Source organism: Hipposideros armiger, unplaced genomic scaffold, assembly GCF_001890085.2.
Source record: "Hipposideros armiger isolate ML-2016 unplaced genomic scaffold, ASM189008v1 scaffold_262, whole genome shotgun sequence".
Lineage (NCBI taxonomy): Eukaryota > Metazoa > Chordata > Mammalia > Chiroptera > Hipposideridae > Hipposideros > Hipposideros armiger.
The window spans coordinates 1,405,962-1,478,050 of NW_017731612.1; the positions used below are offsets into that span (position 1 = coordinate 1,405,962).

Below are 72,089 nucleotides of genomic sequence, written 5' to 3' on the forward strand. Positions count from 1 at the left end.
TTCAGCCTGTTACCTGGCTTAGAGCTTTCCTGAACTTATTTTCTTTAAACAAAGAGTAATATTAACAGCTGCCACTGGCTGCACCAGCAGCTGCCGTATTTTTTCTCCTGCATCACGTGAGTGGGACATGTGCAAAGCCCAGTTCTCGCTTTCACACGTGGCTAAATGAGAAAGACCCCAGTTACTGTCTCTTCTTGGACTACTCCAATCTCAGCTTAGCTCCTCTGTCTCCTTCAAGCTCTGCATCCAGGGTATCTGCTGATAAAGTGAAGGCGCTTGCTTACCAGGAGCCAAGAAGCTCTCACATGTTGCTGGGGTGACACTGAGGGTGCTGAAGCCTGGTGGACGCACGAGGCCAGTGGGATGACTGGTTAGGTAAGCTGTACATCTTCGTGAGTGTGGAATATGTGTGAGTAATAAAAAATGAGCAGCCCTACTACAGAGTATAAAGATTATGGAGAGTAGTTAAAATATTGTTACAGTGGCTTTGCAATATGGTGTATGCCATAATTTGCAACTATTTTTATTGCTATTTGAAAAGGCTTTTTAAATTTTGCAATAGTGCTTTTCTGCAGCAATGAGATAAAAAGTCCATGCACAAGGAGAAACTTATTTTACTTAATTTTTTAAAAAATGCTGATAAAATGTCAACATTTATCATCTAGTAAGACTATTGTGATATCATTTCCCATGAAGACAACTACTGCAAATCTGCTACATGAGCCCTGGGGTTTATTTAAAACATAGTTTACTTAGAACATGCCCTCACCACAATGACTTATCTCACAGAGCTCCAGAAAGGTGCTTATGTATCATTCTGTGAAGTATGAGTTTTCATTAGCTCATTTGACTTCTCCTAAATTAACTTATATTTCCCCTGTAAGTTTTCTTCTGTATGAAATGAGGTCTGTTAGCATTGGCACTTTAGAAGAACAATATCACAAAATGTTAAAATGATGTCATTTGTAGAAGACAAAGTCAGGTTTAAAATGTAAATCAGAAAAGTGAACTTTAACAATGGTTCAATTTTTTCCAATTCTTGTACTCAGAGTAAAGCTGCTGAAAGTCAGTGTGCCTTTTGTTATTGTGAATGTTACTGTATACTCAATTAAAACTCAATATTAAAGATAAAAGTTATTTTACAATGAAAAGTGAAAATTTTGGTAGAGCAAAGCATTATGGCAAAACCATATTTTTACTGAAGTGAGCTAAAAAAGAGAATGGCAGTGAAACATATTTCCATTCAGTTTCGGTGTGTGCCTAATTCGTGACTGAATCCAAACAACCTTCAGTATTCTCCAAACATAAAGAGAAGTTGTAGTTGTTGTAACTCGCATGTATCTGTGTGTGTATGTGTATCAATATTGAAGGAACCACAGCATTTTTAAGGGAGCCAATGGCTGGTCTACATACACACATGGAAATGTTAGCATCGCAGTAAGTGCTTTCTCTCTTTGCTGCACGTCACATCATCAATCAGGTTTGAGAGAAGCTCTGGCCTTTGAAGGACTATTTTGTAAATCAACCTAAATTCCCTGTAATGGTATTTAACTTTAATGCATTAGTTCTCTTTATTTTGCTTCAATCCTTTTCTAATGCAATTAGAAAACTTGAACAAAGTATTTCAAGAATGAAGTACCAAAAATCCCTCATGTTTCAAGGTTTACTGACTTATAATTATTAACTATAAAATGTACAAAACAGAAAAAAAAACATTGAAATTAAGCATTATAAAGGCTAGAGTGGTACTGAATAAATCAAATTATGTGAGCTCACAGGGTGTATGAAATTAAATTTTTGAATTATATAATTGGAGTTTGCAATATCTTCATTTGTAGGAAGAACTTTATGGCTTTTCTACTTCATTGGATACATTTATATTCTACATTGACATGGGATAAAATTACGACCCTGCGTTCTAAAGCACAAAGGAATTGTTTTCCACTGGAATTAATCCTTCTTCACATTCTAAAGCCATTTTTAGTCAATTGAACTTGTGATAATACATCATCCCATCCTTGTGGGTATGAAAAATGAAATTAGGACTGCACTGGAGTGGAGCAGAATGCCAGTGTAATGAGTCAGAAAACATGGGTTCCTAGGTCTAGTTCTCAATGAACTTGAACTTGGATCTTCACTTGCTTCCGGAGGGCATGACCTACACCCAGGCACGTGACTGCCCACAATACGGCGGTATTACTCGACTGCTCCAGGAAACCTCTGCTCGCGGAGATGGAAGTTGCAAATGACTTATTTGTTTCAGGAACTTCCAAAAAACCCAATTCAATAAACATCAAAGTGTTAGAATTTTCCACAGGTAACATCAAACAACTGTTTCCTCTCCAAGATTCCTGAAATCATTGTCTCAAGTCCTTACCATGGTGTTTCCAACATCCTAATCTATTATATCATGATGCTCGCCCATGCTAATCAGCCCCCCAAGCTCCACATTGAAACATCATCAAATGTCACTAGTGTCCCAACCTCCCCTTGTCCCCTGAGACAGGGCTCTCCCTGGCTGTCACTTAACAGTTCTAACATGCAGGAAAGTCTTCCTGCCACTGGTCATGGGAACTTCACATACTGTGGCCTTTCATAGTGTCTAAATATTCCCTGATAGGACATCTAGCATTTTACAATCACCTTTCAATTAATTTCTTAAAAAGAATAGTGTTAAGTCATAAACTAACATTTTGAAGGAGCCCCAGAGATTCCAAAGTAGCACTGGCAGTTGGCACGAGATGCCCTGAATTTTATTTTAAAAGGTTCAGCTTGGTTAAGAGAAGATCCTTCCTTTATGAGAAGTAAGATGGAACTCAGCATTCCAACAGAGGAAGCCAGGTGCCTCATCACCGAAACGATGCCCACTCACTGAGGTGAAAACACGGCTGGCATTGTGGAGAAAAGGTATGAATGAACTAAGACAACTATGATATACAATTTTGTCTTTGTAAACGTTTTTTAATTCATTTTCTTTATTTTATAAGATTTTCAAAAGATCACTATGAGAATTCATTTTTAGAGGAAACTAAGGAAAGGCCATTTTGTCTCCATTTGACCTTGACCTTCAAAGAGGCTGGATAACAAGATATTCAATGCGAATGAACGCCAAAAAGGAAAGCTGCCAGTGCTCCTGGCTTTCTACTGCTAAATCTTCCCTACTAAAATCTTGATGGATGTGCATTTTATAGAAGCGAAAGCAAACCGAAAACAGGACACCCAATAAATTTCCCAGTTCCCATTCTGTGTGAAGGTGACAATAATGAGTGCCCAAAACTCGGTCTCGCTACTATTTCATAAGAGAAGTGTCAGGCCTAACCTGAAGCTTTCAACAAGAAGGTTTCCCTTAAATACTGCAGCCTGAGGAAAGCAATACCTGAGAGAAAGAGATTTCTAGTAACGAATGTGTATGCTCATAAATATTCAGAAAATCAGCGCTAAAATTCACACTACAAAGAAGATCTGTTATTTGGGTTAATGAAGAAGGTAATCAATCAGTGCAAACTTCATGGTAGCCATTTCCATAATGAAGTGCAAAAAATCATAAGGTGATCACAAAAATAGTGTCTGCTGAGAAACATGATGGCTTGAAGGAAGAGTGATTAGTCAAGATCTGACTACATCTCTTGTCCATTCAAAATATGGTCATAATTTTTGTTAATGTTGGTTTGTTATAGGAACCAGATGGGGAGTTTCCTGTGAGAGATGAACAACAGACAGCACCAGAAAAAGTATACTCGATAACAAACCTTTCTTAGAAAGAGAAGAGGAATCGCGCAGTAGTGAACTATAAAACAACAACACATGAAACAGAATCCGTTTGAAGATGCCTGACATCGGCACAGCCAGAATGAACGTGCTGCCTGAAGCTTGTGTGTTACGAACGACACAGCTAAAATGGCTGCCAGACGCATGTGATACTCAGGAACAACAAAAATCTGAAATTGTGGGCAAGACATGTTTACTTAATTGTGATATTTCTTCCCAATAACTATCTTTAGGATCGTGACTCAGTCGGCGCTTTTCCCCCTGTATGTAACATCGCTGGTACCATGTATAATTGAACTGATGGTGGACAGGCATTTGTTGAACTGAGGGGTGAATCTCTAGCACTTTCTAATTAATCCTGTGTCCCCTGAAGAAGACAGCGACAACTTCACAAGGCCACCAGGAGTTCCTGCAGGTCCACAGAGTTAAGGACTTATTGAAAGCAATGTCTCAGTACAATTCTCTCTCTTTCAATGTGACAATAAAAGAGCATACGTTTACATAATTAAAAGGGTGACTATGTGGTGACTTTATTGTTTCCTAGTTCTCACACAGACGATCTGGTCTTATTTTATATGTTCAATAAATTTTTACTTTCAAGTGGCAATCTTTCACTTGAACAATGCATGCCGCATCACAATGTGCTCGTCCCTGGGGATGTGAGAGAAGGAGCCGTGACGAGCCACCATGCACAGCATAGTCACCAGGCACAGTCAGAGTGGAGCGAGCACCGCTGGACTCACAGCATCTCGTGTAAGATGTGAACCCAACGACAGGCGCACACGCGTTGTTCTCTGGGTCACTGAGAACGGGCACCTCGCAACAACTGATGCCCGTGGAGCGGGAATGGTGGTCCGTGCGTGGCTCTCACGGCCGAGGGCCACACAACAGGGGGGCACGCGTGCAGGGGGAGCACTGCAAAGCGCTCTCTCGTGAGGCCAAGAGAGAAGCCTGTTTTTCTCTGGAAGTCTTGGCGCGCAGAGAACGGCCGCTGGCCACTCTGCCGTGGAAAGCGGGCGGCCTGGAAGGAAGCGAGCAGGAGGGCACGGCGAAGGGAAATCCTAGCGAATGCCACACACCCGGGCGTGGAATTATGCTAATTGAATCCCGCACCGCGTCTGCACTTTGAATTACAGGCGCCAATAAATTTCTGTGTTGCTTTAGTGAGATTGATTGGGGGTTTCGGAGACTTGCTACTCTCAGCGGAAAGAGACAACCGGTTTAAACACTGTGCTCCTTCCACGCCTTTCTCTGAGCTTCCCCTGCCCCCAGCCTTGACACATTTCTCCTCTGGGTAATAAACCCCAACCCACCTACTAAGGTTGAATTCAACTGCAATAACCTATATTACGCCTTTCATGATCTCTCCAGTCAGAAGTAACTCGTTACCACTTGGGCTTCTGCTGTATTTGGTGGCGTTGGTTTAACTGAGTCTTGTGTTTTAGTTACCGGTTTTTCATGACAATGTCCTCAATGGCTTTGCGATTAGGAAGAAAAGGTTCAAACGTCAACTCTTCTAATTGCTACTTGGAAATCTATTAAACTCCTTTAATTTAGAGCTTTTTATATCTGTAAGTTACTGACCATCAAAATGAAATAACAGAACTACATAAAACAAAGTTAAAAAACACACATGTTAACGGGTCCTTGTGTCTCCCTAAGAAAGATATATTGACGTCATAACCCTGAACCTCTGAGTGTGATAGTGCTTGGAAATAGGGTCATTTCAGATACAATTAGTTAAGATCAGGTCATGCTGAGCGAGGGTGGGGACCAACCCAAAACGACTGGCATCCTTATAAGAAGATGACCATGAGAAGACAGACACACAGGGGAAGCTTTGTGGGACAAAGAGGACAGAGAGGGGTGCTTGGCAGCTGCAAGACAAGGCATGCTAAGGATGACCAGCAGACCACCAGAAGCTAGGAGGAGTCATGGGAGAGTCCACTCCTGATCTCAGGGAGCACGGCCCTGCCAGCACCTTGACTTTGGATGTCTGACCTTCAGAACTGTGAGGCCATAAGCTTCCACTGGTTTAAGCCATCCTGTTGGCAGCACTTAGTGAAGAAGCCCTAGGAAACGAATCCAACACACAACCTACTGCTCGAGGGATCCGAGCATACTGGGTATGCAGAAAACATCAGGCAGATGTTGTGGGAGTCCGTTTGTTTCTGTACGGCCCTATTATATTATATACATTTATACACACATGGTATTTACATGTGTGGGGATGTGTATCTGCTTATGCGTCTGAATAACAGGTCTCCAGTATACAATACGATCCATTTTGCCCTCTCAGGTAGAGACCACATGGACCTCTGTCCTACCTGTTTTCCGCCCGATACACTGACACATCCGGGTCTCAACACACCCCGTAACAACAGCAGCGTGACAACAGCAGTGTCTGTGCCTCAATGACCTTCACACCCATTTTCTTGTTCATCATGTGTTAAGTTGGCTTCACTGAGTATTGGCTGGATTTCCTTACAAATGGAACAGAAGTATCAATTTAAAAAAAAATTAGAATTGTGAGTTAAGGCAGTCATTTAAAATATCGCAGCACTCCTGGCCTGCTAGATTGTAATTGTTGTGTTTTATTTTTGGAAGCTCATGAATTATGGGAGAACATTCTGAAACGTATGAAATCATGCTAAAGTGCATCGTGCACTCAGCCTGCAGGCAGCATGACATTTGAACGGGGATTACTAAAGAGGAGCTTTTCAAAAAGACTGATTACACACTGCTCACATGATGCTTATGAAATTCCGCTCTTGCCTCCATTTCTCCAAGGGGAACACTTTTGGTGTGAATTTCTCACGCATATGACACTGCATCCACGAGAGAATACAGGCACATATTCTGGACACCAGGACAGGTGGACGCCGAGTACCTCATAAATCCCAGCATCCGAAACTGTGCGAATCCCACACACGTGAGCCCCAAGCTGCATTCAGGAGGATGGGGACGTCTCGAGCACAAAACCCTGTGTGCACGGCGGCTCGAGCTACCATGATGGTGGCGGGTTGCGTGATGGCAGCTGCGGCCTTGGACGCCGTGTGCCCACTTCACAGGGGCCGGCCGTCTGCTCTGGTGTCTGCAGTCACACGCTGACGCGTGTCCTCTGGACCCCTGCCCCTGGACGCGCTGTCCCGAGGCTCCGCCTGCTGTGCACATGGGCGCTGCAAGTTTTCACCTCGTTTGTTTCTTCCACACCAGTGTCTAAAACTGCCCAGGCAGGGCCTTACATCCCTGTTACATCTGGTTTCCTTCAGGAGGGGCAGGCGCAGGGGCTGCATTCAGGCACAGCTGTGGGGGCCCATCCAGAGCATGGAGTTTGTTTCATTATTGACATCTAAACCTCTGCACTGTTCCCGGACTGATACCCAAGCGGGTTGGTTCTGGGGTTAACGTAGTCAGGAGTGTGTGCCGTCGCACCACGAAAGCTCGCCCCTTCTTCCTGCTTTCCCCTCCTCATTGCAGCTGCTCACAGAACCCCTACCAAGCTCTCTCATTAGCGTATGTCCAGAGGTTTCAAAAGGAAGCTGCAAAAATAGGACTAGATAAGTGTAAAATAGAACTACTGCTAAGTGTAAAAGTACAATCACATCTCCTTTTCAGGGCAGTTCAGAAAGAAAACCTTTGAGGGTGGGTCTTGTCTAGTTAACTGGGAGACAAAGAGTATGATTAAGCGACCCACAGTTTACTGCAGAGACAAAGCACTATAGGAGAGACCCCGGTACAGGTAGACTGTTACCTGTGCCTTTGTGAAGTGACCGAGAGCAGTTGCCTGAGATCGTCGAGGAGAAAGATGTAAGCATCAGTTGGGATAATGAGCAAAGCCCCTCACAGACCAGTGTTTTTTGACAGGGCTTCAGGCGCGACCTGGGACTGGCAGGTGACATGTCCGTCAGCACTCTTCATCCCCAGCCCCATACCTGCCTCTAGTTTAGGGTTGACAGTTTCCTTCCTTCCTGCTTTCCGTCCCACCTTCCTCCACTCTCTCTTTCTTCCTTTGTTTCTTTCTTTCTCTTATTATTTTTTGCAAATATGGCAAACTTAGAAGGGAGGCTGGATAGATGTAGGTCAGAGAAAACAATGACAAACACCCACTGACAGAAAACGTTACACCACAGGCATTGCATAACTTAAAAAATGAGATTATCAATAGGATTTTTTTTAAATTCAAATTTCAATTGAATCTCATTTAAAGTTTTAAAAACAAACAACACAAAAAACATATATAGTAATACCTTGGTTTGCGAGCATAATTCGTTCCAGAAACAAACTACTCACATTGCAAGACATCGCTCGTTTACTACGTTAAAATGTATTAGAAATGTTTGCTCGTCTTGCGGAACGCTCACAAACCACGTCACTCGTGATCCAAGGTTTTCCTGCATTCGTATGTCCATGGACCGCTCTGCTCTTGTGCGTATGTGAAAGCCAATTACACAGGGTTCTCTAAGAGACTGACTTTGACCTCTAGTGTTTAAGGTGAAAACCGGAAACGCTGAACGCAGTATTACATTTCAGGAACCGAATGGTTCAGTGAAGAGATTGGTTGTGAGTCTCCGCAGACGCTTTCTATTCTACAGGAACTGACAACACACTTGAAGAAGCTATTTCCACAGCTTCACAAAAGGTGTGAGAGTCGTCCTTGGGGAAATACCAGGGCTTTGTTGAATAAGTGTGATGACTTAAATTTCAATCCGATGCCCACTTCCTGCCACGGCGCTGTCTCTGTCCTCTAATGTAGCTACACCCTGGCAAAACCTATTAGATTCAAAAGGTCAACAATTTGGGTGCCTCTGCTTTCATTCAGGAAGCATTAACCAGGCTGCTGTGTGCTGGAACTTATTTTAAAGTGTGCATGGACATTTTGTTCCTATAGCTATTAGAGTGATTTCATACACAGGGGCTTGTTTCTCTGTAAAAGACAGTAGGACTCCCGGATGATTTCATTGTTACACTGACCAGCCAATCTACGCAGAGAGGAAGCAGAAGAGGGCTCACTAAGAGGCAACATCAGTAAAATGGGGTAAAGAATTTGAACCTGATTTTAAGGGAAAAGGAGTAAATGTGTAAAACTGAAGGATGGGGATATATTGTTGGGGTTTATGTTGATGTAGACAACACGCAGAAAGTTGTTTCCTGGACACAAATGAGAAGCTTACACTCACCACTGATGTCAAAATACCTGGGACCAATATCTGCTACTATTTTATGTGTTTCTCAAATATATGGATTGCTATTGATTCATCGATTTTAATTTCGTGTATGTTTTCTACTGACAACTGAAAATAAAAGGTCTGCACAGTAGAAAATGGATGGGGTTTCAAAACGGTGAAGGGCCCCCGTTTGGTTCCATCTCCCAAGCTGACATCTGAGAGCTTAGCCGCAGGTCCGGCAAAGTACAGTGAGGGGTGGGGGTAATTTCTGTTTGCTCAAATAAAATCAAGTACATATCTAAACTTCATAAACACATATTAATAGGGTAAAACACTCATCTATATTAGATTCCATATTTGAAAGCAAACAAACAGGATATGTTCTCTGTAACTCTGCCTTTAGTCTCACACAGCTACCTCTCACTGTGCTTCAGGCTCTCTGGATGTGCTTACCAACTTGTGGCCTTCCTCAGCTCCATTTGTTTTAAATAAATTAGTAATAGTAAAATAACAAGTAATATTATTTCTAAGTGCATATTTTATACAAATTTGAGCTTATAGGAGCCCAATTAAATTGTCTTCTTATTCTTGTCACATTTTTGGCAACCGGATATCCCCAGGCCTTCCTCATTTGATTCCAGTCCTGCGTCACAGAACTAGGTCCCTTCAAGGAGTCCGGTCTCCTTCATGGGAGAACATTAGCAGGGCCTGGAGCTCAGGTGAGCTGGGGCTGGGTGGGTGAGTATCTGTTCCTGATGCTGCTACTGAGGCAATTTTAATGAGTGACAGGTCTTGGAAAAAATTTCCTTTCTGGTTATGAGTTTGCATTGATTGTACAAATTCAACATATCATATTGCTTACCCTACTTTTTTTTTTTAAAGATTTTTATTGGGGAGTTGGGGGGATGGAACAGTGCTGGGGAATTGGGGGAAGGGAAACAGACAAGTTACTGTCATTTTTTTTTTGTTCTTCAGTCTAGTTGTGGAGGATGTTGCTTCACTGGCCCAAGTTGGCACCATCATTGCACTCTTCCCGGGCGAGGCAGATCAGTCGCCGGCTTCTGGACGGCTGCTCACTGCGGCTGCTGGCTGCTCACGCTGGCTGCTGGCTACACACGGTAGCCCATGGCAACCCACTGCCACAGGGGCTGCAGCCTACGCCGTCGCCGGCGACTCACGGCAGCCCAGCTCCAGGTTGAGCTGTTGTTCAGCATCTTAGCTGTGGAGGGCAGTGTCACTGGCCCTCATATGTGGGATCCAAACTGGGGCCCTCTGGCGTCCCAAGCCAGCTCTCAACCATCGCACCACTCGGCCGGCCCTGATTACCCTACTTTTAATAGTGTGTGGTTTCACTGATGACCGAGTTTTTCTCTATACTGATGTCTGGGACACCAGATGGCATGCTGAGTTAGAAACAAAGACAAGCCAGGGCACAGGAGGTAATAAGGGAGCCCGAGACCACAAGTGGGCTGTCCGACTCCTGGGGGCCCCACGAATGAGTGACGTCCCCAGTGTCCTGTCCTCACAGCCCTACTCGGCTCCTGGGGGCTCAGCCTATGGTCTCTTTTATGGAACCCGTCCATCTCATGTCTGGTCTCCCTCCCTCCCGCTGTGGCCTTCTATTTCCCAGCATCACTGTCCTTTCCAGAGATCCCTGCCTTGTCACCATGCGCCTGATGGCTTGGTGTTGTCATTTCGCCTCCAGCCATGTGTCAGGCTTACTTTCCTCCAGGACCCACTGGTTCATTTTCCTGGGGGCCCAGGGTCCCCACAGAGCTCCGCCTCCAATGCAGTGTTTCAGATGAATCAGTATGTATATATACAGAGGGTGCCAAAAAATGTATACACATTTAAAAAAAGGAAAAAACTGTATTAAAATTGTAATACTCAATATATACTGATAACAAAACATGAATACACGTCACGTCTGACTTCTGCAATTACAAGAGGTGCTCAAAGTGGTTACTATCAGTGTAATTTTAATATCGTTCTTCTTTTCTTAAAATGTATACACATTTTTTTGGCACCGTGTGTTTGTGTGTGTATGTGTGTGTGTGTGTATGTGTGCGTGCACACACGTGTGTTTGTGTGTATGTGTGTGTGCGTATGTGTGTGTATGTGCGTGTGTGTATGTGTGCATGCACACATGTGTGTTTGTGTATATGTGTGTGTGTGTGTATGTGTGTGTGTGTGCGCGCGTGTGTATGTGTGTATAATCAGCCTTCTTTGCTAACTGACTGGACTTCTGGGATGTAAATGAGATTTAATAAGTGTTTCCATACAAGGCTCTATTCCTGCCACTGACACCCACTTTCACTTTTATCTTGCTTCGTTTCTTTCTGTAGCAAAGAACAAATATTTTTATGTTTGTTATCTATTTCCTCCACTGAAATGTAAGCTCTATCAGGAAATTACATTCAATTTTCTCACTTATGTTCCCATTGCATACATGAGTGCTTGCCATGTAATAATGCCCTAATGATTAGTTGTTGAATAAATGAATTCATTTTTTTTTCCTTATAAAGTCCATAGGTTGCATGAAGTCATTGAAAGAAAATGTTTAAAGGGAAAAAAGCTAAAGGTGAAGAATGTCGTTAGGCGATACTGCATTTCAAGTCAAGAAATGAATCATTCAAAATGGTGGCTGAGAAGCAGCGTGACCGAGGCCAAAGGCAAAGGGGCGCTTGGCTGGGAGAGATGCCCACAGCCCGATGCTCACAGTAGTCGGGACAGGAGGTGCTCCCCTCCGCCTGCGCGGGCCGGGCTGCATGGAAGGCGAAGGCACCCGGTGCAGCAGGGACGGACGCCAGGCGCTGGTTCCTGGGAGGCTGAGTGGTAGCAGGCCATGGACTCCCTCGGAACACGGGGTACAGAGGATAGGAGCTGGAAATGTGGGTCTCTGAGCACCTTGTGGTCTTTCCTTGTGAACGCAGACTGGTTTGAGCATGTACATGTTCTAGCAGTAAAGGTGCAGGAAGGATTCCAAATCAAGGGGGAAAGCAGACGCCGATGGTCAGGTGGCTGAAGGAACAGGTGGGGGTGACACCTGGAGCATAGGGAGGGGTATCCCTCCACCAGGCTGAGGGCACAGTTCTCCACCGAAAGAAGAAAGCACAGCGTGGCTGGTAGGAAAGGAAGGTGGCTGTGACAAACGTCCCAGTGACAGAATGGACTTGTGAATTCTGGGAGGCGAGGTCCCCGCAGCGTGCGGGGGTTAATGACAGGGGGCGGAGTGGGTGTGCAGAGAGGCCAGGGTGGGCACACATGGGTTTTGGAGACTAGACCGAGGGTTGACACGAGGGACAGATGACTGTCTGAAGTGGGCCTGCCTGGTGTGAATCTTTGTCACATTGCTGGGATGACGTCTGTATTGCACATATTTACCAGGGTGGCCCATTTTCCTTGTATTACCTGATGCCAGGGTAAGAGCTTAGAAGTTAGCTCTCTGGAGTAGTCAGGCGTGGTGTGTCTGTTACACGGAGGTGGGTATCCCGTAGGGAAGGAACAACGCTGGAGTAAGGAGAACTAGAAGCGAAACTTTTGAAGGTTGAAAAGATCTGGTATTGTATTCAGAGAAAAATACTGAGATTCAAAAATGCTTAAAAAGCAAATATTCAGGTAATGGAAAATTTCAGAGCTTGGTTGTAGAAAAGGTTTAAAGTTAAAATGTTGAGATAAAATATTGAAATATTGGGAGGTCAAGACATCATGCAATCAGGGCAACTGGGTCACAGCACACATGGAATTTTCAAACTCCAGAGATGAATGACGAATGCCAGGATACTGGCAAATGTAGTTCAGGAGAGAAGTACATAATCTTGGGGTGCCAACGTCCCTGGGGAATGCAGAGTGAGCACAGCACCAGGGAAGGACCGCGGAGTGCGTAGCTGTTTGTCAGGTGCCCAAGGGGCACCTGTTTTTATATGAGAATGGAACATTACTGGTTTCAAGCCACCCGAGGGGGAGGGAGAATGCTACCCATTTCTTTCAGACTGGAAATAAGGAAATGAGCCGCCCACTTTGCATGGAGCAGGGAGGAGTGATCGCGCAGGAAAAGTGACGTTTGCACTGAAGTGGACAAGGACGAGCCCCGTGGGTCTGCCGCGTTGGCTGTCCAGGGGACTCCGCTGAAAGGAGTGAGGAGGGAGCAGTCGTGACACAGTGAGGGGTGGAGCACTGGCGGGGATGCACAGTAATGCAGGAGGGAACACGGGCTGCAGCGGGGGGGCAGGAGCCAGCTGCTAAGGAGATTATTAACAGACGTCCTGGGATTAACTGGCCTCGCATTGTGCACTTCAGAACTCCAGCATATAACACTTGGATGGCAAAACAAAATAAAGCACCTCCCTGCAAAAAAAAAAAAAACAGCTAAACCTGCTGTGTTCTTATTAAGTAGCAACGAGCACGAAGCACTTTACATGGATAACCTAGTTCCAGCTTTACCAACAGAGAAGGTGTCATTTCTGGTCACTTGCAGGCCTGTCATGGAGTCTCACTGAACTGTGTCACTTACTCAAAGTCGGAGCTGGATGTGGTGGGACCGACTGAGATCAGGCTCAGGCGCTCTTAGTCCAGAGCCAGGGTTTTAACAGCACGACTGGACCAACAGGCTCGAGTTGGCTCATGTTCTGTGTCCTGCACAGTCACCATGCAATGGCCTTTGTTTAGGGTTTGCAGCGCCAAATTAGGAAAATGGATTTGCTTCTCTGCAGAGCTCAACCCAGTGTGGAGCAGGGGGTACAGGCGGCACCCAGGATGCCTGATGGGAGTCGATTGGCTGAACTGTGCAGCTCAGCTGAGCGTGGGAAACACACACAGCAGCAGCATGACTCACAAAGATGACCATGACGTTGATGATGGAGTGAAGGGGCGAGAGGATAAAGAAGGATGCAGTGAGACAGAGTCATACAGGGGAGGCTCTTAGGCAGACAAGGGTATTGTGTGCCTCTCTCTCTCTCTCTCTCTCTCTCTCTCTCTCTCTCTCTCTCTCTTTTAAATGCTATAAGAGGAGAAAGAAGTTTGTAAAAGGAGATATTTAGTTCTCTACCAATATCGGTAGCTTTTGTAACACCTAGAGCCCGTGGTCGTATGTGAGTCTGTACAGAACACATTTTACCAAAAGCTTTCCCACCACTGCGATGAGGTCCCCGGCCCCGGCCCCAGCCCGAAAGCCCTGGGAGAATGAGGGCTGCATTCCATGTCCCCCAACGACGCCCTGCAATCCTGACCTCACTTTTGAGACTGTGACAGAACCCTTAACTAGAGCCGCCTGTTTCCATCAATGGATGGAATGACATTTTCAACACATTTTAATTTAGTTTTTCTTTCATGATGTAATTTCTTTCTTTCTCTCTCTGCTGGATTCTCTGCTTAGTTTTATATAAACTTGTAAATCTTTTTCTGAAATTGAAAACAAATAAGGCAAGCAAACACATATGCACTAGTTATGCTCATTCACAATTTACGTTTAGTATGAAGAGAGTTCTACAGTAAAAACGTGAAGACAGGATACCATGAGCACATCCCAGAATATGCTCCCGCATCTCCACAGGAGACGCTGAGGCTGAGGGCCAGTGATGTCTTAGGGGGATTCACAGGAGAGGGGAGCTATACACAGGGGAGCATGGTCTCCCTAAAAGAGGGCAGTTTACCAAATCACCCAGAACGCATGAGCCAAACTAAAGGAAGAAACCAATAAAACATTGCCAGTAAGCATCTTCCACTGTTGAATCGCAGTGAATCATAAGGACATTTATTAATGACTGTAAACTGCATGACGGGTGGTGGTCGGAAGATGCACATGGAACGATGGTTGCAGACAACACAATGAGCCACACGAGTCGTTCTCAGCATTGCCTGTGACACAGAAACATTTGGGGATAAAGCCACATACAGCCCAGGGCATCCGCTAACTTTGGATTTTACATAAACAATGAATAACGTTCAGTACGTCCCAGTGTTTGCATAAGACATTCTTATACTAAGTCATTATCTGTATTTTTATTTGCTGCATCTCATAACATTTAGCTCCCTCATTACCACTAAGTATTAGGGGCCCAGACGATTCTAATAGATAGGTTACACAAATTCATAGCACCATTTATTTATACCAACAACAATACATTGTAAAAGGAAACTGCAGAGGGAAAGTGAGATATAATTCACTGAATCCCAGAAACTGCAGTGCAGTTTGTCAAGTAAACATTACCCTGAAAAGAATACACAAGACCTCTGATTGCAAAGGAGATTAAATTCTAGTAAAGGATACAGATGAAAGGGCTTCCTACTCCCAGATAAGACAATCTGGTATTTGGAAAATGTCAACATTCCAGAAGTATTACCTAAATGCTTTGCAATTTCAATCCAATTATGTGGGTAGATTATTTAGAGTTAATTCTAAAATTATCCTAAAATGTATTCTAAGACAAATGGGGAAAAATGAATTCCTCAAGTAGTTAAGTCGACCTTGAGAGAGCAGTGGTCAGGAGGGGGTGCTGTGGGACGCCCACAGTGAGGACCTGATGCTGGTGTCACGAGACGAGACAGACTCACAGCACGAGACACACAGGTCAAAGATGGACACTTGTATGTCTGGGAAATTTATATTTCACAAACATAGTGCCATCAATTAATGGAGAAAGGATGAATTGTGTAGTCAACAGTGTTTTAAACCTCATTAAAGACAAAAATAAAACTGCTATGTATATTAGTAGATTTCTGTGGAACTGAAGACCAACATATTACAGACAGAACTACAAAGGCAATAAAATGAAAAGTAGGAAAAAATAGGATGTTAGGGAGATGATGGATTGAATAGTATTCAACTTGCTACAATCATAAGGTAAGAATTGATTTGGAATTCTAATCCTTAACGAAATTACCAGAGAGAACATATGCTGTGCAGAGGTCATTTGCAACATGTAAAATTCACATGAGACTAGTGTCCAGAATGTGTAAGAAATGCCTACAAATCAATGGGGAAAATGTAAGAAAAATAAGTGATAAAAACTGAATAAAGCACTTCAATAGGTGACTCAAAAATGGGGTGAGCAAATGGATAATCAACAAAAAGTATGCTTAGTTTATTAAAAAATCACTGGAATCTCAATTAAAAGAGCAAAAAATTACCTATACCTAAATCACAGATGAGCAGTTAAGTGACATATACCGCATGCTGTCACTAATATATTATTTCCTACTCTTTACTCCAAAGCAAACTATTGCCAGACACAGACCCAGAGCTGGTTCTCTAGCTTTTTAAAGTCAACTAACCCTTTTCCCATTGGATGAACGCTGAGACACCTTCATTCATATACATGACAACATCCTTATCAAACTTTTTAAATAATTTTCTTTGGTTACTGTCTCCTTGATTTTGAAAATTTCACGTGAAATTTCATATAAAAACTGTTTTGCTGGAAACACCTTCTTGTGCCATAAATCTTTCTCTAATTGGTTCTTTCATTAGGCTGACAGACTTCACTCAATGTTGAATTTAATTTTGGTGTACTTACTGTTTCCTATTTTAGTCACAGAACTCCACTGAGAAAAGCACTGGTGACTAGGTCTGTCTCTGCCACTCTGGGTCCATTCCCACCACTTCCTCCTTTCCTCCAACCTCCTCGCCAATTCCCACCTTGTTCCCTGATTTTTCCCCTTTACTTGCCGCTGCCCCTGGTAAGAATGGGAAGTGTGGAGTTTGGGGGTGTGTGCTGAGGTTCCCTGTGGAATTTCTCACCAGGCAAGGCGCCAGCAGCACACGGGTGTGAGCAGGCCTTCAGCGAGGGGGCAGGATGACGGGGGTCGGCACTGACAGTTTTTCCTCCGCCTATGGGTTGCATTAATTATTAAATGCATGAGCTGCCTCCAATCTCTGCTTTTGGAAACATCTTACTACTTATATTAAATAAAATTATAGTCTAAGTAAAAGAAACAGAATACAATGTTTACTAGAAGTTACAATATAATTCTCAGGTGACTTCTCCATCTACATCTAGAATAAGATTAAAACATAATGATAATTGCAGGAAACAGCAACACCTCCATAAAATTATTCCATGCATATTCTCACCCAGTATTTGAGCTTCTACCCTTGTAAATCCATTTTCCAAGGATTTCTTTGGTTCTTGGTAAATAGCACACTATTTCTCGAAGGCAGAAGGTTAAGTATTTATAATTAACGAAATTGAGGCTTTGTTAATCAAAGACAATCAATCAAGCAAGTTGATCATGTTTAATTAGACCCAAGAATAGAGATAAATAAATATTAATGTCAGCTTGTAAGCTCCTATGGGGGGACAAAAATGTCCACGAAAACAACACTCATGACTTAGGTCCCTAACACTGATGAGACCTCCTCCTCAATTGATTTCATTCTATATAATTCAAAGATATTTGTGTTCTGTGCCCATAGCAGCATGTAAATGAATACAGAATACCATAATGTAGGTCTCATCCCCTCTCCATTTACACCCAAGTCACTGAAATGTTAGGTCTTCACAGGTAGAGGAAGAGATCTTGGGTTAATTTCTTGGGTTAATTTCAGTAGCTTTTATACTGATCTTGACATTGGTGTTCTTTCCTCTTTTTCTGCATTTCACTTGAATAACATACTATTTGGCCTTTCAATCATCAAAGCGCTAACCACTACTGAAACACCGCTTTGCTCCATGATTCTGTGTCTCTTCCTTTCTAATTTCAAGCACTGTGTCACGTTTAGCACTACCCATCATGTCATCTGTGCAAAAGGGGTACAGCTTCCAGGATTAGAGTCTGTGCCATACGGTGCAAAATCAAACTAGCTAACCTTTCGCAATAAGCAGAAATGTGAGATGTTGGTGACTCGAGGCATAGGACAGTGAGACCAGAGGCCATTTAGGTGACATTACCCCCACGGCGCTTTTAAAAACTAATTATGCCATTACGTGCTTTTTTGCTTCCACTTTGCCATAATTGCCTTACATCTTAAATCATTAATTAAAACAATTTAGAGCAGTTAACTGACTTAGAATAAGTAATTTAAATCTGGAACACGCTTACTCTAAAATATATCCAGGCTAACTTAGATGGTATCCTCTTTCCCTGACGCTGTCTGGGGACTGCACTTTTAATAGAAGAGATCAGTGTGATAAGGGCTCTCATGCAACAAAGATGGCTATAGAATTTTATGAAAAAAATGAAGATGATGGAACCGAAGTGCTTGCCAGAGAAAAGAATTTTCATTTCCAAAATATCTTTTCTGTCTTTTTTAAAAGAAATCACAAAGCATATTCACTTCAAATTTAAAATATATTGATTTTCCACATTGAGGCATCAATTGTTCTTAATTTCAAGAAGCATGGAATTATGCAGAAATAAACATTAATCAATAACAAGTATTAGGTAAAGTAGCCTGCTTTGTTATTCATTGAAATCAGATAATATCAGAATAACAAAAATAATGCCTTTGAAATATTCAAAATCACAATTCTACAGAAATAAATGTCATTTTGTAAGTTTACATTTTAGTAGGGTAAAACGGAAAATAAAATATGTAAGTCAAATAAATAATGGATTAGATGCTGATTAAGAGCTTTGAAGAAAATAAAACAAGGGAAAAAGAAAATTGCCACTGAAATAGGGCGGCTGAGGTGGGCTTCCCTCGGTGTAGTGCTTTGAGGAAAGCCCCGGAAGTGGGTGTCAGGCCACGTGGACACGCTGGGCAGGGCTCGGGCGGGAGTGGGTCAGAGGCATGGCTAGTGTGAGCCCAGGTGGCAGGGAGTGGGTTGGGCTGAAAGGTGTCAGCAGGTGATGAAGTCAGAGAGGTGGTGCTGGGGTGCTGGGGTGCTGGTGGAAGGGAACATCGTGTCCACTGATTCACTCTTCTAACGCCACTGACACTGGCCCGGAGTGAAGCAGGTGCACAGACGGAGCTATGTCTTACGGCGCACATTTTCACAGGATTATCTGGATACTGTGCAGAAGGACAGACTGAAATGTGGCCAGGCAAGGGACAGAGAGACTCGTCTCAAGGAAATGTCAATAATCATGACAGATTCTGGTGGCTTGGGCCAGAAATAGCAGTGTAGCAGTGACAAGTGGTAGTATTCTGGTATATTTTGAAAACACTAGAATTTGAAATAAATAGAAAGAAAAAGAGACATGAAGGCCACCCAAGCGTTTGGCTTGAACAGCTGAAAGGATGAAGCCGCCATTAATGAAATGGCAAGATTATGGGAAGAAAGAACTCAAGAGGCAGTGGTGGGGCGGGTGGTCAGTGATGGAAAGTTCCATTTTAGGAATTTTAAGTTTAAAATGCCTGAAAGAAGCAAAGCAGAAACCATGACTATGTAGATACACATGAATCTAGAGTTCAAGAAGGAAATGCAGACTGGAGATGTGAACATGGGAGTCGCTGCTATAAAGTGCTCTTTAAACTGATAAAATTGGATGATGTCACCAAGGAACTGAGTGAAGATGGAAGAGAAGACGTTCAAGGTCGCATAGCTGGGCCATTACAATATTGGAGATCAGGCAGAACCATTAAGAGAAGGAGACGGGCAGTCAGGTGAGGAGAGAAAGGAAACCAGGAAAATAGCAACTTGAAGATGGACTGTTACTTGTTACAGTATTTCCCTGGCTTGCTTAAAGACATGTTTTGCCTTCCTTTGCAATCTGCTTTGCAAGCAAACCACCTTCAAAGTTTTAAACTTAATATAAATATAGTGAACTAAACACTATATAAAAAGCCGAGCTGGTGAGATGGGTTTACTTCAATCAAGGGCCTGGTTCTGGCTAATGGAGTTGCTTACGTATGAAATGCTTCGCCTGCACAGAGCTTTGTTCAGGTGTGGGGACGAGAGATGGCAGTCAAACAAAAATGATGTTCATTTTCACTTCACACCCTTCCCGAGGTTTTGCCATAAGAATATTATTGAGAATCAAAATAAAATGTAAACAAAGCCACACGTCCTCATGGGTTTATGTTTCATCATTCAATAGAGGAAGTGAAAGTTAATATGCTCACGAACCGTTGAACTTGGGAAGCCAAGCTGAGAAATGAAAGGTTTCAGAAAAAGCACACTTTTGGGGGCAGAGAAAGTCCCTTTCAGTTCTACATTTAGTTCTGCTTCTTTCAACACAAGCTTGAATCAAGTCCAAGTCAAGTGTTTTATCTAAAGTTGCTTGCACGCTCACCCCTACATGTGCTATATTTTTAATAGCTGTAAGTAGTGTGAAAACACAGTCTCCCACTGTTCTGCTTTGACAGTTAAACAGCACGTGATCTTTAAATGAACATCATGATAGTGAGTTTAACTCATGTTCCTGCATTTGAGCACGTGTCTGCATGTGGCGCTATATTGTCCCGAAAATATGTGGAGAGAGACTGTCACAACATCACTGGTTACAAATGAATTAAGAATAATGTGAATCCCTTATTAACATATGCACGATTATTAAATTCAATGAATTTGAATGTTACCTTACATTTCAGTTCGATCCAATTAGAGAAACTCTGTTAATCACTGTGACACACAAAGACATTGTTTTCCTGGAAGGACGACGAAGAAGTAGCTGTTCTCAGGATGCTTGAGATGCCTTAGGAACAAGACATGGGCTCAACTCGGGGTGCGGACGCTTTGTTCCGTCTGAAGGCTGCAGGAAGGAGGCGGTATTTGAGCTGCATATCAACACTGTATAATAAAGCAACTGGATTCCTATGCGTGAACTCACTTGATCCCCGTTTCCTCCTCAGCCCACACTAACTGGGCTTTTCCTCAGCCCCTTCACGGAACATGCTCTTCGTTAAGGTCGCCAGGAGTGAAAGGCTGACAATTTTTGCCCTGACTCAGGAGCTCTCAACAGTATGCAAAGTGAGTTGACCACCTTTTCCGTTTTGAAAGTCTCTCTTCACTAATATTTTATTTATAGCTTTGACTCTGTGTTCCTGAGTTGGATTGGCCATTAATATCCTTTCCACACACTCTTCCTCCAATTTAGGTACTAAATTTGCACCAGGCTTTATACAGTGTGTTGGGGGAGGTCGCCTTCTTTCTTTATTACATTCCTTTTTATTGTGAGATGTTATATTAGCATTCTCAGATATATTTGTTGATGATATATATTTTAAAACCTTCCTGTCAAACACATTTTCTCTGTGAGAACATTTTAAAAATACTCAACAATTGTTTTTCAGAGGTTATAAGGGTATTTATGCTTTATAGTTCTTATTGAAAAAGGGAAATGTATATTTTTGTAGGGATTTGTCTATATGTCTCTTTTCAAAATTATTAGCATAACCATCTTTATTTTTATTCATCTCTCAGGGTATTTCTACCCACTTTCCATCTGTCACAGTTCTTATTTCCTTATATCTTACAGTTTAGGTCTCAACTCAAAAGAAATCTCAGAGAAGGTTTCCCTTTCGTGATTCAGCTAAATATATATATATATATATATATATATATATATATATATATAAATTTTTTTAAATTAAAGTTTATTGGGTGACAACTGTTAGTCAGAATGGCTATCGTCAACAAGACAAATAATAACAAGTGTTGGAGAGGCTGTGGAGAAAAAGGAACCCTCGTACACTGTTGGTGGGAATGTAGATTGGTGCAGCCGCTATGGAAGGCAGCGTGGAGATTTCTCAAAAAATTAAGACTAGAATTGCCATACGACCCAGCAATAGCCCTCTCCTGGGTATCTACCCCAAAAATCTGAAAACATTTACCCATAAAGATGTATGTTCCTATTTTGTTTTACACTGCTTTGGATGTCGTCAATCTAATCACTTCCTGACATTCTTTGCTTGTTTACTTTCACTGAGCTTTAAGCTGCATGAGACCAGGGACCTGGTCTTATTGGTCACCATATCCTGACTTCCAAGACTAGTGCCTATGCCTAGTACTCCACAATGTTCGTGAATAAGGGGACGCTGCTTGCCACTGTGGGGGACAGGTGTCCACAGCTTGCCCACATTTCTGCAGACCTTGCCCTGAGACATCGGCTGCCATTTTGTCCTGGGTGTCTTCTCAAGGCTGTCTGACCAGTGAGTGGCCTCAGGGGACAGATACAGTGTCTCCCTCTGGAGCAAGGGGGACACGCTTATTGTCTAATATAATAAAGATAGCTTCTCTCTCCAGAGCATAGAGTAGGCATTGTTATGCTCGGGGTTTCTTTCCTGAAACAACCCACTATGTGTGCAGACACCCCCCTGGGCCCGTCTGCTTGTGCTTGTGGGGAGGGAGATGGGACTCTCCCACTGGCCAGCCTGCCAGCGCCAGTGCTGCCTGGAGCTGTACCCAGCACAGTCCTTTGTCTCTGGCCCGCAAGTCTCATGTACTCTCCACGCATTCACAAAACTCGTTAGCTTGCTGCAGGGTGAGATCTCAAATCTTCACACTTCCTGACAATTACATATGACTTGGCTACGTAGGTGTGATTTGAGGTAAAATACGCTGGGATATACTGCCTTGAGGGTGTAAGCGTCTTGTCCAAAATTACACAGTGAATAACTTGAGGTTTGGGGGCCGGGCCCCATGTAATCTAATATCACTTAATGCTAGAATGAAAAACCCTAGTGTCTATGAAAAGTTGTATTTTTAATCTTCCCTTTGTATGTATGTATCCCTTTAATATCTTTTGATATTCCACGATTAAGTTCATGTTTATAGACAATTGTTAATGACTGAGATGCATGCTATTCTTTTCAGCTAAAGCCACTTAGTACTGTATCATTCTGAAAATAAAAATCTTTCCAATTTCCTACGATAAAATGATACTCAAACAGAATCATTTTTACATACTTGCCAATAGCTCATTTCTATTTTAGTTGTATTAAAATATCTATTTATATATGTTTTTTACACATTCCATGGCTATGAAGTCTTACTTGCTACTAAGCTGGAATAAAATACTTCTTTCAACAGTATATTTTGAAATGTTTTATGGAGTTGCTATTTCAACTCCAGTTGTACATTTTTTTAAGTCAAGAGAATAATTCAGCTAAAGCCTATTACAGCACAGTTATCTTATTTGTTCCACTAGGTCTGTAGCTCCCCAAATTTCCTTGAATTATAGCCTCAAAATTTAACCAAGGTCCTCCACCCTAACCATCCATGGCTGAAATCATCCTTAATAATTTTCTCTGACTTGATACATAAACAGCAATATATTGACTTTATATTCCATCTGGATATGGCTAATAAATTTGGGTTACTCAGCTTTAAAATTGTTTTTGGGAACATAAAATTCGTTTAAACTCATCAATTATGTGGTTGCAGTCACTGTCATTTGGCTTTTGGAGTATAAATAACTTGCTCCAGTTAAGCTACTGAGCTGTTGTTTTATAAATTTTATCAGCTAAGGGATTATTGCAGATACACGCAATTGTAAAGTAAGACACTCAGTATCCGTGCATTTCACAATATACTCACTCTGTTATTTAAGTTTCTTTGTAAAAAAGGATTCTATAAAACATGTAAATATTTACTGTGAGTTAAATATGATATACTGTAAGGTCTTTCCTCCCAAAGAATTTATATTTTTTAAAAGGTTCTGATCCTCAATATTGGAGGGCAGAGAAGTTGCATATTATAATGTTATTTTCAGTGAAATATGTATTCTTAATAAGAAACATCAGTATGCAACTCATTATTTTGTTATTCGTATATATGTAGAGATAATAAAATTCTATTTAAACTTATTATTAAAATCTTATTAGGTTCCAATAAATTGTTCTAAAAAAGGTAATATTTAGGTAGTTAATTTTGAATAAAAGAACAATATTTGTTTGATTTCTCTTAAATGTTTTACACTGTAATATGAAAAACACTTTTATAAGATATACAATTTCACTAACTTTGAAATTCTTATGGTATTCTCCATATTATTTTAACCAAAAATTGGTATAAAGAAAACAAACAAAAATTTTGCTCTTATCTCAACAAAAGCAAAATGCTTGGCAAAATTTGTTTCCTTTTGTTTAATAGTGTTTAAAAACACACAAACTATTTCATTATAGGATCTTAAAGTTCCTGAAACATGTTTTCCATTATTTGAAATAACACCCTTCTGGGGAAAAAATGGCAGGACATAACACGTATGCAATGGGGATAGATTTTAGTGTACAGAGATTGCATCACAGTTCCTGGTTTATATAAGTGAACAGAATTACCCCTCCCACTTCTCATGATCAGCTAATTACTATCTGCCCAACATTAGGGGAACCGGAAAGGGAGCTGTGTGTACTTCCCCTTCACCTCTCTGCTCCTACTAGGTTTGTACAGACACACAGACACACGCAGACACACACACGTGCAGGCACCCTTGCTATTGACAGTGAGTGCATGTCATACGCCAGACACACTTCACGCAGCAAGAGTTTGCACTTCCAACACGACCTTCACAGACAGAAACCAGCAGACAGGCTCAGTGACATCCCCAGGCGGCCCGGCACGGCGTGCTGGGGACTCGAACCCACACAGGCTGCCTTCAGAGCGCAGGCTCCCGACCACGACACTCCTTGACAAGATATGTGGAGAAGTCCACTTGTCAGCCTTTTGCTAAAACATGCTTTCCCCTTACAAGGTCTTGCTGAACATCAATATATCTCTTGTATTTAAAGCTGGTTAAAATGAGCCATCTGTTTAAATCAACCAAATGGCTACATCATGCATTAAACAGATTGACAGAAGTTGCTTTTCAGTATCAAAACTGAAATGTGCATTATTTCTTAATTTCTTGCATGCTCTCCCTCTCCTTCATAATCACCTCTCTGGACTCAAGAAAAAAAAAGGAAAAAAGAAAGGAAAGAAAACCTTTAGTTTCATACAAGAGGTAGCAATTCATAGTTTTCACAGGTAATTCAATGGTGGGCTAGAAATACACTCTTTCATTTCTTACAGGAAAATTTCAATATATTCCTCTAATTCATGGAAACCCTTTCTAGGTACAGTCTAATATTTTGCAAGTAAATCACTCATTTCACTTGAGTATGTTTTTATTATGTGACACTTAGGGCTACGTCATAACATACTCAAGTAGGAATAAATGACCGAAAATTCCCTGAAATAGCACAGATATTTGTGGGGTGTAAAATGATATATTGGGCTCTATATTTCAGGTGAATTTTATATTAAATTATATTAAATCATTTTGAATGTTTCATGTTTCCTTACGGTCTATGTGTGTATTACTGTCTATTCTCTTTTAAGTCTTAATTGTCATTATATGCTCTTTCATTCTTTTCTTTTTAATGAACAACATGTGAATTATTTGTTATATTTATTTGATCTTAAAATTCATCAGAAAGATTATCTAAATAGCATGTATTCTCAGCTGTGTATGCAAGATCTCAAACAGATAAATATTTTAGATTCCAAATAATAAAAACTTAATATAAATAAAAAATTCATTGTCAAGCTTGATCTAATTGTGAATGTACAAAAGTAGTGCTTCCTTTTGGATTTTCACATTGTTTGTGGTGATTATCACTATAAGTTACTGCTTGGAGAAAATGAACAATTTATAGCTTCCTAAGTAAATTAACTCCTGAATGCTGACTACTGGGATAGTATCACCATTTAATGTAACAAAAGTAACATTAAATAAATATTATAACAAGTAAAGAAAAATACAACCTAAGTTTTAAAATGCATTATCTATTTTTGGTTTTAATTTGATATGCGAGAAACTAGTCTGAAATAAGACAGAAATACAGCCAAGAAGTAGGTGTCTGTCTGGGGTTTGCTGACTCCTTTACCTAAAAATATACTAAAAAGCTCAGCATATTTCCACTGTGAATGCCAAATTAAATATTAACAATGTGAATCCTGAACCAATACAGGTGGTATCTGAATTTCTAGCTGGAAGCTGTTTAAGATACATATTTAGATGTGCAGAATGTACTTTGACACTGTAGAAAAGCAGAAACACTTTTAGCAGAGGGGCTCACAGACCCATTAACATGACAGGGGCTTCCAGTCTGCAAGTTAACATTATTCACACAATAATGTTTACCTTTTTAGGGACATTAAATTATAACGAGAATCTAAATAGGCAAAATAAAGATTCAGAGTTGTTTCTATTGTTCTTAACTCTCAGAAGGTATATATCTCACTCAGCTTGTTCAAGGCATTTTTAGCTGTTTTATCATAACAAGTATGTGCCAATTTCCAGCAAATAAAAATGTCCCTTTTCTCTTTTACCCAGAGCTGCCATGTTAGTGTGCACTGCGATACACAGAAAGAGTTACATAACATACATGAGTTTCCCAGTGGCTGCTGGAACATTCAGGTAACCACAAGATTGCACGGGGATACGAAAGACAGTTTGGGGAATATAATCAACAATGTTGTAAAAACTTTATAGGGTATCCAATGGACACTTGTCTTATTAGGGAGTCCACTTCATGGACGGTGTAGATGCCTGACCACTGCACTGCACACCTGAAGCTGAATAATACTGAATGTCAACTGTAATTTAATATATATCTAGTCACAGGATGTGGGAGTTATCACTTTGTGAGGGGTGAAATGTATAACTATTACACTGTTTTGTACACCTGAAACTAATAAAAAAAGATATACTTAAAGGTAAGATACAGCATAGGTATTATTTTTAGTTCTTCCCTTTTACAGCATCTCTGTCACAACATTTATTTTTAATGATGGCTGAAATATATTAAGGTTGTGGGAACAGGTTGGTTGCTTTATTGTCTATTGTCTCCGCTTTCTTCTGTTCCGTCCCCCGCCTATCTCCCCTGCCCTCTCCTCCTCTTTTCTCTCCCTCCTTCTCCTTCCTCCCGCCCTCCTTCCATCCTCTCTTCCTTTTCTACTCTTCTTTTCTTTCCCTGATGTGAACAAATGAGATGGTTTGTGAACATTTGAGCATTTGTAATTCAATCAGTTACTGGTTGTCAACAGAGGAGAAAAAAGAGAGTCGGAATCAGCCGTGGATGATTTACCAAAACAAGCACTACATGTCCTCTGCACCCCGGGGACCACGGGACTCTCACACACTGCTGTCTGGGAGTGACACCATGGATATTCGGAGCCAATTTCCTAGGCCATCGGGCTATTGGCCCTGTGGGCCCCACATCTCCAACTGGGAACCCTGATTTCAGCATTTCACAAAGACGGTCGCACAGGTGATGGAGCAAACTGCACACAACCAGACTGAATTTACAGCCTTCAAACACTCCAGGGCAAAGTTCAATGTGTTTTCCAAAACAAACTGGGGATTAGATACAAATACAGAACAATTTGCTAATTGAATATGAATCCTTGACTATTCCCTGTGCTTAATAAATAGGAATTATTCCACTTCTTCACATTCTGAGTTTACATGTATAACTTCTATTATGGCCCAAATCTCTCCTCAGATGTGTAATGAGAACATTGAGCAAGTTACAGAGTTCATAGAAGCTATATTCTAGCAACTCATAGCTAAGAATTCATCTCAATGCATTTTTTTAAATTTCATAATACCTTGGCATTTATACTTTAATACACATTAATAAATGTGTTAATTATGTCTTGTCTATGAGCATCCTGTGGGACCGGCCAGCGGAAGTCAGCATTCTAACGTCAGATCACCCCTGGGTCAGCCAAGAGATTCGTATCTCACTGTTTAATAGTTGAGGGCACACGGTCACGGTGACTTCATGGCATCCCACGCTTCCCAGAAGCAGCCGGCACCCTGTAGCCAATGCCTTCACTCGCACAAAAGCCCAGGGCTCAGTATTAACGAGGCTCTAATACAGGGAACGAGTAGCTAGGTTTTGAAATGAACAACCCAGGGAAACCTGTAACGTTTAGGAACACTATGAAGCTTAAAGAATCAAAATATCAGTTTTCAGGCAACAATAGGTCTACATGAGGTTAACTAGAAAATAAGGACACATTTTTTTCTCATTTCAAAGAAAGTCATTTAAGATAAAAGAGCACAATACAGTAGAAAACCGAGTCAGGCTATCTCTAAAACCAATTGAAGACAGCACTTATTATTGATATTACTATTACGTTCACGACTGTGTTGTAGCCATGGGAGGTGTGGTTGGCTAGAAGCTGCCTTTGCTGACCCTGGAGGGCGGTGCTGTCAGCGAGGCTAAGCCCACACAGCTAAGGCTTCAGCAGGTGCACCAGCAAGTTCAAGGTCACACCCTGCACAGTGTCATGGAACTTTATCCCTTCCCACTTGCTTACTTTGAGCCATGCTTATGAAGAAAATGCATCACTATGCAATTCATCGGCATAACTGTAATTTTTATCCTCAAGATCGGGACATCCAGCAAGCCTTTATCACAATCCACTTTCTATCCTATGAAATGGGGATATACGATTTCATTATTGAACAGGGTTTGCAGCATATTGGATTGCAAAACAAACCACCTATCTAGAACAGTGTAGTTGATATAATTGGTTGAGGCTGAAGTTGTGACAAGTTAAAGTAATTTGAAAAATGATAAACCTTTCATGATTATTGATGTTATGAATATTTTGAGACAATCCATGGTATGACAACCAAAACAGTTCATTCTTCTGGGTCATTCTAGGAAACATGGTATTTAGAATGAAATAGGTGACAGTAAGGCTTTTACTCTACACTCTTCAGATCGTGTGGGTATCACTGTTTGCAACTTTAAGATGAGAAAGGTAGAGTGTGAGTTGAGAAGCCGTGTCATTACTACAGTGAAGGGAGTTAAAAGAACCCTAGACCAGCGCCTGGAACATTAGAAAGATGAGCATGCTTTGACTGAATACGACAATGATTTCTTTTAAGTAGTTCTTGAACTGTTTTGTGGAGCAAGAGTGAGAGTCATGTAGGACTCCAACGATAGAATTTAGATCAATGGAAGAACAATCAGTAGATATGAGAACATTAATATATGCAATAATTTTCTAATAAAGCAGTCAAAATTTGAATAAATTATCTAGAATAGGCTAAAATATCAATAATGGGGATGTTATATAAAGAGGTTAGTCATTGTGTAGTTAGTTCAACTATAAACATTTAAGTGCCCTTCCAATATGTTAATTCTTAATTTATGATAATCCATTCATTAGTTTACTTATTTTTCATTCACTAAATATTTGATTTTTTTTTTTCGTAAAGTAAGAGTGTTTCATCCTTTTTATCAATCTAATTCACTTTGGCTTTTTTTGTTTTAGGAAATTTATTCCAGTTCTCTGATATTTGGTCATGCCTTCTTTTTCCATTATGTTAATATAATTGTCACTTATTATACCTTTGCTTTACCCTAGATTCAAGTAGGTAGTGACACAAAAGTCAGGATTTATCATAGGAAAAAAAAATGCAGGCTCTACCTATACCACGGAATCTGGGCTGAGGGCAGTGTCATGTTATCATCTAAACTACATACTATACAAAAGTAAATACTAAAAAATACAAAGGTAAATAACATTAAGACAGAGAATACAACCTTCTTAGTATAAATGCCATTTGGTTTCAATCTCATGTCATAAACCAGTCATATAAAAAAGAAAATCCCAATTTTTAGCTAAACACACTAAAAAGGCTGGAGATACTAATCTTACAGAGATGTCACCTCTATTATAGACAAACACGGTTGTACACCTCAACTAATACAATGCTACATGTTAATTACATCTCAATAAAATAAACTGACCAATGGCAAGTCACCAAAATAGTTTAAGAAAAACAGCCATTTCCACTATTGTTATTTATTGGTGGTATTTAAAATGATTTTAAATTGTAATAAAATGTCTGTCTTTTGACACCAAGTAACATTAAAATTTGAACTGTATTAAATAAGTATCATGTGCTGAATGTAACCTCCAGTGTGTCAGGAAGTCTACGTGGTTTTCTTCTAGATGCTCATAATTAAGTGGGAAACTCTGACACTGACGGCTTCTGGCACCGAACCTGGCATATTCGGACACGGTAGATGTCAATATGCTAAAGAAAGGAAAACACTGAATTGTTAACTGGATTCATATTTTAAATGAAGCTGGAGCTGAGATACTGGTGTTCTAAATCTCACTGACCTAAATGATGACCTGATTCTAAAATGGTAAATTCTGTTATAAAGTTGTGCATTTAGCCCAACACAAATTATTGAAGTGCGGGATTATGTAAACGAACTCAATAATAGTTACCATAAACTATACTAAGACGTAGAGTTGAGACTAAGGAGAAGTTAGCCTTATTGTCCACGCTTACATGTCACCCTCATCCCAACCCAAGGATTCTGTGTCATTTGGAATCCGATAAAAGTAAATGACAGATCACTTTTTAAAGTTGTTATTATAACTATTACTTTGGTTTTAACATTTTAGTAAGAGAAATAGACAACCTACACTGCATAATGAAAGACATTATTAGAATGAAAAAACAGTAGGAATATGCAAGAAAAGAGAAATAAAAACAGACAAAGATGTTTCTCATATAAAAGGAGAATTTTAAGAATCTCATGAGCTCTTTGTGCTTTTCTTCTTCTTTCCCTTCACTCTCTTTTCCAAAAACAATCATCTCTGAGGACACGGAGGGTGAAGAGTGGGAGTGAGTAGGCTGAAGTCTGAAGTGGGGGATGGGAGCACCCAGCGCCTAGTTCCTAGTGAATTCTGTGTCAAGATTCGTTAAGTGCAACAAACAAATAGAAAAATAAAAACATATGTTACTTGGTAGGTTATTGAATATATTGGGTTGTTGGAACCGTCATCACGCGTTTTTGCAACAAAAACTTAAAAAAAATGCGTCATGACTTTTCCGACAACCCCAGTTATTATAATTTCTGGTTTAGCTTCAAGACGTTTGAGGCAAATCCGAATAGACATCTTGAAATTTGAGTTTAGACCATTGGACAGTCCCAAGAATCCTGGAGAAAGTTCTCGATGGGACTCGTCCATTGTCAGTCGGGAGCACATGGCTGAGTGAGTGAGCAGCTACCAAGGGCAGTGGAGTGCTAGGCTCTGAGGGTTAGAAGTGAGCTCTGGGAAGCAGTGATAATGAATATTGGAAGATAAATTATTTTCTGTAAACATATCTCGAGAGGAGTGTTTATAAAAGTCAGTCTTCATGTACAATTCCACTGTTGATTATTAATAGGATATTATTCACAGAAAAACTCAGGGGCGTGGTTAAGTGCTAGAGGGAACAGTGCTTGTGATTGGTCAGAGAGGAAATGAGACCACTGAAGGCCAGAGACCGCCCATTTGGGATGCTAAACTGGTGTCGCTGGAGGCATTTGGTAGGGAGGGCAAAGAGGTGAAGAGATGATTACCACATTTAATAAAACCGCTGCTTTTCACTTTTATAAACTGGTGACAGTGTCACAGTAGCTGGACAGTGAGCTCCAGCAATGCAGGTCTGGGGGGTGTGAGTCCCAGAGGAAACAGGGCAGCTGTGGGTCAGCAGCAGATGAGTCTCCCCAGAAGGTACAGTGTCAGCAAGCTCCACATGGAAAACCACCCCGTCCCCCATGGTGTAGCCCTGCAGGCGGTGCCCATCAGTTCGAGGGTTGCTTGCAGAGTGGGAACGGCAAGGTTCGCCAGACTCATATCACAGCAACTTAATTAAAGCTTTTGTTGTTAACTATTGTTATTAATATCGCTCGGCTGCAAAGGTCCCAAGTCCTTATTTTAGTTACTCCCAAGAGTGTAAGGAAAAGGAGCCATGTTGATGAAACTAATTACCTGGTAAAAATTACTTTTAGAAACTGCACTGAAAACGGCATTTCATTAATATGAATCCATAATGTGACCTGACTGCTAAAAAGGCTAATGTAATCTCCGGCTGCATGAATTGAACCAGAGCATCAAATCACAGGGAATAATACTTCCACTGTATTTGAATTTATTAAAAATTAGTTTCAAATATAAGTACCTCTAAGACTTGCACTCTGAGTGAAAAAAAAAGGAAAAACCAGGCTGCCCCAGGAAACAGGACTAGAAGTCATATAATAAGCAGAGCAGTCTTCTCTTGGTGGTTGTGTGTGTGGACACTTGGCCTGACTGTGTCTGACTGGCTTTTCCCCACATCTCCCATGATGGCCCTTTCTTATTATTCAGGTTTCAGCTCAAATATCACCTCCCGAAAGATGAATGCTTTGACCATTCACTGTGTCTGTGACTCTCCCATCGCCTTATTTATGGTCACAGCACTCTACATTATTTTATGTTTATGTATCTGTATATTCTCCATCCAGGGAATAACTGCCGGAATGAGAAATTGTCTCTGCCAAGCACAGCACTTGGCACGGAGGACGCATTGATATGTAGAAACGAGAAATGTTTTAATAGTTGGGGGTATTTGGATGAGAGAAGTTAAAGGGAAATATAATAGCTTGATTGAAATAGTCTGTATTGTTTCAGAACAGAGTGGGAAATAATAATTTGAAAGGGGACATATTTCATATCAATCAAGAAACAGCTTTTACACAACGAGAAGTCCTTCCAGGGCGAGTCACCTAATGCAGAAGGAAGTTGGTGAAATTCCAACTAGAAACAATGTTCTCACTTTTCATTAAACTGTGGAAGTTTGAGGATGGCCTGATTAACCTTTAAAAACCCTCCACACTCTCAGACCTTACCGTGATACAATCCATGGTTTGTTACATATTTTATTTCAAGAAGAAATTATTAACTTCACCCAGTCGTATAATACTTTCACTCCAATGCTCCCTACTGAGTCCACATATGCTCTTGTTGGAACAGACGATTAGTATCTCACCTCTTTATAAGGTAAGAAAAAATATTCATTTTCACGGAGCACAGGGATAAACAAGACAATCCAACCAGCAGTTAATCCAGAAAGTGCAGAGTTGACACAAATCCCATGGCAGGTGTGTCTGCTCTTGGTACTAGACGAGGGTCCTGACTTTCAAAACGAAGACCTGTATGTCCTTGTGTTATTCCTGATTTTAGAATCTACTCATTTCCTGCTGCCATTATCTCCTGAGAAGTATTTACAAACCATCACACCTGCTCTATTAAATGTAAACAATTGCAAGATATTTTCTTTCACCATTTTCAATTAGTCTGACTTGGATTTCAAAGTGCACATTTATTAGTCAGGGTTCTTTCTGTTGGAAGTAAAAGAAAACTAGCTATAAGTATTATGAGCACAAACAAAAAAAGGGAACTTATTGGATCCTATTTCTAAAAACTCCCTACAGCAGACCTGGCTCTCAGCTAACTATTCCTCTCCCCAGGACACCCTGAGATCTTCTTTTGTGGCATTATCTAATGCAGGTGATCCTCCAAGAAATTACTAAATGATATTCGAGCAGCTGAACCATCCCAGCAAAAGTGAATTTACTTCCCCAACAGTTCTAGCAACTTCTGATCATTGAATGTCATAGGTCCAGACGCAGTAGGATAGGTTTTTCCGGGAAGACTCGAACCTGAGTCAACCCGTGATGGTCCCTACTAATGGAGTGAAGTGATGATGGGGTGGCGAAGACGCGGCTGTCAGAGGAAGAAGGCGCTGTTGTCACAAGGCCAGCTGGGTGCCTGGCCGGGAAGACAACTCCCTTTCACTGCAGCCTCTTCGTCCTGCGCTTGGGGCGCCGGCGAGAAGGTCTGAGCTTCCTTACTCGTGGCTTCACAACCAGACTTTCCAATTTCTGTTCTCCCTCCCCCTCATTTTAATTCTTCATTTTAAATGAGTTCCTCATTTTGCTATTTCCTGGCACAGCCTTCCTCCCCTTCCGAATCGGCTTGTTTACAGAGCCCATTTGTGGTTCCTGCACATCCTTGATGCACAGCGAACATAACCACACAGCCATTTGGGGAAAAACTAGAGGACAGCTTTCTGTCGAGTTTTAATACCTTTCTGAGAAATCACTTCACTGGCCTTTGAGACTGATGCTGAATTTCAGGCTTGTTTCCTTATAATACAATCTAAAACATGTCTTTAGATTTTTTTTCTTATATTATTATGTAGGGCTCATAAGTGATCATTTTGCGATTACTTTATATTAGAGTCACTCCCATGTAAAATATGTTGGCATATACACTGCATAGTCTCTGTCAAGACAGATAGATGACAGATAAGTGATAGATAAATAGATAGATGATAGATAGAAGATAGATGGATAGATGATAGGCAGATGTATGGATAGATAGGTGATAGGTGATAGAAAGATGATAGATAGATCGATAATAGATAGATGATGGATAGATAGATAATAGACAGATAGACTGAAAGACATCCAGATTTAATCTAGACACAACTAGTCACCATAGTGGCTAATCTCTGAGATATCAAATTAAAAAATTATCAAGTTATATGGACATCTCTTAAATCCCTGAAGCATTTTCTAGAACTTTATTGTAGGTACCTTTAGAGTAAAATATAACATATTCCACAGAAATTTAACTTTAGGGTTCACTTTCTCTCACCAGTTTTCCAGCGAAACTCTGGAGCAGGAAGAAAAGCAAACCACCCGCAGCCGTCTGCCGGGCCCACCCTGTCTCACCACACAGCCTGCGCTCCTCTACCTGCCTTCTGCGCGCCGTTGGGTCTCCCTGCACCTGTCGTAACCTGCTGGGGTTCTCCCTTGGTTCCTGTCTCATGCTCTTTGATAGTAACTTCTTGGTGACAATGATTTACCCTGGCTTCCTGTCTGTTGCCCACCTGACAACTCTGTGGGTGATGTAACGTGAGGTATAAAAATCGTGAAGGCTGGAGATTGCTTTTTAATTTGGTGGTTTTGCCATTGAATCTTAAAGGAAAGGACGTGCAGCAAACATTACCTGACCCAACTGTGGGGTTCATGACAACTGTCAGATTGGTGCGCACTGTGGGCCTTGGAGAGGGCGGATGTCTGCCCCAAGGCAGCCCGCAGCCACACGGCCTTGTCAGTCACATCGCTTTGTCACACCGAGGCTAAGCCCATGATCAGGTGACGAGGGCAGGTGTGTGACAGGCTCAGTCTGATCCGGGGACTGAATTTAAACACAAGGCGCATTCCAGTCCTCCTGAGATGCCCGTGGCACCTGGAGTGCAGAACCTGAGCAACCCCGGGAGGAAGGAGCCAGACCTGCTGAGTCCTGGCAGGGGCCACACACGCGTGTTGAATCGGACACCGTCGGGGGCCCACGCCTCCGCCTCCCCTGGCGCCGTTGGCTGTGTCTGTTCTAATCAGAGCAGCCCTGGAAAGGCCACTAAATGGACAGAGACCCAATAAAGATACGTGAATTCATGATGTTCTAGAAAAATGTTGTGGATTTTATTATAATTGAAAAAAAAAATCAATGCAAAGTAGTGGACATCCCTGAGTTTCACATATAATTATAAGAATGTCTTTGTGTTGTGGGTGATTTGGGGTTATTTTTTCAGGCAATCTCCAACTCATGATGGTCGGAGGCCGGGGTGCCCTCTGCTGCGTCCCCTCTGCTGCTTAAACTCACCCCTCGGCCCCTAGATGGTTCCAGATCTCAGCTGTCCTCAGTCCTCACTCCTCACCACCCCCAGCGTCTAGTCAGCCAGGACTTTTGTCAGCGTTGCTTGTGAAGCATCCGTCCAGCCCACCCCTTCCTGGGTCCCAGTTTCTGCTCCCCTAGCCCCTCCCCTGCACACCTGCAGAGCTGCCCCTGCTGTAGCCTGCTCGGAGCCCTCCCTGCCCCAAGGAAAATCCAGCACGAGGGGATTGATTAGATCTTATTAATTAAAAGATGTGGGAAAAGTGCATGTTTTGACATGAATATATTACATAAAGCTAAAAACATGTAATTAGAAAAGAATCTACATTATCATCCCATGTTTTATTCTACATAAAGACAATGTGTCCTACATTTGGTGCAGATACACTTAAAGGTGCTTCAGCAGAGGCACCGTTTGTCTCTCGGTCGCCATCATGTGACTTTCTGATCCTGAGCACCCATCTCTTGCTCAATGAAAGACATAACATAACCTGACGGGCGCCTAACGTCCGAGCCTCCCTGCCTGCCCTCGCTCTGCGGGTCGCATGTCCTCTGCATCCCTGCCCTGCCGACATCATGGTCCAGCCACCTCAGATGGCACGCTGCCCAGAGAATCTGTGCATCTCCATGAATTTTTCTTTTTTTATATATTGTTTCTTCTGCCTGAAATGTTCTTCCTTTTATTTTCTAACTGATGGATTCCTACTTGTTGTTTAGTAATCTGACTCCTCTGAATCTGACTTCTGTGAAGGTGTGTGTAACCTACCGGGAGAGGGAAGGAACCCCTGTCTTGGGTAAAGTACCACAGCAAGTGACAGGCAGCAGCCCTCACTTTTCCCAGCTGGTCTTTAATTGTCTTGGCTCCCTGATAAAGCATGGACTTTCTCAGACTGTATCTCACACGGATTGTATCTTATTTCTTCTTTAGCCAGTCTTTAGTGCAACGCCAAGTACTTGGTAAGCCTCAATATTTTCCCAAGGAATGCAAGAAAGAATCCAACATTATTAGAAAATGATTGCATTTAAATTTTTGTATCTCCTAAAATTCTAATTCAATTTTAATTATATATATATATATATATATATATATATATATATTTTTTTTTTTTTTAGCTGAGCCATCTTGCTACCTGTTGGCAGCTCAGTGGCTGCTCAGCTCGGGCTGGACTCGAACTGCTGTTGCTCAGAGCTCAAACCCTTGAGCGAGCCCTTAACCAACTGAGCCACTCGGCTGGCCCTGTTCTTGTCTTTTTAACCACGATCACTCCCCTCGTTTGTTGCTCCTTCCAGCCAATGCCACACAAGACCACTGACAAACACTCATCCTTGAATTACTGAAAGATGTCTTCCTTCTAGCAAAGTTTGTAACTGTTTCTATTGGGTTGTTGGAAAAGTCAAGACATTTTTGCAATGAAAAACATAGAAAAAATACATCATGACTTTTCCAACAACCCAATATATTGGGGGAATTCCCTAGGAGGGAATTTTGAACCTCGACCACTCAATCTTCTCCCCAGTCACTCTCTAAATAGTTATGTCCTTAGAACTTGTCTTTTGTTAATGGAAGATTAATCTGAAAAAAAAAATCAAGGATTATGTCTAGTATTAAAGATGAATAAAAGCTTTCAACATAAGTGATTTCCAAGAGGCATTTTTACTGTCTCATAGCCTTTTTAACTTCTGTCCTCAATAATTACTTTTCTTGATAGAAAAGCATGAACTCATGGAATTAGGAAGGAAGGCAATACTAGGCCAGTGGGGGGATGGAAGGGGGCAGAAGGGGACACACTTCCAATTGGCTCCTAGAAATTCTAATTCAGTTCAGCACGGTTCATGGCAGACAGTAAACACTTGATAGATGGTTGTTATTTGAAATAATGAATTCGACAAATATTAGTTGAATGTCTGTTATTATCAAGCCCTTTCTAGGCCTCGGGATTCCTGAGTGAAGAAATGCTGTGGGTTGATTCATTTATTCAGCGAATACTTAAGGAGCATCTACACTGTCCAGACATGAAAGGGTGCAGGGGAGAACAAGCCAGCTGGTCTCCTGAACTCACGGACCTTCCCGGCTAGTGTCGAGATAGAGGAACGTGAAAATGTTATGGACATAAATTGAGAAAGCATTTAATTCTACCGAACGCAGAATGAAACAACATTCCTAAATTTGTGAGCCCCTTTGATGGACACGTCAAGTACACACACAGATGTGTCATTCATGCCACCCGCTGGCCTATTATTGTGCAATTTGTTTCTAAAATGCTTCCCATAATTTTGCATATACTAAAATAGAACAATTTACTAGAGTACAATATGTAATTTCATTTGAATGTTGTTCTATCTCTCAGCCAATATTTGTTCTAACTTGCTGCGCGTAATTGAGTTTGTTATAAAGTGTGGTTTACATCACTATACCCTCTCGATCTGCCATTTCATTTTTGTTTTGATAATGGTTGTGACTCACACTCCTGACAAAAGGAAAGTCAGTGAGGGTGCTGAGGCTGCTGAGGGAAATAAAAGTCGCAGCACACAGGATATTAAAAAGAAGCCACACAGATGTCGGGAGGCCGATCAGGAAGCGACGGAAAAAACAGATGGAGGAGATGATCATACAGCTCAGGGCTGGTGGACGGACCTGCGTATATGAAAGAGAGTAGAGAATGTAGTGAACTTGGCAGGATGGCAAAGGAATTGTAAAAAAGGCAGTTGAAAGAAATGATGGCTGGAGCATTGTATGTTTGCTGTACTCCAGACAGCTGTAAGATGCTGCAAACGCATTCATATGGGACTCAGGCCATGAGGGTCCCATAAAGAACTGACCTGGCTAATAAGACCATGTCCAACAATACACACCCTCCCCCAAATTCAGTGATGGTGTCAGCATGATGACCTCTATATTTCTTATGTGAGGTCAAAAAAAGTCCTAAGTAAAATGTGAGCTTGATTTAGAAGAATAAATCATTTCAAAAGATGGTCATTGCAGAGAAATTAGTCAGAAGAAATGACCTAGATATGCATGCTGTGCTCTAGGACCGTGAGACTGTGACAAGATGAGGCTGTGACCAAGACAGAGTTTGGGGAAGGGAGAAAAAAACCCAGAAATGTAAAGAAAAGCAACTGCAGGCAGTAAACATTAAATTCTGATGTTATTAAAGTATATGTAATTATTCCAAATGGCTTTGATATGAAATTGAAAATAGCATTAATACATTCAAATGAAAACAAAGAAAGAAAAACTGGAAACCATTTATTGCACATGTGCTTAGTTGTTGCTTTTTTAAAATAATTCCTATTTATTAGTTTTATAATCTGACTTATTATGTATCTTTCTTATATGTCAGCCTCTCTTTTCTAGAACACAGGGAAGAAACAAGAAGTAAGATAAAAATTACTATCAATACCCATCCATTTTGGGGGAATTTAATTCATTTTATTGGCAATAGGGCACCTAGCACCCCCGCTTCTGATTAACAATTCAAGCCTTCCACCTCCACCCCACTTCTTAGTTCAAAAGAAATCCAAAGCAATCGTTTTAAAAGGTCTTAGGAGAGATTTCTGGTTCTTGATATGTGGAAGTAGCTTACAGCAAAATATGACCAGCTAAAAGGCAAAAGGAAAATCCGTTTCTAGAACTGCTAGCTAGGATTTGAGGGGACCCGGGCGGCCCTGCAGGCTGCGCTGGCCAGTTCTCACCGAAGGGAAAAGGCCAGACACAGAGCTGTCACTAAGAGGGCAGAGCGCCGGCTGGGCCTCCCGCACATTTGAAAGTCTGGAGAGAAAAGGCACAGATCAGAGCTGCAGTGGCAGCCGAAGCCTGAGAGGCCAACGTCTCAAAACAACTGAGGCGTAAACAAGTCGGGCAAAATCCCGTGACTTTTCCCTTTGGAATATTTATTGAATTCTTAAACTACACAGGGAGAGAAGCAAAGGAGCTAAAGAGAAAGTTGTTCAGAACATCATATAATTTTTCACAATTTTAAAATGTTCAAGAGATTAAAAGAAAAAATTAGCGGACCTAGCAAGAAGGGCTAGAAACCCCGAGTACATCAGCCCCTCATGGAATGAAAGCATTCTGTTCTGCTCTCGCTTTTCAACACAAACATGAAGCCTTTGTGGAGCAAAATGTAATTATTTAGCCTCTATAATTATTAATGCAAAATGACTCACAATCAATAAAAAATACTCAGCATCTCAAGACAAATAAATGACAACAAAAATGTGACCCAGGGGAGACTTGGACACTGCATTTACCAAGGATGTACTTTAACGTAACTGCAACTAAAGTTTAAGAAAATAGATGACAAAGGGGCCGGCTGAGTGGCTCAGTTGGTTAAGAGCTCGCTCAAGAGTTTGAGCTCTGAGCAACAGCGGTTCGAGTCAGCCCGAGCTGAGTAGCCGGTTCAATTTCCAGCACAAGCTGAGCTGCGCTGAGCTGCCAACAGGTAGCAAAAAAAAAAAAAAAAAAAAAAAAAAAAAAAAAGAAAATAGATGACATAATGTGGAGTTTCGCCAGAGAGATGGAATTTATAAAAATTAGATAGTCGTGATTTTTAGTATTTACAAAATCAAGAACAAATTAAAACACAGATGAGTCTAATAGCAAATTAGACACAGGCAAAGAGAGGCTTAGCTGACTGGAAGTGAAGGCCAACAGAAAATATCCTAACAGAGTAGAGAGTGAAAGAATAGAAAACAGAGAAAAGAGAATAAAAAGCACATGAGGAGAAAGAAAAAAAAAAGATCTACCATACTTGCAACGTGAGTTCCAGCAAGACAGAGGGAACAGAACAGAGCAGAGCAGGATTTAATGCTGGCCAAGAACACCCTTAGTCTGACACAAGACACCAACGCACTTACGAAACGCAGCCAAGCCTACGCCGGGCGAATTACAGAGAGCGGGGCACCACGGCCGTGCCCTCTGCTAGTATCCTCGGGGTTTTGTATCTGGGTAAAGTGAGGAGATGCTGGGGTCACCAGAACAGCAGGTACACCTGAATGGGAAGGCGACATGAGGGGACCGTGGTGAGCTCGACAGTAGAATGATGAGAGAGCAGAGGAAGAAGAGCAGAGACCTGCCCTCATGACAGGTCAGTCAGGAGAGGAGTCCTCCATCACAAAGGGGCTGCCACTTGCCTCCCCTCGGGCAGTGGCGTCAGGAAGCGGGGCCAGGGCTGCAACGTGAGCCCCTCAGCACGTTTGGTTTGTATGAAATGAAAGAGATGACGGAGACCATTGCTGAAATACATTCATAGTGTATTACGGTTGCCAAGATTTTCATACTTTTGTCTCTCCTATCCCATAATATGCTATGATCGAGACAGGGAAGATATTTTAAAACTCTCCATATCAACCCCATTGGAATTGAACTCGAGAAGAGTTGAGTGTGTTCTAAAAAATCCTCCTGGCTATAACTCTCTAGAACTTGACCTATAAGTGAAAAAGGTATATATAATTTTTTGAACATCAAGTCTTTGAAATTTTGATATTACTAAAGAATTATAGTTAATGCTTTTAGGAGTGGAAATGGTATTATACTTTAGTTTTTAAGAATCTTTTTGTTATATATATATATATATATATATATATATATATATATATATATGAAGTATTTTTTAGTATGACACCTGGCATTTACATCAAAATAATAGTGGCATTATGAAGGTATGTTCCGTATCTTGTTTTGGGTGATCCTGAAATGGATAGGTACAATTGTTAAAACTCATCAAACTGAAACTGAAGATTTTTGCATCTTAGTGCATGCAACTTATATCTAAATAAGAAAAACATCCCCAAAAATAACTAGCAAATACAATCTTGAAGAAAATGACAAAGCTTGAGGACTTATACTATCACAATCAAGACATGCATAACTACAGAAATAAAAACAGTGTGTGTGACATAGTTATAGAGAAATGGACCAATGGAAAAGAATAAAATAACCAGAAACAGACTCAAAAACATATAATGACCTGATAACAAAGTGTATCCTGTAGGCAAATTAGGAAACAACAGTGTTTTCAGTAATGGTCATGGGTCAACTGAATATATATACCTAAGGAAAAAATCAATCTTACCTTCTCCTTCACAATATATTAAACAATTAATTCCAGATAATAAATGAGTGTAAATGTGAAAGGCAGAAAAATAAACCTTCCAGAAGAAATCACAGTAGCATATATTCATAGTGTTGGAATAAACACAATTTTTGTATCTAGGTAACAAAAATACTACATATAACAGAGAAAGATAATACAGCTATAACCCATTAACATGAAGCTGTTCTGTTTATCAAAAAAGACTAGTGAGAAAATGAATCGGGAATGCACAGACTAGGAAAATATATTTGCAATTCATGTTCATTTGATAGAGGGTTACATAGATTACATAAAAGAAATACAAATGAAAAAAATAGAAAACTATAGAATACTGAGAAAAGGCTGGAGTGAGCATTCTAAGAGTACATCTAAATGCTCGATCAACAGATACAAGTTTGTCAGCCTCATTTACCACAGAGAAACGCAAACTAAAATCCATGCAGTCATCACACAGGCTCTAGAATATGAACTCACAGAGAGGTGATCCCCAGCTTTGGTGAGAACGTGGAGTAACTGGGCCTCTCACAGCTCTCGGTGGGCATGTGAAATAGCAAAGGAACCTGGAGAGCTGAGCAGCTGTACTTCTGGGGCAGACCGCCCACTTATATTGAGACCCAGCAATTTCATGCCTTGGTGTACACCGACAGGGGAGTACACACATACTCAAGAAAACATGCACATGGATTTTCATAACAGCGCTATGCATAGACGCTGATAGCTGGAGACTGCCTAACTGGCCATTTACAGAAGAATGGACGAAGGTATTTGTCCTATTGGGTTGTCAGGAAAGTCATGACGTATTTTTTTGTTTTTCAATGCAAAAATGCGTCCTGACTTTCCCGACCACCCAATATTTGTAAAGCAAGTATTTCTTAGTAGTACAAATAATAATACAAATCGCTGCTACAGAGAACACCAAGGCTAAACACCAGATTCATGATACTGGGTGCACATGATACTGTGTGATTCCAGGTATATGCAGTTCCAAAAAGCTTGTACAGTAGAAGTCAGGACAGTGCTGTGTCTGTAGGTAGTTGTTTGAAGAGAACAAAGGGCGCTTTTGGAATCCTGATAATCTATTTCTTGAAAACGTGCTGCTGAATCACAAGAACACTTAATGCTTTCAGATTTTATCACTTGTTACATATTAATATAAAAGTAAGTCCTTCCCCACAGAAGCATATTCTCAAACGCGATAGGCCACACATAAGAGGAATACACAATGAAATTAGAAACACACACTCAACAATATCAAACTCGGAATTCACAGAGTGGATCTGGGAAGGAAGGAACATGACCTTTGACCTCTCTGTTTTCCCTTCCTCTCAGGACAAGATGTGGGAAATCTGACTCGAGTGAGAAGTCTCACCCTTCACCCGCTTCTGCTGTTTTCCCAGGATCCCATCTGCAGGCTCGGAGGGAAAGTGCAGCCCGGTGTCCACGGGAATTTGGTAGGTTTCCCCTTCCTTTTCATCTCTGTTCCCCCTTGGCTGTGTCAGGGGATATGCGGGAACAGCTACAGGGGCATCTCTGGGAGGGGCCCACACAGGGTGGGGTGTTTGGGCCCTGTGGAAGGATGTGACAAGTCCTTCGAGGACAATCTTGTGCCCAGTTTTGATAGCAGACCCTGTGAAGAGTGCTGCAGGGAGGCCTGGCCTGGGGGCCTTGGCAGCTATAAGGCCACTGGCCTGGGGGACTTCTCTTTGCTGTTCCCCAGTCTGTGGAGTGGAGAGGTGGCTCACAGGGAGGACCAGGAGGCTGAGGGCTCTGGCACAGGGGCCAGAAGGGGCAGCATCCCTGTGATACTGCCTCTTGCGCCTTCATTTTTCACTGACCTCTGGACATGCATCTTTGAAGCTATTCTGGACTCCTGAAGCCTTTGACAGCTTCTGTGTATGAATGAAAATAGCTTCCCATTCTGTTTGCTGATGTGGGAGCCCTGGGTTTCAGGCGCATGTCCATGCACGCCCTGGTCTAACTGGAACATTCCCCATCGTGGTCGTGGGAACTCCAGGCTGTCTTCATAAGACTGCCATTTCTGTAGATGCCTGCAGCTTCCGGGGTCACAGTGCTTGGACATAAACAAGCAGCCGGGCCGGAAGGGGGCAGGCTCAACGCCTGCAAACCTGAGGATCCCTTTGCTTTAGCAATGCCCTGGGTCCCCCAAAACCAAGCTAATGACAAATAGGGATGTGCTGCTGGGTCGGGATTGTGTTTTTCACATTGTACCTCACTGCACACAGATTTTCTTGAGGGTGGCAGGTGACCTGGCATCCCTCTACTCCTTCCACAACCAACCTGCCCTGGCCCAGGAGTACTGGAGTGAGGTGGCAGCACTGCCACAGCTCGCAGCGCCTAGGCTGTGCTCGCCAGGATTTGGGCTTCTCAGGTTCCCATTCACAACAGATCTATTATTCCTTTCGCAAGGAGACCTCTTTCGAGTGGCGGACGCCCTGATGGCTGTAATAGCAGGAGCCTACTGAGATTTTTATTTTCACAGCCAAGCAGCCCTAACTTTGGCCTTCATTTACTTGCCCTAGTCCCCTGATGCTCAGGCTGTGGGCTTACCTGAGGTTTTGTGCGTCCCCTAACGGCTGCTGCGCCCGGGGAAGCTCGATGTAAATAAGTGCCCTGTAATCTTTCTGGGGGCCCAGAAGCTCTCTGGGAATGACTTACAGGAAAACCTCGGACTGCGAGTGACTTGGTTTGCGAGTACTCTGCAAGACGAGCAAACATTTCTGATACATTGTAACTTGGTAAATGAACGATGTTGCAATATGAGTAGTTTGTTTCCGGAACGAATTATGCTGGCAAACCAAAGTATTACTGTACATGTATCAAGTAAAGTCTGTCTGGATCGGAGGGCTGCGCGCCAGGCAGTGAATCTCAAATCCGACAGTAACTCACCGACGCCCTCGGAGCGAGGGAGCAACTGTGAGCGGAGGTTTGGGGCGCCTCGCCTGGGTGGCTCCTCGGCCCATAGGCCCTCAGCAGTCAGCTTGGGATCCCATTCCTCGCCACCAAAACCTGTTAAAAAATGATTAAAGAAAACAACTTAGGGATTCAAGCAAACTGTACTTAACACTTCAAGAAGCCGACAGCCGGCTGAGAGCCGCAGAACGGGGCGAAACGCAGGATGCTTTTAAAGGCTGCAGCACGAAGCACAGGGACAGGCAAAGAAAACCTGCGCGGGTGAGAAGGCCCCGCGGGCCTGGCCACTGCGTAGGCTGCCTCCGGCCGCTCAGAGCCTTTGCAGGGCCAGGAAAGCTACTCGGTGTCCGTCCGCTGACCGGGCACCCGGGTGGCGCGGCGCCATCGGCTCCACCTGGGCCGAGGAGTTCATTTCCAGGCAGAGTTCTGGCCAAACCCTGGGACCTGAGGTTTTTACTGTTACCCACGGACAGGAGCTAAGCTTCGGGTGCCCGGGTGCCCGTCTGGACGCCGCTCCGCACCCAGCAGGCCCAGGGCCCAGCGCAAACCCAGCCAGCGCACCTGTCCCAGGGGGAGCTCGCAGGCCCGGCCTCGGTGGTGGGTGGACAGGCGGTTCCCCTGCTCTGCGGGGGCCCCCGAACTACGCAGGGGTGGGGGGCGCCCACCATGCACCGTCCAAAAGCCGCGGTAAAAGGACTGTGCCCATGGGCGCTGCGCATTCAGATTCAACCAACCGGGGATGGAAAACAGTATTTCCTCCGCGCAGGGAAAGGGTGGCTGGGGATGTGAGGCCGGGAAACGGCCTGGGGAAGGGAACGCAGATACTGATCCAGGCTGGCTGACTCTGAGGGTGCGAAACCTACGGATATGAAGGGCCCACTGGATTTACTGGAAAAGAAAACCAAAACAAACAAACAAAACCATGTAAAAGTGGACCTGTGCAGTTCAAGCCCGCGTTGTTCACGGGTTGAGTGTGTTATCAAAAGGCGGCTTTTCCTTGAGAGGAAAACCTATGGGGACGGCGCAAAACAGCACTCTCCCAGTGACTAATATACTCGTATTTTAACATATTACAAATGAAAAGGTGAGAGATCATATTATCTTGATAAATGATGGGAAAATGTGCAATTATATTCAACATCCATTCTTTATAAAATTTTTAACAAAAGGGACATGGAACGTCTTTTTTTCACTTAGTAAAGTACACATACAAAAAGAATTAGCAAATATCGCAGTCAGCTGAGAGAAAACGAGGGTATTCCCATTCAAGTCAGGGACGACTCAAGAACGCCTGCCATCGGCGCTCCTAACTAAACGAGGAGGGAGTCCTCGCCAGGGCAGACAGAGGGAAAGGCTAGGCAGACGGAAGGGATCGAAAGGAGTTTATATTATCTACATACGACATGATTCTCTACAGAGAAAAACCCCCCAAACCTACTGATAAATTAGTAGAATTAATGAGAGAGTTTAGGAAGTCTCAAAATGCAAAACTCAATTGCATTTCTAAAATCGAGCAGCAATTAACACACCTCTTAATGAGATAAAATAAAGTGACCATTTACAATAGCAACACAAAATAAAAATAAGAATATATCTTTTTAGTGAGTATATTTTATAGGAAGCAAATTATAAAATTTTACTATGACATTAAAGAAAATGTGACAAAATGGTAGAAATATAATAACTTCAATGATTGGGAGATTCAATATTGTATGTAGACTTAAATTGACAGACACTGAAATGGTAGGGAAATTCTCAATATAGCTAGTTCCACTTATTTTTACATTTCATATAACAATCTCATTCTAATATTCATTTATATCAAAGAGTAAATGACCAGGAAGAGACGAGCCTCCCAGGAAAAGAGCGAGGTGCGGGCCTGGCCTGCCCAGATCTGAAGGAGCAGCTACAAAAGTCTAGTCACCAGCGCGGGCGGACTGAGCAGGGACTAACCGCGGACAGAAGGGGTTGAAGAGCAGACCCGCGTGCAGACAGAAATCCCCAGCACGTATGGAAACCTGACTTGAGAGAGAACAGGAGCGGCAGAGTGGCTGGGGACAAATCACAGCGTGACCGTGACACCAGCGACAAAATATGAACGGTAGTTGGCTTAGGGTGAAGGGAATATGAGACAGTCTGAGTTTCTTCTTTATATTACAAAAAGTCCTAAATATAAAAAAGAAAAAGAAAACGTGAGCAAATACCATTCGAAAGCAGTGAACGGAAGGTGAGGAAGTGGACATTACACGGAGCTCTTGAAGTTTGGCTGTGGAGAAAAGCTGAGAACTCAGACACTAGCTTGAGGATGCAAGCCCAGGGCATCACTTTTAATGTTGGAAGAGAGAGCACGCGTGGAGGCCGGTGGGACCGAGCTCAGAAAGAGTGACACCTGGCTAAGGAGGGCGAGGTGGTCAGTGATTTAAAAGTCTGTACGGGGAACTCTTAATCCTCTGGAGTATGATACAAAAGAGGCATAAAGTGCTCGTGACCTTGAGCTGGAACAGCACTAGGGTCTTTCCCCAAGTTGACTATATTTCACAAAGAGTAGAAATTAGCTGAAACAAAAATGCTGGAATGTTTCTGGAATAATGTCGACATGGAAAAATGTAATGCAGACATCAGTGAGAGACACGAGCATGGTATCATCAGACCGAAGGGGAGCATTTGTACCATTTTGCTTTCTTCAGCTTCCGTGCAGTCATTCTTTTGGGTTTATTTAACGGAAGGGCTGTGGGTCTACTGAACTACTGAAGAACTCATAGATGCAGGGGGGTGTGTATATGAATAAAGTTAAAGCTACTGGGATTCTCCCTGGACCCAAAATGCTGTGTATCAATTTCAGTGTACATTTTAGCCAATCATAAAATTATGATTTTAATGTATTAGTTAATTTTAAAATTATTTATGGGCAGTTAAAAATTAAAAAAAACAACAACAGCTTGATTGGTGTTACTGCTGTTCATCAAAACATGATCCTTCCATATTTCTGGGTGTAGGGGAGACGGCACGCTCACCGCTTGAATCGAAAAGCGATCATGTGGCTTGTTTTGGCCAATGGCCTGTGAGGAGGAGTGATGCACCTACTTCTGTTGGAGTCGTGGGTGGTTACGCAGCCTGCCCCCTGCTTCAGTGACTGAAAGCGCGTGTGGACCAGGAGTGTCGTGTGGTGCCTGGCATGCTGACTACATACAGGGCTCAGAGGCTCTTAGCGTCCTCCTCCCCCGTGAGGTGTGAGCAAAAAGCAGGATTGGGGGAAGCCAGCGAAAACGCAGGGCGCTTGCTTCCACAACATAACCCGGACCTTCCTGAACAAACTAAGCTAAAGTAGACTAATTAAGCAAGAAAATTCTGGCAATGGGTAGGAAAAACCCTCAATCTCCAAACTATCCCGGGGTCTTAGGATACAGGAGTTCTATAAGTAGAAAATGCTGAGACGTGGTATTTATTCCCTCCAGGAAGGACTGGGATGGGATGTTACCCACTTCGTTATCTGTAATTCATACCTTCATGAAATTTCTCTCTCTCTCTCTCTCTCTCTCTCTCTCTCTCTCTCTCTCTCTCTCTCTCATTAAAAGGTCTTGTTGCACTGGGACCAGCAGAGCTGAAGTCTAGAATTTTGAACTGTAAAATTAGACATAGAACATGACTAAAAGAAAGTTTCAATATGCATAGTCTTTAGAAAAAAGGAAATGTCTAGCATTTTATTAATGCTCTGTGGCAAGGTTATCTTGTCAAGCTGATGGTGACTAAGGAACGGTAACTAAAAATTACATAGCTGGTAGAGATTCTTAATATTTTCAGAAAATAGAATGCATCGCTGGTCTTTTTGTACTTATGTGCTGTCTTTGTTGTTTTATTTTAGGCACCTGAGTCTATTTCAGCACAATTTTTCTAAAAAGAAAAGTCTGACGTCTGGCAACTTAAGAAAATATTCCTACCAAGTGACTTCAGAAACCTAATCTCTATGGCTGGGAAGACACCTCTGCATATAATAAAGAGAAAGGGTTGCTTGTCAGTGGATTTTGGGCTTGTATCTTTGTCTCATTACGCTGCCTTTTCTGTTTCTTTTTTTTAATAGTAAAACAAAGAACAGCATTATTTTTATTTCGAAGGTCAAGTTACAGAAGACAGCAGACTGACTAAAAGGAATCCAGCACTATCACAGAAAATCAAACAGAACATAAAGCTCTAAACTCAGATTACCACTTTGTCCTTCCTTTGCCTGCTTGTGGGAATTTATTGAAGAAGCCATTTAAACTTCATCCAAAAAGCCTGATGCCAGTTAATGTCAGCATAGGGCAAAAGAGGTTCTGCTATGTTTAAATTCCATTAGAGTACTGTGGGTTTTCACTTCCTAAGTGGGCCTTTTAACTGCAGAAGTAAGTCCTTTGAGGTCTAAGCTTATTGGCTCTCAGCAAATATATGGTTTCAGTGACTTAGAATAAAAAATATTTTTAAGGCAATAGCAATTATTTAAAAACATGTACTTGTGAAATAGTTCCCTATCAGAAACATGTACCTGAAATTCATTTCAAAATTTGATTGTTAGTTATAAAGTGTAAGTTCAAATTTTCAGTTAAATGAAATCAGCTAAACTGAGCATCGATCAAGTGCAGTTTTTTCTTTGTTCTGCTTATAGGAGGAAGCATTAAATAATAATAAAAAAATAGCTCATAAGAGCAATATGGTAAAAAAACAAAATGAACAAACAAAACAGTCCTTTCAAACCTCATGTTATAGTTCTTTTCCAAATTTTGCTGCTAGATATTAACAAAGAACAAATTAAATTCCAGAGCCTTGCACGAGATGAAGTTTGGCCTACACAGGGTCACGATGAATTCATACTAGATAAAGCCACGACATGAAACAAAATGCATACAAATAATTTTGACCCATTTAAACCAATTGGATCGATCATGTATATTCAAAATCTTGCAAACCAACACTTGTCTTAAGGACTGCATCCTTCATAATCATTAACTTGACTCTGAAGCTTCCGGATAGGCATGGAGGATTGAAGGGTCGCTAACCTTTCTAGTCTTTCCTTAATGAAAACTCATGCGAAGAGGAATTCAAAATATACAGAACCCATAAAGTCAGCAGTAAAAAGAGAAGAAATTACAGCAGTGGAGACGCATGGACCCTCACTTCCCTGGTTGACAACTGTTGCTTCCAGGGGCGTGACTGACAGAAAACTGTCCCCACAGCTCCTGGAAGCCAGGAACCCAAGAAGCCCAGGGTCAGGTGGGAGCCCAGGCAGGAGACTGTGTAAAAGTCTGTATCTGAACAATTTATTTTTGGTTTGATCATGAGTCAGAAACATTTCTAATTGATTGGTGATTTAATTAAATTCACAAAACCTTCATATACTTCTATTCCTATTATTTCCCACAAAGAAACATTCCCTGCATTGATTAATTTATTCAGTTTTTTTCTTTTTCTAATTTATAATTTTTTTAACTTGCCTATTTCCTCCACTTTTCTTTCTTTGAATTTCTTATATATTTTTTTCAAATACTTAATGTTCCAATGTGCAATTTTGTGGAATTAATTTTATTTTTTTCAGTGAAAGCATTTGACTTTATCTCAGGTAACAGTCGTAGCCAGGTCCTAAACCATTTTTTGAAGTATTCCCATTTCTAGAAATAATTTCTAATTGTAGTTAGAATATCCTAATTGAGCCAAGTTTTTAGAGGAATGTTATTTAATATTCAAATGAATATTCTTAGTGAAATTTTTGACAATTAACTTATAATTTTATTACTTTTTGAAGGGAGGTGTGATTGCCACATTTCCCCCTCATTGACGTTTATTGAGATTTTTTTTCAGGGTCTTAAGATGGCTGCCCAGGCTCTCGTCAGAGAAGACCGTGATCACGGGAGGAGGCGTGCAGAGGCTGCACAGGAGAGGCCCCTTGTCTGGGAGTGGCTGGTGTTACCTTAGGTGAGATGAGCCGTTTTCCTTTCTCCCCTTCTCCACCTTCCTCCTAATTTGATGTATAAATTATAGTAAATCAGATCGATTTTTCTTAGGAACTCTGTGGCTTATTTTCTAGGATCTCTTTCAGCAATTATTTCTCGAAGTTAATGTTTTAAGTTTTATAAAGTTATATAATAATTTTTTAGACAGGACATTCTTGTGTGCCCATGTGAGATTCTTAGTTGCGTCTTTTGACATATCATTGGTCAATGGTGAGTTGTAGTTGGTATTTTTCATGGTAGTAATATCACCATGCTACCTTTTCAAATTCTTGGAGTCTCTTACTTATTTCCTTGAAGGCCTAGAAAAATTTCTCAGTATTAGAGGATAAGAATGGTCATCTACTACTGAATTTTGTTGTTGAAAAATTTTGGCCAATATGATTTGTGTTTTCTCCTACTTCTTTTGTTGTTGTTTGTTTGTTAGTTTTTCTGTCTGAATGCTTCACAGTTATATCAGTTTAAAATTTTTTTTTTTAAATTTACCTATTTCAAGGGTGGTCACTTATGTTTACATATTTTGAGATATCTCAATGAGTCATTGCAACATTTGTTTTAGTCATCTTAAAAACACTTTTAAAAAATCTGTTTTAATTTGATTATTGCTTCTGCTTCATTAGTTCTAGTTTCTCCAGGAAACTGAATTACCATTTCAAGATTTCTAGCAATCTTTCACCTGTTCTTTTTATCTCCTTGTTTCTTTCCTTCCTGTTCTAAGAGTGGTTCTCAAGTTTTCTTTCAGTTTTCTAATTTTGTTTTCTGTAGTCTTAGTTCAGTTCTCTATGATCTCTGTATTTAAACTTAATATTGCTTTGGAAGTGTTACTTTCCAATTTTTTTGCCCATATAATCTTTTCATGCATTTTAATCACTTCAATTTCATTTAGTTACATTATCTCATTTTTAATCATAATCTTTTTTGACACAGTTTCAGAAATCTAAAAGTTTAGTAATTTTAATATGCTTCCTATGTTGTATTGAACTCAAGTTCCCTTTTATTTCATGCTGTAGAATCTTTTCATGTGTAAATCTATGCAGTTAGGTCAGCAGCCCCCAGTTTGGCAACTGGCACAGATGGCAGCAGAGCTAATCAGAGCCCCTGTGGCCTCCACCATCACCCAGGAATTTCAGCATGAGGGTCAGAAATACTTTCAGGTGCTGTTGGGGAAGACAGAGGTGATACTGGGAGAGAGAATGTGAGTTACGTTAATATTAGGACACAAATACAAATTAGGAACTTATGCTTGAAATGTTGCTAGAGGTACTGTCATGTATATAATACCTTTATTCTATTCCAATTTCTTTCAGGAATAGCACCACTGATGACAACTAGGTATCCATGACATTTCTTATGTTTTATTCTACATAAATTTTTACAATGAAAATGTCTATCATGTGTTAGTTGAGTCAGGTGCATTTTCTTGATTATTTCTACTTTTGGTCTAGTGTGTAGACAGACAATCCCAACCCCAAATCTAAGCCTATCGAGAGATATTTGCTTTTACTTCCGTAGCTTTCATGTTTTGCATCTTTACTCTATATTTATTTGGCCATATAACAGATGGTGAGCTTTTTTCCTATTTAAACAATTTACAATTGTGACATCCCTTTAATTAGTGCATCGCGCCTCCTAATTTATATGCATTGTATATTAATATTGTTACTCATACTAAGTGATTCCTTGAAAAGTAATCAAAGTCAAGACAGAGTTGAGGAAGGGGGCATTGTGTGTTATTTTCTGCCAGAGATTCTTCTACTTACACAATGCAATTCTAAGGTCACAATGCTCAAAATACACTCTTTCTGCCTGATTAACCATGACTTTTAATTGTAGCACTTTCATACAATACCTCTAATCAGAAGCCGAGCTCAGGTTTCTACAAAGTGCTGTAAACATGCATCTGTAACCTCCACTGATTCAAGGACTCGGTCACCCTCCCATTTTCCAGGCTGCGATGATGCCTAATTGCTGCACATCCTGGTGATTAATTTCATGTGATAAGCTCCAGACGGATAGATGGATGGCCCTGCTTGCTTCTGAGGAGGAAAGAATTTGGGTAGCATGTCCGAAAAAGAAGCACTTAAGAAATGACAAAGGGGAATTTCACGAAACCAAACATATTTTAAATAGGGTTTAGATAAAATTTTCCTGCCTGCAGGAAACAAAACCAACGCCTCTTTTGCCCTTTCAAAACCCATGAAAAACTAGATGAAGAAGGGAGAGACAACCATTTTGCTGTTGGTCTTTTAAAAAATCACGGAAAATGGGCAAATTTCATGTTCATAATATAATACAAAGAGACAAATATGTGCTATGTATCAGACAGCTAACAGTATTTCGTTTTTTGGGTGGGAGAGGAATTTAAAAGCGTTTGCAAATGAGCATTCAGTCAAACCAAAGCCTAGCCCTTATTACATCGCCTTCAGAAAATGAGTCTTTCAAAAATCATCCTTTACCCTATTGTGAGCTGAAAATCCACACATAGGGCTAGGATGTACCGGTGCCTGATGAACTCTGCGTGTGCGACTGGTGGTGGGACTGTCTGGGTTAATGGGCGGAACACCTGTGCTGCAACGCATTTGCTCAGGCGAGGTGTGCTGTTCAGGCTGGAGCCGGGGCGAGTTACCAGCTGTTTAAAGAAACACATTATATTCAAGCACTGCTGGATATTCTCAGGCCGTTCACTCTTTTGAGAGCAAAAAGTGTTTTTTGCTAACTCCATTTCGCTGCTCATGGAAAGCTTGAAAAATCAATAGGTGCAGGTTGATGAAACTTCAGTCCACTTGATTCCTTTCCACCGCCGCCATTATGCAGACAGCCAGGGAGATGTGTTCCTTCCAGGCCTACTTACTGCTCTCAGCACAGCTTCTCATCAGGGAAAAATTAGACCACATGAGAAGTAATCAAGGCATTCTGGAGAGGCGGCGGAGACCTTCCTTTTAACTGCCTCCCTTTCTTACTTGTCTTTGGCTCTGTCAGTGTTCAAGAAAGAGAAGTTAAAATCTCTACCACAAAGCTCCAGAAAGTTCTGTAGAAATGTTTTATGGCTCTTTTCATCGATATTTTTAGTAACAGTCGCGGCAATAAAGAACTAGCTGGATCAATGCCAAATGAAGAAGCGCCCCCCCCCCGCTACCAGAGTCACTTCGGCAGAACTTAACAAATAAAAACTGCCTAAACTAATGTGCACATTTTCATTTTTACTGAATAGGCTATTTCACGGAGAGACAATGTGAAGTAGCGTATAATCCAGAGGCTCAGAGAGCAGACGTGGTGATGCACTGCCTGGTTCAGCCCCGTTTCTGTTCATTCCTGTCTGATTAATCCTGTACACGCTGTCCTCTGCCCCTCAACTGTATCACCCACATAAGGCAACCATAATAACAGCGACCTCAGAGTTTTAGCGAGAGAATAAAATGGGTAATCAATAGAAAGCATTTAGCACAGTAAACATTCAGCCTCCGTTAGTCCTCAGTATTAATCCCTTACGTGGCAATGATTGGATTTTACTATGCAGCAACTCTTTTCTATCTCAGCAATGTTTTTGACAACAGAATTGAATGTTATAGATACTGAACTGACAAAAGCTTTTCTATCTTGTTGCTGTAATGCATATATTACAATACATGATCAAATGACCATCTGGCCCAGCCTCCTGTTAAAATCTTACAATCACAGAGAGTCAGGGCTTTGTCTGAACGCAAGCATCTCTGCTTGGTGGGGAGTCTCACTGGAATGTGGATGTCCTGACTTTCAGAAGTGTCTTCCACCTTTATCTCCCACCTGTGTGTCCACCTAGACTGGCTTTTCAGACATGGGTGGACAAGGCAGTTTCCAGATAATAGACACTGGAATTTACGGTGAGATCCTGACCCCAGGGCTATACCTGAAAATCACCCTTACTGGAAATGATGCAAATGGCTGGCCACGCCGGATGGGTTAGCAGCTGGCAAAAATCATTGTCTCTGACGGATGGAGTCAGAGCCCTTCAGTAGGAAAAGCCATCGGAAAGGCACTGAGACTGCCCCACCCCAGGCAAAATAGTAAAATAAAGCGACGACACATTTCAGCTGGACGCATCTGCCCTCCTGGACTCTAAGGATAGTGGAGACATGGTCTCCACCAGGCCTGCGCTCAACTCAGTGGTGCTGGTTTTGCAGAAACCAGGTGAATGCAACCATGATGGTGGGCTACCATGCTTTCATCCAGTCGTTACCCCCACTCACATCTGTAGTCCTGACAGAGACATCGTCACCTAAACATATCGGACAGCCTTGGGCTTGACACGCTGGTGTTAGGATGATCAGAGCATCCTTCTCACTCCATCAGCTGAGAGCATCCTAAGCCCTCTGTGTTTGTGAAAAGCACAGAACACACTATCCTGCCCTCAGGCTATGCTAATGTCCCTTCTCTCTTTTCCGAAATAACCTGCAGAACCTCGATCTTCTGCAGAATATCACACTGGCTCACTATTGGTACTACATCATGACAACTGGACTCCGTCAACGGGAAATGTATATATTTAGTCTGTCATGCTAAGAGATACGGGCGTCTGCCTGTGGGAAATGAACTCTACAAAGATGCAGAGACCTGCCATAGTAATGACAGTTTTCAGGTGGTTTAGCCAGGGTGGTCAGGACAAAATGGGAGCAGGGCGACAGTGTCCAGTATTCAGGGGACGCAGTGGACTGTGTCCTCGTACTGCCGTGCTTTTGTAGTGACCACAGCCAGACAGTGATGGGATTCTGTAAGGAAGCATCGGCACACCATGAAAGCAGTCTAGACCAGCTGCTTGGCTGATTCAGGCTGAGAAAGATCTAGAATGTATAGCAGGAGAATGATAAACACAATAGCTGCAGCGAGTGTAATCATGACCACAAAAGATGGTCGGCCTGCAACTGACAGCTCCACGATGGAAGACCCTGAATGCGCCATGGATCAGAGACCTCGCTTCCCATCCTGCATCTTTGCCCCACGTGTAATTCAGCTGCGGCCTTGTGGACCATTCTGGGTGGGCTCTGAGAAGCCAGTAGCATCTCATCTCTCTCGAGGCCCCTCCAGAGCTGCAGACTCTCAACAGGAATGGCAGTTACCCCAACATCCTCAGCAGTGATCCGAAACCAAGGGCAACGAGTGCCCCAGGACGGATTGGAACCAGGAGGGTGACAGGGGCAAGTGCATCAGACACAGCTGGACCATTCCCGGGGGTGCTCTGCACCCTCCCCTGAAGACCCAGCTGACCCTGAGCCTCTGCTGTCCAGGGTAGCGTGTGTCACTCACAATTCATGGCTTCTCCCTCTTCCCAGTTTTAACTCCTGCTCCCCGGGATGAATTCCTCAAAGCCGCCTGCACTGCAGTCTTCATTCTGGCCTGTTTTCAGGGCTTCCCTGAGACCAAGTCCACCATATTGAATTGTACATGGTCACGAGACACAGGGATTTTGGTCAAGCAATTATACCACGAGGTCAGTTGATGAATAAAACTAGTTCTTTCCATTACAAGAGTCACAGTATCTCACATGATTCTTTTAACATGACTATCTTCACATGTATATGTGTGTATATATTGGGTTGTCGGAAAAGTCATGACGTCTTTTTTCTATGTTTTTCATTGCAAAAATGCATCATGACTTTTCCGACAACCCAACAGTATACATACATACACATACATCTGCAAGCTGGGCAGACTTGTAATGTTCACTCCTGCTTACCAACTACCACTCCACGTTTTAAACACGGGTCTTTCTTCCCTTGAGCTAGTCCCACCCTAACCACCGCTGCCTTTAGTTGTAAAACTCCCCAGTCTCTGAAATTTTAAAGAACTTGATTACATCTTAAACGAATTCGGGAAAGACACAGCAAGGCCCAGAACTTACAAATGCAGTGCAGTGGTCCTGGGGGATTGGGTAAGGGGATTTGCCCGCTTCCCTCTTTGAATAATACATCGGTAATGACATTCAGGCTGGTGGGGTGAGTGAGACACGTAAGGCCCTGTTACCTCATGCACGAATCAGCCTTACTTATCTCCTACAGGACTGTCATTGGAACCACTCTGATTATATTGGGACGCTCAGCAGCAGGTATTCATTAGTCTTTTATTACATTTTGGAAAACCAGAAATGCAATTCATATCAATTTGCTTTCCATACTTCTTAGGGAATTTAGCTGAATATGAAAAAGTTCTGAGATCCTGAATGATATGCTGGCAATTGGGATATAAACCTGTACAACTCACTTATTAAGATGCCTAACACCTTCTGATAATTCGCTGTAAAATATATAATAGGGCTACCAATGCCGGCAGGCTTCATGTAATGGGGGTCTAGCAATACTGTTTCTGAATAAACACGTGCACACATACGCCTCCTGATTGTCTTCACCACACTTTTGCATTCAGAGGAGGAGAGGCCTGGAGAACCAGGCAAGGGTGGGGAGGGAATGTTTTCATATGGTTCTATGAAAAGTATTTACTAACTGTGTTGTTATATACCAGGAATTAGTCCTCAAAGGCTTTCTCTGTGGTGGGTCTCATGTTATGTTTTAACTTTTTTAACAGGTGAATATATGTATTGGGCTCAGAGAGCTTAGACAACTCGCCTAGGTCTCACAGCCATAACATGGTACGATCTAATTCGAGACCTGAGGCTTTGGTCTAAATTTTAATACTCTCATGACCATTGATTCCTTTTTTCTAGATGGAATACATTTGCCTTTTGCTTTAGCATATTACCCACTTAAAATTTAGATACACAATTATTTGGGAATTGCTATCTTACATAATTTCTTCTATCGAATATATTTCATTCCCTTTTCACATCCTCAGTCAGGACATTTATCATATTATGTTAACAGAAGTTTGGGTCATCTATAGCTCTTTCTAGACTGTTCTGTGAGGAACAGGGCTTTGCACTTTGGATCAGAATGGTGTGACGTGGCTGTCGGCATTAGCGGTAAAGCTGTGTCTGTCTCTTCTGTGCTGTGCTCTATGAACTTGTTTCTTTAATATGGTTTAGCATATGAACAAAATATATTTGTTTTACTGATATTAATACTTACAGTTACTTAAAATGTTCAAAAATAATTTGATTTTGAATACTGAGATGGTCAAAAATTTCCAAGAGATGCAGGAAAAAGGAATCAATTATATGTAATAAGAGGATCTTGAGCTCATGACTTGAAGCAGTGAGATGCTGAGCCTCTTCCCCCCTCACATCATCACTTCCGTGTGACGAAGTGTCCAGGTGCATCCCCACTCGGATCCTGTGGCCTCTGTCCTGAGTGACAGCGGTGACCACACATGCTCCTGCAGCACCTTCCACCCCGGCTGTGCCGACATCTCCAGCTGGCCCCTCATGGCTGCCCCGCCTCTGTTTTCTCCCTTCTTCTGGAAGCTCTGCTGCCCCAGTTGGACGGCTCAGGACTCCTAGGGCTTAAACATGGCTTCACCTGCCCTCCACTGAGTCCTGCAAACCCTTCAAATTCAACAGTTTTCCCTGAAATTTGCTCCTCTCTGCAATATTTTTGACAAACTGCACTTGACATTCAATGAGTCTTCAAGTTCAATTGTTATTTCCCGGGATGGTTAATTTTATACATAAACTTAGCTGGGACTATACCCAGGTATTTGGCAAAACACTATTTTAGATGTTTCTGTGATTTCTTGGTATAGGGTTTTTGGATAGGATTTATGTTTATATCAGTGTCATCCTGTCAATGGTGAAGATACAGAAATGTAGGTCAGCAGCACGGTTTTCGAGATGCATAATAAATTACATATATGTAAATGTGGTAATCATTTTTGTTTAGTTTTGGTAATTAGTAGTGTTTAACAATTACTTTTCCTTCCACTGATGCTGAGATTTTGCAAGATCCTGAAGTATCTCAAAAAAATCAGTGGTGATTTGTACACTAAATTTGGTGTAGTTTTATTGGTGAAGCATTTTTTTTTAAACTGGGGAATTGGGGAGGGGGACCGGCCAAGTTGTTGTTCTTCAGTCTTCGTTGTGGAGGATGCCAGTCACCATCTGGCTGCCTCAGCTCGTGGCCTCTAAACTCAAGGTGCTGTGTTACAATCTTAGTTGCGGGTAGGTGTAGCCACCATCCCATGCAGGAGTTGAACCAGCAGCCTTGTTGTTAAGAGCGCATGCTCTACCCACTGAGCCATTCGGGCAGCAGCTCAGCTCAAGGTGCTGAGTTCAGTCTTAGTTGCAGGTGGGCGTAGCCCACCGTCAAACAGGCAGTCTTGTTGTTACACCAGCTGAGCCATCCTGCCACCTTTTGGCATCTCAGCAGTAGCTCAGCTTGGGCGCAGCGTCACTGGCCCACGTGGGAATCAAACCAGTGGCCCTGTTGCTCAGAGCTCACACTCTTAAGCTAACTCTTAACCAACTGAGCCACTCGGCCAGCCTGAAGCATTTTCATATAGATGAGTGTTAATCCCTTTTTTCAATTATTCTAAATAAACACTGAATTAATATGGAATGTCCTGAATTATAACCGTGGTAGATATACAGAGAAAATAGATTTAGCTTCTTTTTCTTCCACTTTTCATTCAAATATATTTGCAAAAAAGAGGAAAATAAATGCAAATGTACATCTTACCTATAAATGTAGTCATTAACCAGTTGTTACTCCTCCTTTAAACTGAATTTTTATGTCTACTATAATTTGAAGCTAACCGCTTTTTAGAAGGTGATGCCACTTTTACTTACTTCTCCAACACTGACCACTCCTGTAAAGTAGATTGCAAATGCCCTAACTCCTTTGAGAAACCCTTATTTTCATTAGAAAAGAGGAAAAAAATGGATTCAATAGTCATAACTGTAATGAAATACTGAAAAATTAATTATACTAGAATCATTTAAAAATCCCACTTATATGTACACACATATTAACCTATGTAGGTACATTAAAATTTTTCTATCGGCATTCTTGAATCTAGAAATTTGGACTTCAGGGATAAAAATGGAAATAATACTGAATAATTTCCAAGTAAACCTCCGTTTAGGCATGAATATATGCACGCAAATACCTTCTACAAATCAGGAGTACCATGCTAACCTGGGCAAGTTTAAATGGAAGAACTCTTTCCGAATGGGAAACTTCCTCTAACAGGTTAAACCTTCCACGACCATTAATGAAGCTCGCAGAACAGTCTCAGGTTCGTGGCTGCGAAGCCCCAGGCATGAGGGGAAAACCTGATTCTAAATGAAGCTGCATTCGCTCAGTCCTATTAGTCCTTTATAGGTAATGCACATCTTTAAAATGAAGATTCTCGGAGCTCAGATATCAAAGACCTACGCAATGTTAATTCTTGTTTAAAGGGAAATGGCCTCAATATTTTATGTAATGTCTACTATGTGTTCATTACTAAGCTACGTCATAAGTGAAACTTGGGGGTTAGTACTCAACAGTCTGTGTAAGTACTGCCCCTTTGGGAGAGTGACATTAACCACTGATACTCTGCCTGGAGCAAGATTCAAACAAATAACTACCATTTTCTTATTAACTGACATAAAGGAATGCTCAATGAGCATCTGCGCGACCTGGCTTCTGATTGTGTGGTGAGAGCACGCAAGATACACCTAAGAACAATAGTGTAGTTAAGAGGTTAACGGTGTGGGTTCTGTATCTTGACCTCCTGGATTTTGGTCTGGATTCTCACTGGCATTTGAATTTGGAAAATGTACTTAAGCTCTGTGCACCTCAGCTTTTCTTCAGTAAACTGCGTGTGCTAATAGCACAGAATCCGTATGAACAATGCCTAGCACCCAGTAGGTGCCCAGTAACCGTCAGTTAGCCCTACAGTGGGGAACAAAACGCACCTACTATTCAGGCACTGGCGATTTGTCATCTTTGTTTCTCATTTTTTTCAGTGATTACTTTTACTGATTGATGCTTGCATTCTAAAACCTTCCTAAAATTCTGAACAATGTCTAAGAATTCTTACACTGTAATTAATTTTTCCTAAGAATGTTATACCATCCCTTAAAACAAACACCCTGGGTTATATTAGGTTAGCTCCATACAGTGGTGGCATTTTTTATATTGCATTACTTGAATAATAGAAGGTTAGAGCTACAAGGAAACTTAGAGGTCATTACTCAGGGGAGAAATGATGTGGTCCCAGAGGGATGCCGTGACCCGAAAGTCACCCAGCAAGGCAGTGGGGGCTCTGAGCCTGGAAAGCTTGTCTTCCCTGAGACTGGCATCTGTGTTTCCTACTTCCGCGGCTCTGCTGTTCTCTCAGCTCTAAACTGCAGATTTTTTTAAATACAGGTACACATTCTTCCTTTACTCCTTAGAAATGAGGAATGCTATTATGATTGGAAAATAAATTTGTCAGGCTAATTTATATGCAGACAGCATTTTCCTAGCTTTCTGATTCTAAATAATCCTTATACTATTGAACAAATGATTAGGCATTTTTCACATCTCAGGATGTAAGACCAATAATGCTAAATCTTTAATCAGACCCAGAAGCAATACATCAAAGGAATCAACTCTTGTAATGATGATGACTTCAATTAACTCATTTGTAATCCAATAATGCATTTCATTAGAGTCGTCCAAGAACTTTCCAGGCATTACTACCAGTATCTTCAGGGCTCCCACTTGGTATTTATTTCCAACCCTGAACATAATAAATAGAAAGGCACAGTCCCTACCACCAGATAACTTTCATTCCTTAATAGAACAGAATGCAGACTAACATGTCGACAAGGAAATATCTGCACCGACGTTTTTCTGCTGTGGATGAGTGGCAGGTCAGTGCTGGTTCTTGGGAGAGGAAGAAGGGGCAGAAGCAAATGAGGGGTTCTTTTTCTGGTTGCCAGAAAGCCAGACAACAGCCTGTGCTAAATATTAAAGCTGCTACCATCTCTAAACGAAGATGAGACACTCGGTTGCTTCCAAAAACACATGTGAGAAAGGTAACAAATAGTATTGGCGACTTTTTACTCTGTAGAGTTGAGGCAGTAGCAAACAGCAGGGCCTGGGAGCTCATGACAGTCTCATGACCCAAATTAATTCCTTTAAACCCAACCTCCAGCCAGTCAAGCCATCACCCCTTCCAGAAGATAACATCTCCTTTCACAGCTCTGTCTTTGTGAGTCTAAATATATGTTTTCCTTCAACAGTAACTCTCAGTTTAGTTAACGAGGATCTGTCAGTTCCTGGTAGGCAGAGAAAGCGTGAGCGTGCACACACACCTATTATTCTGAAACCCGGGGGCCTCCCTGACGAACGGCTTCTTTGACATGTGAAGACTCGACAGAAATTCAAGTGCATCTGATTTCATCTCAGGCAAAAGGAGCCTGGGGGTCCTGCTGGGAACGGGGAGAGAAAGCAGGTTCACACTCATTTCCCACTTTCTAGTTCTGTCAAGGAGGGACACAGTGCTCACCCATGAGCCACCGAGGCATGTGCTGTGACCACCAGGGGGCTAGGTGTCTGCACGCATGTTCCCACGAGGGGGGAGTCGCCACATTTGCAGTGCACGGTCCCTGGTGCTGTCACAGCTCTGTGTGGAGTGCATTTTACCTGAGGTACAGATACTAACTCCTTTCTCTCCAATACGTAACAGGAGGTCAGGATGACAAGGCTGCACCTTAGAACTTCAACGAATTATTCATTTCTTACTATGATTTCGGCATGAGTTAACAGGCAGTATATACAGCTTAAATGACAGGCTTTTTATAAAACCATGTATGAGGTAGGATCAAACAATACAGTGAATGTTTAAATTAAAAAAGTATATTACAGTAAATGACACATTGCCATTAATCCCCCTAAAAATACTCTCCCTTGCTTCAAACATATTCATCTCATCATTCTTGCCACTTCCTGAAGCAGTTCTGGAAGTCCTCTTTCGTGAGTGTCTTTAGTTGTGCTGTTGTGGCTGCCTCGATGTCCTGAATCATTCTGACTTTGGGGAAGAGCCAGAAGTTGCATGGCTAGATTCAGTGAATAAGGTGGATGAGGACACACTGTAATGTTTTTATTTGACAGAAATCACCATATACCAGAAGCCATGTGTGACACAGAGCCTTTCCGTTGTGATCACAAAATATGGTGACTGCTGCTGCCGAGTGCCATCCAATAGAAAGGCAGGGATCTTCAATACAGGAAGCAGCGCGTAGAACCTTAGTAACAGTGTGTGACAAGTTTCAACTTGTTCGGTGCAGTCAGTCAGGTGTGAGCTACGGTTGAGAAAAGGTGTGTTTTAAAGTGTGTCATAAATCATCCACCATCATGACAACACTCCATGTCACACATCATTTCTGTACAGCAATTTCTGTCAAATAAAATCATTTTAGTGTGTTGTCACCCACCTTATTCACTGGATCTGGCACCGTGTGACTTCTGGCTCTTCCCCAAAGTCAGAATGATTCAGGACATTGAGGCAGCCAAGACAGCGCAACTAAAGACACTCACGAAAGAGGACTTCCAGAACTGCTTCAGAGAGTGGCAAAAACAATGGCAAAAGTGTGTTTGAAGAGAAGGGGAATATTCTGAGGGGCATTAATGGCAATGTGTCTTTTACTGTAATTTAAAAAATTTAGGGCCGGCCGAGTGGCGCGATGGTTAAGAGCTGGCTTGGGACGCCAGAGGGCCCCGGTTCGGATCCCACACATGAGGGCCAGTGACACTGCCCTCCACAGCTAAGATGCAGAACAACAGCTCAACCTGGAGCTGGGCTGCCGTGAGTCACTGGCGACAGCGTAGGCTGCAGCCCCTGTGGCAGTGGGTTGCCATGGGCTACCATGTGTAGCCAGCAGCCAGCGTGAGCGGCCAGCCGCCGCAGTGAGCGGCCGTCCAGAAGCTGGCGACTGATCTGCCTTTCCAGGGAAGAGCGCAATGATGGTGCCAACTTGGGCCAGTGAAGCAACGTCCTCCACAACTAGACTGAAGAACAAAACGACAGCAACTTGTCTGTTCCCCTCCCCGCAATTCCCCAATAAAAATCTTTAAAAAAAAAAAAATTTAAACATTCACTGTATTGTTTGGTCACATCTCGCATTAGAAAAAATTTTTTGTTTTTAATTTCAACTGATGAACCTAATCATTTAATTGAAGTCATGCATTTCCTTTATTAATCTAAATAATAAGACTGTGAATGATCAAAACTTGAATATTTCATTTTAAACACACTCCTTGTCATTGTCTGAATGTAAGGTTTCCAAGCAGTGCCAGCCCGCTCCTAAACTCTCGATGCATGCTCCTGGGGCGTGGGGCTCGGGGAATGGGCTGCCTCTCTTTGCCTTGCTTCCGAGATCCTTCTTTCTGTCTACCTGGATTCAGCTCAAGCATGTCCATCTCTTCAGCGCTGTCCCCAGCCGCCATCAGTTAGCTCTTTTATTATTAGTTGTTCTGTTTTGACCTTTTTGCTGCTGTTGTTCTCCAGTCAGGGGAATAAGCATTTAGGAAACAGCCGCAGGAAAGGGCATGAGGATGGAGCACTCAGTGCGGGGCGTTGTGTGTGTAGCTACAGCTACCCGGGCAGGGAGCCAAATCGTGGATTAGTGAGAACAAAACGCACTGCCTGTGGAACCGGACTTGGTCATAGGGGAGAGCAAAACAGAAACCCATGTTTGGAGACACACTATGATAACAAACGTAAAAAGCCTGACTTATCACATAACCAGTTTTGCTAAGTTACATATTCATAGGAATATATCCACTCCATTTATGTTTTCAAATTGCTTTTCATATAGTTGTTCATAGTATGTTCTTATTACCTATCTTGATAGTTGGTAATAATTGTTCAGAATATTTGCTTCTGTTTCCTACCAGGTTCCTCTTTATGTAATCAATCACTATTTTTAAAGATTTATTTTCATTGTGGTAACATGAGTTTAACCCTCTTAACTTTTTAGCCCTCATGAAAAATTTTAGGTATTTTTGGTAAATTTGTACCTTTGATTCTATTTCTTTCTATTCCTTTGGAAGATGAACTTTATATTTCTTTCCACTAAAGGTTATTATTTGGAAGATACACTTAGTAAAGCATAGCATATATATTTTAACACCATTCTGTAAAGTGTAAGGACCTTAGAATGCTCTAAGTTATTTTAACACCTATGAAATTTCATGCCATTTTGGTCCAAAATATTTTCTTTCACAACAACAGAGAAGACATTATGATTGTTATTGTTCATACAGACAAGGTTTGGTTAGCTTTACCTGCATTTATTATTTCTTTTTCTCACTACTAGCATCATTTTCCTTGTTCCTGAAGGATACTTTTCAGAGCTCCCTTTAATTTAGGTTTGTGTTTTTTTTTAATCTGAAAATGTTTTACTCACATTCTTAAAGTTTTTTTCCAGGAATTCCTAGAAATTCTAGAATTATACTATTTTAATGTGTCTGTATTTTAAATTCAATGTTTTTTTTTAACTTCATTTTTTAAGGTAAGAAGTCCACTGAAAGATTAATTATTCCTTTTAAGAAATTCTCTTTCTCTGGCTTTAAGATATTTTAGAGGCTGGTGTGTCCATTTTCTTTTTTTTTTTATTCATCTGTCTGAGATTCTTTTAATCATTCCACTTGACACATATTGTGTTCCTTATAGCTGTGAATTTAGATCTTTCATCAGTTCTGAATAATTTCATCCTTTAGCGCTCAAATAATTACCTTGTCTGAAGTTTCTTCTTATTAGATGTTAGAACTTGTTCTCTTTACCTTTACATCTTTTTTAATATAAATATCTTTCTTTGTCTAAGTCCACTTTGAGTAACTCCTTACAACTTTTTCAACTGAGTTATTCGCTTTCAGCCATATCTACTGTGCTGGTTAATCCTTATTTAGTGTTTTTTCAACTTATATTTTTCACTTGAAAACCTTCTCTCAAATATGCCTGCTGACCGTTCAGTTTTGTAATTCTAATTTTATGTTCTTTAAACATCCTCTCGAGGGATATACGTACACACATTTTGTATAATTTCAGTATCTAACTACTGAGTAGCCTAAACCTGTCCCGTGTCGGGATAATCTCACTCTGTTCAATCTTACGTTTGCTGATTCTTGATGGGAACTCACGTTTGATCCATCACGCCCTGGAAAACCCAGAGGCCGAGACTGACAGCTCCGTGCTCCCCTCTGGCAGCGGGCAGCGCCCCGGCAGGCGCCACTGCTCACCGCGGGCTGGGGCGGCCTCCTCCCCGCAGGCCGCAAGGCGCGAGGCCCGCTTGGGGCACAGCATGCAGCCTGGGGGTCCCTCCGAGCACGTAGCCCCAAATGTGACATTTTCCACCTTCGTAATTCTCTTTTAATCAAGGAGTTGATGCCCTGCCCTTTTGAAAGCTGTTTCAATTCACCTATATAGTGTTTAAAGTTAAATATTTAACTGGTTCATGAATAAAGTTCAATGACCAATTCATAAAGAAGACATGCGGACATGGTGGTAGGAGACACTTCAGAATACAGGTTCTTTCTTTACAACCATAATATATGCTACAATGTACATTCTGAGCCCATTAATTTAGGAACTTTCTCTTCTTTTACCCACTATATAAACCTGATTGTAATTGATTAGGTGTATTTTTTAATGAAATAAGGTACTGAATTAATAGTTAATATTTTAGAGGAAAAAAATATATATAAAAGTCTGCCATCATAAGTCACTTTGGTGAATGCATTTTTTTTATTGAAGGTCATCAGATTCAGCACAAAAATCAATTCAAATCAAAGGATGGCTACATTCATTTCAAGACTACAATGGGATTAATATGCTTATATTTGGTTTATCTTAATATTTGATTTGAATCTTTAGTGTGCAGATAAAGTTTATTATTTATATTTTTCACAAAAATGCATGTATAATAGAGTATAAATACAATCAGCTATTATGCCTTAATATATAATGTCATGTGCATTAATTTCTAGACACAAAAGGTTAAGGCTGACTTAATATTTTAGAGCATTTTAGAGACTATTTAAAACCAAATAGAAACTGTACATTTTATCACATAAAATTGAGAGCCCCTCCATTCAAGACCAAACAAAAGCTACTTTTTATTTAATAAATAAGTTAATAAACAGTCAATTAATTCTGAGTATTTCTCTATGGAAATGCTCTGCACACTCTAGCTATACATTTCAGGGCATCCTGACTCTATACTGATGTTATAAAAAGGACAACGAAATATTTATTGCTTTCTATATTTCTATGCTATTTGATTATCAAAGTATTACACCAGGACTCATAACAACATTTCATCCTTTATATCTCGTTAATAAAACAAGAATCTCTACCAAACTGTCCCCAGAGCAAAAAATATATAGAAAAGCTTTGTTTCCATCCCAGAAATTTAGCTCAAACTAATATACTTCAATTTTTAAGTATAATCTTTATTTTAGGCTCTAATTTTCTTTATATTTAAAATTTTACGAGAACTGTTTTTCTCCTATGCTCAACAGCCCTGAAAGGTAGGCACCGGTACCATGGCCGGTTTACAAAAGAAAGAAATACGACAGCTGCCTCTCTCCGCACCTCTTCACCCCCCGATTAGCTTGAATCCCTAGAGACTCAGGCTGGAAATGTAAAGTGCGCACTTGGCATGGAACCCAGTCACAATGAGTTCACTCATCCTGTGAGACAAGGCCATTAAAGTGACCATTTCAAGTGGCGACTGGCCTCTCTCTTCAAGCCTCTGAGCTGGGTATTGTAGGTGTCTTTGGGGACAATGATCTTGGTGGTTCTTGTGGGCATAGCGCCCCCAGGCTGAATGCCGTCACCTCCCACGCCCCGGGTGTCTCAGGCTGTCCTGACAGGGCAGACGAGGCTGGCCAGTCCTTGACCACTCGCTGCTGGGAACGGCGATGCAATGGGGGGGAGGTTCACGGATGCCCTCTGGTGCCATGTCTTCTGGATGGGCAGGGAGCAGGATTGCTGAGCAGCCCTCGTGGTTTCCATGCAGACGTTCCCCACACAGTGGAGGAGAGAGAAGCCTTTTCTTGGATCTTTTCCGTCTGGGGCTCTAGGAGCCTGGCTTCTCCGGCACCAAGTCTAGGACGAGGAGGTAGAAGGGAACCGAGCAGGCTCACGGCCACGCTGGGCCTCGGCCCTGAGGTCTCAGCCAGTCTGCTGCTCGTGCTGCCTTCATGCATGAGGTCCAGGAGTCACATCTGCACTGAGCAGGAGGAGCAGGGAGAAGCACATACCCTTCATCTCCCAGACCCAGGGCCCCTCACTCACTGCGCCCTCCTCCAAGAGAGGGGCGTTTACACTCTGCCCCCTGAAAGCTTCAAGTGGTAACAGAAGTGGGGCAGCACGGCAGTGCTGATAAATTGCTCCGGCAGGAAGACACGTTCATCAATATATACATCTATCTATCTATCTATCTATCTATCTATCTATCTATCTATCATCTATCATCTATCTATCTATCATCTGTCTGTCTGTCTATCGATCGATCGATCTATCTTTACATTCTCACTTTGCAGGTTACAGTTGCTTTGATCACATTTACCTCTTTACATATTATCCCAGTGTCCGTTCATTACTTTCTTTTATTTCATCATCCTCTTTTCCACAGTATGATCTTGATAAAGATTTTTATGTTTTCTGTATTTATAATCTTCACAGGGTCTCTTCTGCAATACAGGAAACAGCCGTTGACTGACGACCATCAATTGATTTTAGACTATTTGAGAGTTACTTTTACATTTTTCTTTCCTCTCAGCCCCCTGCCTCAATGTTTATTATTATATATTTCCAAGTCAGTGTTCGTTATTACATATTTCCACATCAGTGGTACATTACTACCCCTACTGAGTGGTTTTCAGTGAGTTGAACAAGTACATAGTCCCCCATGTTCACTGACCTTGAGACTGGGGATAACTTAGACGGAAGAAAAGAAAACTCCTCTCAGAATAGCACATCTCTGTGTTTCCCTTGTGTGTCAGCAGTCTATCCAGGACCGGGTGTGTACTCACTCACTGGGTGCCCAAATGGTAATGAACCATTTCTAAAGGTGTTATACTGAAGTGGAAGGAGGGACTTAGAAAACAGAAACTCGCTCACTTTTCAGTAACAGACGCATTGTAATGGTGCCGTGTTTTGGTAAGAGCTCTTTTAGGGGAACGCGGAAATTCAATAAGAAACATTTTGTTTGTTTGAGAAGACATTAAAACTATTTATGATCAAAATCTGTAATTGTAGAACTACAGATTATAGTTACAGTTTATTGGCCACGTACAATAATATAATTGTTACTTGCCGAATAATTTTTACCAAAAAAAAACCACCCCAAAAAATGAGGTATTAACTCTGTTTTATATGAAACAAATGAAGCCAGAGAGCTTGCACACCTTCCCCTCTGTCCGTTAGTAAATGTTAGAACCAATGCCCAGGCTTGTCTGTGGCTGATTCATCATAAACACAGGCCTACCTTTCAGGAGTATTGATTGCCACCTTAAAAAGGGCAGGGTGGCGATTTTAGGATTATTTTAGTGAGTAATATTTAATTAAAAAGGCAAATAGTATCTTGAGATTTGCACAGTGACAGATGATTACTAGAATTAATGGGGTGATCACATTGTAAGGCATAAAGATGTCGAATCACTAGATTGTACACCTGAAACTAATATAACCAATATAAGATTGTATACCAACTATACTTACATACTTAAATGCATTTAGGAAAAGAAAGACAAATGATAAATGTTTCTTCACTTTTGCCAGGTCTTTCTTTTTGCTCTCCTCCCTACCTCCATTTCTGGAAATAACGATCTATACGATTTACTAGAAGAATGGAGAGTAACTGCAATAGTATCCTTCTTATGAAGGATGACACTTCAAAAAGACAGAGAATGAATAAGCAAATTTTTATGAATTCCTGCTGCTTTCTTGAAGGCAGATTTATGATGCTGTGTTGATATATTTTTTTCCTGCCTCAATGGAAATTCACACGAAAGAGAGCTGAGCACCTTTGGAAGAGAGAATGCCAGAACTGGGACTGGGAGAGCAGTGTGCCCGACACCCTCTGCTCTTCATGGATTAACCAGTTATATCAGGACTGAAAAAATACCAGGTGTTTACTTCAGGTGTGATTTTTCAAACGATATGTGAGACATAATTCCATCCTTTGAACAAAACAGAAATCCCACACACCTTTTCCCCCTTGGCTGAGGGGTATGAAAACAGCCTTCTCCCGCGCTTCGTCTCCCCCCACACTGACCTGCAGGCACACGCAGCCATCCATCCAGGTGCTAAGATTGCATTGTGCTTCCCTCAGAAGTGGAAGATAACTCAATAGGGAAAACGGAACACTGTCTCTGTCCTCTGCACAAAACTACTTGAAGCTATTGAATTTAAGATGCTGAGAAGATGACATGAGCAGAACAAATCTGTATGTTTGGAATTAGTCTTCCTTTGAAAAGTTATGATTGCCCACCAAATTCTAGAGAAACTAAAAAAAATAAATAAACTTTCATATTTCAAATTTTTGATTTAGTGAAAAATTTATGATATATATATATATTGCTACACACATAAAAATAAACTTTTAAGTAGATAACACTTGAAATGTTTTTAAATTATAGAGTGGGGTCCAATGATTGAGAAATATAACAGACAAGAAAAGAAGGCCATTTGATATAGAATTATTACAAAATTACAACTAAAAATTTCTATCAAACCCTAAATCAACTTCAATACTATAAATTACAGTTCTGTCATAATCTATTGGGTTGCCGGAAAAGCCATGATGCACTTTTGCAATGAGAAACATTGAAAAAATATGTCATGACTTTTCCAACAACCCAATATTATCACTGATAGCAATAATAGCTACCATTTGCTGTGGGCTTACTATGTGCATTGATCTAAACACTTACACCGATTATTCCATTTCTTCTATAGTAGAAGTGGAAAACAGTTTCATTATAAAGATGACAAAGCTGAGAATTGGAAAATCAAATAGCTCATTACTTGGAGATGGACTCCATATCTGACACACTGCACTGTGTCCGGAGCCCATGTCCCAGCCTCTGTAGGGCTGCCCGCTACCGGGCGCCAAGGCCAGCAGAGATACGTGCACACAGTAAAGACAGAGAGCCCATTGTCTACATTTGTCTTAACTCCATTTATACTGATTTGCATGTTTCAGGTTTTGTTCATGAACCCTGACTGACCTAAGGATAAAGAAATGCTGCTGCTTTCAGCTGACAACTAATATTGCCTCCTGACATTTCCAATCTGAATTGGAGGGAAATGTAATTTCTCAAGCTGCTTGTGGGAGCTTAAACATGTAGCCTTGGCAGGAAAAGAAAAAGTACTCCATTGATTATATACAATCTCAACTAGTGAGATATAGTATTGATATTTCCGGGCCCCACTGGATAGCAACCACAAAGAAATGCAGAGACCCATGGTCAAAACAGATGGAACACGCTACCTCTTTCTTCAGAAAATACTTCCAGAGTATGCTGTCTTCCGCCTCTAACTGAAACACAGCCCCCCACAATTTTGTTAACTAGAACTCATGGCTCTGTCCCGTGAAATACTTGTCTTTGGTGATTTAAATCAACACACTCTCACAGTGAAGCCAATTATTATTCCTGACGAACAAGCTAATTGACATCATTTTTTAAGCATTGTTTTTGGTTGTTTTCATGGAAGATGAAAAAGACTGTATCAAGCGCCACTAATCATATACTATTTCAAACTGGAAAGCTTATCTCTTGACTAAAACAAAAGTGATTTGTCCCAAGAAAACAAAGTAGCATGTAACATTGCATCATGGAATGTCTTTTTACTTAAAAGTATAGATTCCAGTTGCATTGTTTACAAAATATTGTAGAAAAAAAGAGGGACTCAGGGAATTTTCTACTCTTTTCAAATATGCAGAGAAATGACCAGTCATGGAGGACCACATCCATATTCTACTTGCAGATTCAAGAATTCAGAACATACATTCTATAAAAGGAAGGTCTCCGTGAGCACATGTGGTTTAAACTCTGTGACCATGAAGCCCAGGTTCTCTCAGTACAGATGAAAACCCCTGGTGTCCATGGTACCAGACAGGTCAGGTACTTGAACTATGCTTCGAACAAGAGAAGGATGTCTCAAGATACTACAGCATTTCCATTACTCATCAATTGTCTTAACAGTTTTAGAAAATTTTTAAAAACAAATAACTAATATGGGTTTTATTTTTTTTTCACGAGAGCTTTGCAAAAGTTGTTGAGACTACCTATTTTTAAAGGTAAAATAATTATGGCTTATACAATTGAAAATGCAGTTATTGAGACCTTCAGCACAATCCGATTTTAGGAAACTACAAATGAATTTCTTGCTCTATTTTCTAAGTAAAATGAAGTGTTTACTGTGTATCAATGTCTTGTGGTTTGTGTCCATGTCTTCGCACTGTAAAACAAGAAAGGCACGTTTTGTTTTCAAGGAGGCAAATGAAACTACTGACTTCCATTCCAAGAAATATCTCTCTAAGATAGACAGACAGATAGATAGATAGATGATAGATACATAGATAGATAGACAGACAGATAGATGCTAGATGCTAGATAGATAGAAAGATGATAGATAGATGATAGATAGACAGATAGATAGATAGATAGATAGATAGATAGATAGATGACTCAAGCCTGTCTATATTCTTGCATATATGTACATGTATTTATGCAAGAAAATGAACTAACAAGTGGTGCTGCGTAGAAACCGAACTGGTGAGGCGCACTACATCTCTGATGGGCTCAACAGAAAGGCTCGGTGAGATGCTCTGGGAAGTGAAGTTCA

At 41.4% G+C, this 72,089-nt stretch overlaps 2 long non-coding RNA genes across 2 annotated transcripts; one reads left to right on the top strand and one right to left on the bottom strand.

Annotated features, from left to right (window-relative positions):
* Positions 1–14,660: 14,660 nt before the first annotated feature.
* Positions 14,661–20,748, bottom strand: LOC109390289 (uncharacterized). The gene is made up of 3 exons (XR_002125547.1): positions 20,649–20,748; positions 20,403–20,570; positions 14,661–14,792 (listed from the first exon to the last, which is right to left on the bottom strand). It is a non-coding gene; the product is annotated as an uncharacterized LOC109390289 (long non-coding RNA).
* LOC109390291 (uncharacterized) lies at positions 20,713–34,359 on the top strand. Its single transcript, XR_002125548.1, has 3 exons — positions 20,713–20,788; positions 26,133–26,216; positions 34,310–34,359. It is a non-coding gene; the product is annotated as an uncharacterized LOC109390291 (long non-coding RNA).
* Positions 34,360–72,089: the final 37,730 nt, after the last annotated feature.